The 72,089-nt window shown below is 39.5% G+C and overlaps 5 protein-coding genes across 5 annotated transcripts in view; all 5 read right to left on the reverse strand.

Annotated features, from left to right (window-relative positions):
• Positions 1-2,394: 2,394 nt before the first annotated feature.
• LOC146633693 (uncharacterized) lies at positions 2,395-7,039 on the reverse strand. Its single transcript, XM_085352427.1, has 8 exons — positions 6,967-7,039; positions 6,622-6,740; positions 6,470-6,542; positions 6,242-6,357; positions 5,844-5,918; positions 4,843-4,911; positions 4,526-4,594; positions 2,395-4,434 (listed from the first exon to the last, which is right to left on the reverse strand). Exons 1-8 carry the CDS (start codon positions 7,037-7,039, stop codon positions 2,395-2,397), a joined length of 2,634 nt encoding a protein of 877 aa, XP_085208553.1.
• An 11,292-nt stretch (positions 7,040-18,331) lies between these two features.
• LOC146633694 (uncharacterized) lies at positions 18,332-22,980 on the reverse strand. The gene is made up of 8 exons (XM_085352428.1): positions 22,908-22,980; positions 22,563-22,681; positions 22,411-22,483; positions 22,183-22,298; positions 21,785-21,859; positions 20,780-20,848; positions 20,463-20,531; positions 18,332-20,371 (listed from the first exon to the last, which is right to left on the reverse strand). Exons 1-8 carry the CDS (start codon positions 22,978-22,980, stop codon positions 18,332-18,334), a joined length of 2,634 nt encoding a protein of 877 aa, XP_085208554.1.
• Positions 22,981-33,142: 10,162 nt separating this feature from the next.
• LOC146633695 (uncharacterized) lies at positions 33,143-37,757 on the reverse strand. The gene is made up of 8 exons (XM_085352429.1): positions 37,685-37,757; positions 37,340-37,458; positions 37,188-37,260; positions 36,960-37,075; positions 36,562-36,636; positions 35,558-35,626; positions 35,241-35,309; positions 33,143-35,149 (listed from the first exon to the last, which is right to left on the reverse strand). Exons 1-8 carry the CDS (start codon positions 37,755-37,757, stop codon positions 33,143-33,145), a joined length of 2,601 nt encoding a protein of 866 aa, XP_085208555.1.
• A 23,622-nt stretch (positions 37,758-61,379) lies between these two features.
• On the reverse strand, positions 61,380-63,396 carry LOC146633696 (uncharacterized). The gene is made up of 2 exons (XM_085352430.1): positions 62,940-63,396; positions 61,380-62,051 (listed from the first exon to the last, which is right to left on the reverse strand). Exons 1-2 carry the CDS (start codon positions 63,290-63,292, stop codon positions 61,781-61,783), a joined length of 624 nt encoding a protein of 207 aa, XP_085208556.1. The 5' UTR covers positions 63,293-63,396; the 3' UTR covers positions 61,380-61,780.
• A 6,646-nt stretch (positions 63,397-70,042) lies between these two features.
• LOC146633697 (uncharacterized) overlaps positions 70,043-72,089 on the reverse strand; it is a 5,471-nt gene continuing 3,424 nt past the window's right edge. The window contains exon 8 of the mRNA XM_085352431.1: positions 70,043-72,052. Within this exon, the coding sequence (XP_085208557.1) occupies positions 70,043-72,052 (2,010 nt within the window). The remainder of the gene's footprint in view (positions 72,053-72,089) is intronic.

A 72,089-nucleotide genomic window follows, 5' to 3' on the forward strand; every position in this document is an offset into this window, starting at 1 on the left:
CTTCACACAACCACAGATGCACAGCAGGCATTCAGTGTGGACTTTGTTTCAGAAATGACTGAAGAATAAGAAATTGATGGGACCAAGAAACAATATAAGACATTTATATAAAAAGTATTTCTGTAATATTGTGTGAATTGATGCGTTCACTGCAGCACCACGCTGATTTCATATTTGTGCACTTGTAGCATTCAGTGTTGAGTTTTTTCTCCCACACTGCCATGTGTGTCTTTTAAACGATGTTTGATTTAATTTAAAATGTCAGATTGTTTTTTCTTTTTAGTTTTAGGTCAACTTACGGCATAAGTCTATATACGAGCTTCTTTTCTGTTGTTTGCTTCACCGATGGTTCATGACCCGGTAAACATGTTTAACATGGTATTAAACAAGTGTTCCACCCCAGCCTAGGCAACCGGCGTGCAACACAGAAAAAAAAAAAAAAATAAGGAAAAAAAAACTACTACGGTTCTCCACCAAAATCCCAAAACGAAAGTATCGACAGCTATTTACATCAAAGCAAAATAGGACATTTATTTACATCAAAACACCAAACTGTTTACAACCGGGGGGGAAGATCGCGACCATGACAAACTGAAACACAGGGCTTAAATACATAGAAGGAGCAATCAGGGAATGGACAACAGGAGGGAAACACAGCTGGGGCAAATCAGAACTGACAAGACAAGGAAGCGTAAACTGAACACACTGAGATAAGACAGACTTTCAAAGTAAAGCAGGAAACACATAACAGTCACGCCTAAAACAAAACACTGACAACACCGAATCGTAACAGTTCCCCCCACCCAAAAATCAAACATTTAAAACATGTAACCCCAAAGAAAATGTTTGATTCATGCCCAGCGCATACGGCACCGGCTGCTGTTCTGCAGGTGACGCTGATGGCTGGATGGGCCCCTTGGATCCTCCAGTGGAAACGGAAGGCTGGAGCGGTCCCTCGGACCCTCCAGCGAAGGCGGACGAAGGCTGGAGCGGTCCCTCGGACACCCCCAGCGAAGACGACGAAGGCTGGAGCGGTCCCTCGGACCCTCCAGCGAAGACAGACGAAGGCCGGACGGGCCCCTCGGACCCTCCAGCGTATCCCGGACGAGCCGCCATTTTGTTACACCCCGGCCTAGGCAACCGGCGTGCAACACAGAAAAAATAAAAATAGGGGGAAAAAAAACAAAACAGAAAAACTACTACGGTTCTCCACCAAAATCCCAAAACGAAAGCATCGACAGCTATTTACTTCAAAGCAAAATAGGACATTTATTTACATCAAAACACCAAACTATTTACAACCGGGGGAGGGAAGATCACGACCATGACAAACTGAAACACAGGGCTTAAATACATAGAAGGAGCAATCAGGGAATGGACAACAGGAGGGAAACACAGCTGGGGCAAATCAGAACTGACGAGACAAGGAAGCGTAAACTGAACACACTGAGATAAGACAGACTTTCAAAGTAAAGCAGGAAACACATAACAGTCACGCCTAAAACAAAACACTGACAACACCGAATCGTAACACAAGGGTCCTACTTAGATATTTAATTCTGGCCTATGATAAGGTAATAAAGCCACATATGAACAGTGGTCATGTTTATTTTTCAAAAATCTCTAAACATCATTTACTGTATTTACACATCCTTTTTTCTTTTTTTTTTAAGGAACGACACTAAAATTTGAATTGACTCTGAATAGCAGCACAAATCCAGAGTGAAGAAGGAGGCCAAACAGATTTTTCAGGCATATTTAAAGTAATAAGACTAATTATAATCATTTTTATGTAGCAGGATACAAACATTCTTGAGCAAATCAATCTGTATTATATTCAATAGACTTGCACACATTGCAACATTAAACAGAATAAGTCTCATCAGCCATTACACAATAATATGAGGTAATATGAAGCTTTATGATCTGTTATCTCAGTAATAGCAATCTGTATCAGGATGCAGTAAACCACATTGATCCACTCACCCCGGATTTTTAGCGTTAATTCACAAAATGTTTATGTGTCACAATAATTTGCATTTCATATTGAATAGAGGTAAACTGACATGTATGATAAATACGTAGTGAATACAAAGTTGGGAAAGGCAAGCTTTTGGCTGTTTACCAATCACTCCATAATTTCCTCCATATACAGATAATACACATACAGTACTGAGTGATATAATCCTACATTACACTGACTACATTATGTCCACACTGTCACACCAAAAGAAAACGTAAGCCACAGATCTCGCACACATATGAACAAAATGACTCCAAACTCCTTTGAAAAAACTTCATCATCGTTCATTTTTCCAAGATTTTCACTGTAGTAAAAACAGCCATGTGCCATGATATACAAGACAGAGAAAGCACCTTAGCTGTGCTGGAACTTTAATATCTTTCATATGAGTTTGGTAAAGGCACCAGCCAACCATCCACATACATGCATTTACACCTAACATCCCTCAAAAAGAAGGCTTTGGGCTGAGTTGTCCTTTCCACTTCCACAAAGATAGTCCTTGATGCACTGTCAGGAATCATCCTGCTGTCCTCTGCATCACGTTTGATATAAAATAGCTGGACCACAATGACTGAAATAGCCGAGCACACACAGTTGGATGTGCAAACACAGTTCTCTTTAAACCTGACGATGAACTGTATTTCTCCATAGCAGCCATTCTTGAGTTTTATGACACAGTCTGTTCTGTCTGCCTCTTCATGGTTTATAGAGTAAACAGTATTTCTGTTGATGAAGCTGTCAAAGGCTTCCACTGATCTGAATGAAACAGGTCGATTTAAGAGCTCTTCTATTGCTAGTTTTATGGATCCTGTGATAGCCAGATGCCGTGAATTTCCAAGCAGATTGTAACAATCAGTGGTTTCATTTACTGGTGAAATGCTGGCTAACGGAGAATTTCCGTTAGAAACAAGGGAGCGAAGGTGACTCGGCAGGCGCTGCCAACGGAGAAATTTGTCTTGAATTTTTTGAGGATTGTAGTTTATGTTGCTAAGCAGTGCCCTTAAATTTGCACTGTTCCTCTCAAAACTGAATGCTGATGTTGCCCAGAGAGGCCCCCAGTTACGCACACAGTCAGCTAAGTGGATCAACTGATGGCAGTTGAATGAAACGTTTTCTTCACCATAGAGTTCTTCCATGTTTCTAACAAAGAGTACCAAGTTCTCATGGGCCAGCTGAAGGTCATTTTGGGAGACTGATTCTTGTAGCAGAATGTGAATGCTGATCGACAAACAAAAAAAATGTTGGAGAAATGAAGGCTGAAGGATGCCTGGTAGGACACTAACAGCATAAAATAAAAGGAAAGCTCGCCACTCAGATGCTTTCCAAGTGTCCCGACCCTTCAGTGACTGTAGAGATCTGCTCATTTCTGATGGAGGCTTTAACATTCGGAGATAAGAGTCCATCTGTGAAATCTGTTGACCTACATACCAGTCTTTCATGGAGTTCTCTGAGTTCAGCCACAATCCAATAAGTTGCTTAGTCACACCAACTAAAACTGAGTGCATATATTCTGGTACAAATCCAAACACAATGTCAAACAAAGGAAGTCTGGAAAGTAAGGACATTCCTTTTACTCCACACTCTGAGGTGTTTTCATGGGAGCTTTCAGCCTCTCTTGCATTTTCAACAAACATATTCTTTGATCTTGATTCTTGTTTAGTTTCATCATATCGGTATGACCTCACAGATCCAGAGCCCTTTGGTACCACTGTGCCAGGGTGTAAACACCAGTCACAACCATATTCTCCATTGAATTGTTTGCAATTCCGGAGAAGTGGCCTCGCCACAGCGTCAGAGGAGCAAACCAAGCAGAAGACTTTTGATGAATGAAGAGTGCCTCTGCTGTCTCTCCACTGAAATGGATTTTGGGCTAAATCACAACATTCATCCACAAATGGTTTCAGAAATGTGTTCATATGAGGTTTTCCTTGGCCAAACCAAAATCCAGCAACTATCATATTTACCTGTCTTTGTGTGTAAGGAAGTTCATTAATAACAAACTGAAGGGGCCAAATTGAGTATCTGGTTGTGCTAAAATTTGGTACTTCATCAAAATTCCATGTCAGTGTGAGATCATCTGCAGCTAGTTTACCCTCTCTGAGGAGATTCTGGTACATCATCCCATCCATCACATCTTTGATGTTATCATGCTCATCTTTAACTGTTTTAGGTAACAACTCAGTGCTGTGGTTCTCAAGGATACCTTTCAGAAGGTCTTTCAGGGATGAGTACAGAAAGAAGTTTCCATTTTGAATGCTGCTTGCTTTGTTGAACACAGAGGCACAGTGAGAACAACAAGAATCAGGATTGTTTCCCATGAAGTTTTTACACTCTTGACAGTAAAACATTGTAAATGTGGTTGGACTTTGTCCTTGTGTCACTGTTGCCCAGGAGCGAATTGGTTCGTTACTCTGAAAAGACAAACAAACATGTGTTTTATATACACAAATAATATCGGCATAACAAAATGACTTGAGGAGAAACATCAATATTCCTTCTTACTGTGTCACTGCCTCTGTCAACTGCTGAAGCAGACTCCAACTGAAATGGAAAAATGTTGTGGTCCTGCATCTAAAACAAGGCCAAAACATCAGCCAGGCCTACCTATACTCTTAATATTTCATATTCACTTGATGAAGGTGCATTTCAGATATGTATATTAAACAAATTTAAAGCAGTTTGCATTTGTTAGCTTCATTATTTATTGCTCCTCTTAATGCAGCATTATGGAGACAAAATGTTTGTCTGCAGATAAAATCATTGTAAATCACTGGATCTTCAACCAGTTTAAAAATATTTTTTCTGACTTCATTTCTTACCGTGTCTCTGCCATCTGTTGTGTCAGACGCTGAAGCAGATTCCAAATGTTGAGGAAAAATGTTTGGCTCCTACGTGAAAACAAATACCAAATAATTATCCAGACAAGGCACAGGCCTTCATGTTGTTTACTCACAGTTTGTGAAAAACAGTTGAGCTGTGTTGGAGAATTCTGCAGAGGACTTAGGTAAACAGCTAACCTGGTTCACTTTGCTCATATTGACACCTGTTTTACTCTAAAGATATGAGTCCTTGAATCCATCAAAATGTATTTTTATTAGTGCTGTCAGCATTAATCTCTTTAAAATGACGTTAACGCCATAATGTCATTTTAACTTAATGGCGTAAGCGGTTAGCTTGTTATTGTTTAGCGGCGTCCAGCTCCACGCATGGGGAGATCCACGGTAACCAGCTAACGTAGATTTGCTGCGTTAATGCGGCTATGGCGTCAATGTCATTTTAAGTCTGACATCATGTCAAGTTCAGGGTTCATTTTAAGATTATAATCATGACCTATAGGGCCCTGCACGGTGTAGCTCCAACTTACATCAGTGATCTTCTTCTGCCTTATCGCCCCAGCAGGTCCCTAAGGTCTTGTGACCAGGGACCAGGGCTTGCTGGTTTTCCAGCATACAAGGTTAAAAACAAACAGTGACAGAGCGCTTGTATCAATGGCTCCCAGACTCTGGAACTCGCTCCCTTTGAGTTCGAGATCTGTGGACTCAGTCATTTCATTTAAAAAGCAGTTAAAAATGTATCTGTTTAAACTTGCTTTTGGTTGCTTTTGTTTGTTTGAGGTTGTATGTCCATTTCTGCTTGTGTGAAGCACTTTGTGATTTTATCTTGAAAGGTACTATTTAAATAAAATTTTACTTACTTACTTTACTTAAGGAGATTAACGCTGACAACATTAATTTTTATATAATAACATGATGACATAACAAAAATGATCAAAGATTAATAACTCAGTAATGAACCATGTTCAGACACAATGAGATCATACCATTTCTGGATTGTTCTCTTGCTCTGCGCTTGTTTCCATCATGTCAGCAGAATCATCATTTGTTCTATTCAAGTCCTGCAGTGGTGAGGGATAAATTTAAGATGTATTTCGTATAATAAAAGAAGTGTGATCAGTTTTGTTATATTGATACCTGCCAGTGTGAAATGCATTACATGCACAGTAAATGCTACATTAAATACATTATCTTGTACTCGAGTATTGTGAGGTTATTTTTCTGAATGTCACAGCGCTCACACACAACCTCCACTCTGATGCATTGCATACACTATTAATCTACTGATCTTAACCGCCATTTGTTTTATTAAAAAAAACAGTATATTTAAACTTTTATGGCTTTATGTTCCAGGATTTTTTTGTAACATTTAATAAAACATTACCTGTAAGTATTCTCTGAGCCTCCTTTTAAACTTTACTCTTGGTCCAATTTTTGGAATCAAAGTATTGATTCTGCCTGACTCGAGACTTAGGAAAGCTTCTTTGTCAATACCTTCCTCTGCAACAAAACGAAGTATTCAAATTGAAATTAGACAAAAAAAAAATATCAATATGAAATTACAGTACAGCAGTAATTTATGAAGGACCAAAACCAAACTATAATAAAATACCTTCAAATCTGTGAATCAGCTCACTGAGATGCCATTCAGTTAATTTTTCCTGGACAAAATGACATATCTCCATCTACAGAATCAAAACAAACACATCACACATTAATGAAACAATAGACCTGCTGATATAGAATAAAAAATAGATGCCTTACCTGTAAGTAATCTTTCAGTCTCTTTCTAAACTTTACTCTTGGTCCAATTTTAGGAAACAGTAAATTAATTCGGATTGAATCTCCAAGGTTTAGAAACGTCTCCTTGTCAATGCCTTCATCTGAAATAATGCCAACAACAAAATAAAATATTCAAAAGTCAGATGAAGCTAACACTGCAAAACATTAATATTCATCAACTTTGAATATGAAAGACTTTTGTTTTCTATTACAAGTCATAAATCACAGGAATATCCAGACTGACTTCTAAATCAGTAAATTACGATGCTGTTCTAGTGCCATTACAGATACAACAATTCCCATTAAGTAATAATAATAAACTCATACCTTTAAATCTCTGCATGAACTCACTGAATCCCCATTCAGTTAGTTTGTCCTGGACAAATCCAGATGTCTCCATGGAATTTGCTGTGGGGACAATCAGCAATAACTGATTTATTCATATTTAAAGTATTATTCACTAAATAAGATCATTTACTTTCCTGTGGGGTTCTGAAGTGTCAGAGGTTTAAGTTTCTATGTATCTCAATAACCTTTTTCATGTGACAAGAGGAGGTAAATGTTTTTGTCTCTTAGCTGGATTGAACTGTTGCAACTTTTGCGACTTCATGTCACTCTGTAGAGTTCATCTAAATATCTAAAGTTTCCAGTTTAGTGAAATGTGTTTACACTGATACAAAGGTTTAAGTTTTATTTTTCATTTGATTTCATTTGATTTGGAATAATATGATTTTTACAGAGCCAAAGTTTTTTAAGGGGCAAAAAATGTGAAATTAGCAGGAAACTGTTGTAGCAAACATATTGACATTTTCACAAAAACATATTCTAAAAGATCTCATTAGATCTTATTAATTTCAGCGTTGATAGTTTACATACACATAATGTGCTACAGGCACTGTTTAAAAAATGTTTTAGTCTCCAGATGTCATTTATATAAAATGTATTTGTGATATCTTGTTTAATCTCTCCACTCACCTTTGCTGTCATCAACACGTTGACAAAAGCATGCATTTTTGTCATTGGCACTAAAACTATAGAGACTAAAGACCTGATACTTTACCATCAGCATACTTTTTTCTTCATACAAGGAAGCAAAAGCAACTGAACTACTCTAACCTTCATTTCTTACTTAATAGTCAACAGGAATAAAAACAAACAATAGGAAGGACACTGTCAAGACTGACAGGCAGGCAGGAGTAGTGTTGGCCGTATGACACTGATGCTCCCACACAAGCTTCAAACTCAAAGTTACATTTTCCTTGAACCACTATTTCAAAGGTTGCTTCATTGTGGAAAATCACATGTCCCATGTACATGATCACACCCCACCCTAGTTACTGAAACATGCCCTACCATCCCAACACATCCTGCTCCACCAAGGACACCTTCATCTACCTGCTACATTACATAAGTTTACAGAATCAACTGACCAATCAATCCATCGTTACAAAATTGTATTTATATCATTCACACAATGAATGATATAAATACTTTGATACAATCAGCAAATGGAAATTGAGATTTCATGTGCTGTCTCCTATTTCATTACTAGATGTCACTGAACAAAGCTTTGAATGAATGAACCAATTTTCAACAGGACTGATCAAGTGGTTCAATAGAGGTTCATGGTTTTATTTGCACATCAGGAGTTGGACCCAAACGCAGCATTTGGAAGATGGAGTGGTAAACTAAAAAGTGACCTTATTAACTTGAACTACGTGCAAAATAATTCAGATAAAAACAAAACAAACAAAAAACAAACAAACAAGGAGATCTGAATCTTCGAGGAAAACAGACTACACAAGACTAAGGAGCTTGGAAAGAAAAGCGTCTGGACTTCGCTTGAAGACGTTTCACCTCTCATCCGAGAAGCTTCTTCAGGTCTAAGGTTAAATAGTGGAGAGTCCCAGAGACTCCCAGATTTAAGCCCTATGGGAGAGTTCAAATAGTGAACAGAGGCAGTGGCTTACAACACCAACTGTCTGCCATCTATAATCCAGTTTTGAGATCCCTTCCCAGACACCTCAACACCCACACACATCATAGGGCCTTCTGACCTCACATGATAGGGTGGGGCTAGGTTTCACAATGGCTGTGTCCCAATTCAGGGTCTGCATGCTTGAAGTACGCGCACTACGTACGGTGCGTACTATAAGTACGAGAAGTGCGGAAGTGAGAGGTTTGTGAAATGGGACGGTATACGCTTCGTCGCGCTGTTCAGGTTGCCTAGCAACCATGATACTAACAGCGAGATACAGCATTGTTTGACAGAAATGAAGGAGAAAAATGTTTTGTTGGTCATTCATTTTTGTCATGACATCACTTTGATTAGTTGAGTATCTGAGGCTGAGACCACGGGACTGTAAAACATGATTGTTGGGCTTCATTTCTGTACTGAACAGTCATTTAAGATTAGTTAGTAAATAACAATTAGTTAATGTTGTTCATGAGACTAAAGTCATCTCACTGTGGTAATGTAAATATAATATATAGATATATATATATCTATATAATGTATATTGTATATAATGTATATTGTAATAACATGATATTATGTTGTTCAAATGTGAAAAGTATATTGTGAGAACAATAAAGTTTTCACATTACATGTGATATAGCTCTATTTTTCTTTTGCCTGGGTGGGAGCTCTACGCTTTCGAAATGTTTCGCTTTGAAACCAGACTGAAATGTTTCTGAGATATCGTTAATTTCCAGTAGAGCCTGGAACTGAAGGAAGACAGGATTTTGGACAGGAAGGAGAGTTTAGAGATTGGTTTAAAATTTGAGAACACTGTTGCATTGAGATGTTTGTTTTGTTTTTTTTTGTTTTTTTTTGAGAAATGGGTTCACTATGGTATGGTTAAGATCGGCTGGGATGGTTTTAATAATGGTTAAAACTGTAGGTCCAATAGTGTCAAAGACACTATTATCTTTGACATTATTAAAAGAGAGAGGGGATAATAGTGTCACAGGACATTCACAGACACATTTACACCTAACACCCTTCTAGAAAAAGGCTTTGAGTTAATTTGCCCTTTCCACTTCCACAAAAACAGTCTATAAAGCACTGTCATCTTGTTGTTATTAATACATTGTTTGTAATATATAGCACCTTTTCACCAAAGCAATCGTCAGATAAGATATTCATTTTTGACAATCTAAGACTTTTTTCAGTATTATGAATATGTTCTCATAAATTATAAAGTCTAAGGAGCTTAGAAAGAAAAGCATCTGGACTTCTTTAAGTTGCTTGAAGACATTTCACCTCTCATCCGAGAAGCTTCTTCAGAGTCCCAGATTTAAGAGCAATGGGAGTGTCCCCCATGGGTGTAAAGGGAATCAAAACTGGATTATAGATGGCAGACAGTTGTAGACCGTGTCGTAAGCCACCGCCTCTGTTTACCCTCTGCTTTACCCTCTGTTTACCCTCTTTGAACAGAGGCGGTGGCTTACGACACCAATTGTCTGCCATCTATGATCCAGTTTCTAGATCCCGTGCCTATGCACATCCTGGCTCTTCTGACCTCAGGAGATCACATGATAGGGTGGGGCTTGGTTTCACAATGAGTTCACCCGAAACTTTGGCTGATTGTGACCAACACCTGTTTTCACACCTTGGCTCATGTGATTAGGTAGAGGATCAATAAGGGGTCCATGTCCATTTTAGGGGATACTCCAATAGGGCTTGAATCTGGGACTCTCCACCATTTGACCCAGGAATGAGAGGTGAAACATCTTCAAGTCCAGACGTTTTTCTTTCCAAGGTCCTTAGACTACGATGACCTGGATGGCTGAGAACCCCCACAGACATAAACTATATTCGCTCCTCCAGGAGAAAGCTAAGTACCCCAAAGAGAGAGTGGCTCTTTCTGCTGCCACACAGAGGTCTCTGGACAGGAAAAAGAAGTAAGAAATTAAAGGGAAACACATGTTTTTATGGCAATGCTTTTTAGATCGAGTGATTAGTGGTGTATGTGGTACTGGAGTTGGTGAGTCTCCAGCATAGACTAGGAAGATGCAGCAGAAGCCAAAATGCCCCACTACCAACAAATACGATATTACTTCATTATTACTTTTAATTGATTCTAAATTTCACTTGATGTTATTTCTAAATGATTGTCCTCAAAAGTTATTTACATACATTCATTACTCCTTTCCTAGAGTCTTGAAGCCAAGCCAAAGACAACATGTTTGTGCCTCAGGACAGCTTAACCGTCAGGAGCAAGTCTGTACCGGTACAGATTGTAAAACATCTATTATAACACACCCATTGCCTGGTTTTGAACCTCCAATCCTCCCTCCTCAACCACCGGACGAAGCCCCCAAATGTTAAGGTTCAAAATTGAGGAAGGAGAGTACAAACCACCCATGGTCCAGAAGGTCTTGGTCAAACAATGATTTTAATGAATACACACGTGTGGGAAGAACACTCTGTACGCCGACAGCAAGTGATCTCCAACTTAATCAAAGCATGAACAGATATTTTATAGCATCAGGGTTTGATTTATTGACGCCCCTTCATGCGTCACAGATACATTTTATACATAGATCAGATCAACACCACAATGGCTTTTCACCCAGAAGATCATCTTCTATTTTCATGGCTGGTACTTTCCGTTCTTGTCTTAAAGTAAATTGTTCCTCTTTCTTGCCGAGACAACAAGGACGGTTCCTCTTTTACCGAGACACTTTTGCAGTTACAACCAGACATAACTAATCTCTCCTCTAAATAAATTTAACTCATGTGTGTGTGTGTCACGACCTCACATGCTCTTTCTCAATTCACCTGTTGCACTTCTGACCTTTTACCAGACCAGAGGCTCACTGAGACTATATGTATGTCTTCTACTAAATAAATGTTTTAACCAAGAACCTCTACTTAAAAGCTTAATATAAAATGATCTGATATATAAGTGTTTTGTAAGCATGTATTGCAATTCCTTCTATGGCTCCAAGTCACTTGCACAATAGATTGTCCGAACATCGCGCCGAACAAAGCTTCCGACCCCCAATTAATTGACCGAGCTCCAACTCTTTAATAAGCACAGATATGCATTGTGTATGAAATAGTCATAACTGCACCTGAAATACAAGGTCAACATAATAACTGTATGCATAACATCTTAAGGCCTTCTTAAAGCTATCTGTTACATTGTTAAAGCCTCGTCTTAGCCTGCTGCTCAAAATAACTTCCACTTCTGCAAAACTCTCCAAGCCTGTTTCCTGTCCTATTACTTTTAGCCTTTCTGAAAGACACACACTGTTCAACCCCTGAATGCAATATAAACTCCAGATTATATTATTAATGCAATGGTAATGATGACAATTATTTAACAATAGCAGTAAAATAATTTCCCTGCTCCACATCACATATTAATAAAGGTAGCAGTCTTCAGACACAACCTGCTTTCGACGTATAAATAAAGATCTTTGTTTACACACTGGCATGCTGTTACATTAATTGTAAGGGGCAAGTTTGTACTTGTCCAGTAATTATTGTACCAGTATAGTACCAGTAAACATTGTAGTCATTCTTTCTTAGCTCAGTGTCCGCAAAACTTTAAACATTTTTTGTTTTTTATAGATAATTAATTACAGTTCTAACATTATTTTAGTCACATATTCATAAATGCAGCAGTCTTCAGACGCACCCTGCCTTTAATGTATTTAAAGTCATGCCCTAACTGGAGTTTTTACTCTTTTAATGCAAACCTTTCACCACTAAGACTTTAGTCAATGCTGCTAACCACACGATGGTCCTTGAATTAGCTTTGAAAATTCACATGAATGAACTGTTGCTCACCGAGTAGAGCCGTATTGTGAGAGGGTCACCATGGCTATTAGCCAGGCCAGCTTCTGGGAGAATGGTTCTGGCCCCTGTTTTTTTGTTTACAGTGTGATGATGTGAGGGGAGCCGCGGTGGAGCAATGGACTCCAGGATGAGATGGGGATAGGAGGGTTCTCCTCTTCTGCCTGGGACGAGGCTGGTCTGGACCCTTCTCTGAAGGAGGAATTTCGGTCCTGCTTGTGAACACCTAACAAACATTTATCCTTTGTTGTGGGACAGTTACATTGTGGGACAGGGTGGGAGTTTAGCGAGCATAGAACATTGTGTTTTATATGTTTTTTTGAAATTGGGATTATTTATTTCTGGGGATTTTAGTACCTTGACAACATTTTATTGCTTGTTTTTAGAATTGTTTTTCATTCTTCCTCCCTGGTTTGGAAATAAGCTGTTTCTGATGAGACTTACATCATCTATGTGCCCTGGGTTTCTGACTCGCGCACTCTCCCCTTGTATCTAAAGAACCAGCCTGTATAGTAAGACATTCGCACCAGCGTGTCTACATATTCACGAACAAAAACATCACAGTGCTGTTGGTTTGACTGTTGCCACTCGCCAAAATAATTTGTGTCAACAGCTGATTGTCAATGAAGGAAAAAATAAGTAGCTATAGTTAAATGTAAGTCAAAAGAAGCTAAATTGAAAACACTTAAAAACAGTTGTGTGCCTAATTACTCTGGCTTTGTTATCTGTCATGTTTTAGTGATGCATATATTTAATATCAACTGCTTATAGCTGTAAGTTCAGTTTTATACAGACAGTCAGACAATTTAGTTGTGGTCAAAATACAATATTTAAGTGTGTATGATTTATTCATTGCATTTTTTTTTCTTCAAGGGCTTTAACTACCAGATGCATGCTTAATCATCAAGGTAAGTAAATCCCAAATGTACTGTTTGGGAAAACCTGCAGTCTGTTGAGACTGAAGAAGTCACTTGGATGAGTGACAAAACATTTGTCTCACTGAAAACACTACGCGCAGATGAACACAATCAGCCTTTTGGGCTATAGTTACCAATTTGTACATTGTTTCCTTCTTTATCTATGCTGAGTTTTCAGTTCTCTGAGTCATATCAAAGTGTTTTAATACTTGGTTTTAATGACTTATGAAAAGGAAAAAAGATACAATCTCTGACATCTTCAGTATTCTGATTATTTTTTCATAAACTATAAACTACATTCACTCCTACAGGAGAAAGCTAAGTGCCCCAAAGAGAGAGTGGCCCTTTCTGCTGCCACACATCGGTCTCTGGACAGGAAAAAGAAGTAAGACAAGAAATAGAAACACATGTTTTGCATTAATGCTGTTGAGATCCAGTGATCAGTGGTGTATTTGGACTTCTTTAGGGTTGGTGAATCTCCAGCACAGACTAAAAAGATGCAGCAGAAGCCAAAATGCCCCACTACCAACAGGTGTGAAACACGGCTGTGGGATGTTATTACTTTTTGGTTCATTTTGTGTTTCCCTTTATGCAATTTCCAGATTATATTCTCCAGAGGTTATTTACATACAGTGGGGCAAAAAGGTATTTAGTCAGCCACCGATTGTGCAAGTTCCCCCACCTAAAATGATGACAGAGGTCAGTAATTTGCACCAGAGGTACACTTCAACTGTGAGAGACAGAATGTGAAAAAAAAATCCATGAATTCACATGGTAGGATTTGTAAAGAATTTATTCGTAAATCAGGGTGGAAAATAAGTATTTGGTCAATAACAAAAATACAACTCAATACTTTGTAACATAACCTTTGTTGGCAATAACAGAGGTCAAACGTTTACTATAGGTCTTTACCAGGTTTGCACACACAGTAGCTGGTATTTTGGCCCATTCCTCCATGCAGATCTTCTCGAGAGCAGTGATGTTTTGGGGCTGTCGCCGAGCAACACGGACTTTCAACTCCCGCCACAGATTTTCTATGGGGTTGAGGTCTGGAGACTGGCTAGGCCACTCCAGGACTTTCAAATGCTTCTTACGGAGCCACTCCTTTGTTGCCCGGGCGGTGTGTTTTGGATCATTGTCATGTTGGAAGACCCAGCCTCGTCTCATCTTCAAAGTTCTCACTGATGGAAGGAGGTTTTGGCTCAAAATCTCACGATACATGGCCCCATTCATTCTGTCCTTAACGCGGATCAGTCGTCCTGTCCCCTTGGCAGAAAAACAGCCCCATAGCATGATGTTTCCACCCCCATGCTTCACAGTAGGTATGGTGTTCTTGGGATGCTACTCAGTATTCTTCTTCCTCCAAACACGACGAGTTGAGTTTATACCAAAAAGTTCTACTTTGGTTTCATCTGACCACATGACATTCTCCCAATCCTCTGCTGTATCATCCATGTGCTCTCTGGCAAACTTCAGACGGGCCTGGACATGCACTGGCTTCAGCAGCGGAACACGTCTGGCACTGCGGGATTTGATTCCCTGCCGTTGTAGTGTGTTACTGATGTTGACCTTTGTTACTTTGGTCCCAGCTCTCTGCAGGTCATTCACCAGGTCCCCCCGTGTGGTTCTGGGATCTTTGCTCACCATTCTCATGATCATTTTGACCCCGCGGGATGAGATCTTGCGTGGAGCCCCAGATCGAGGGAGATTATCAGTGGTCTTGTATGTCTTCCATTTTCTGATGATTGCTCCCACTGTTGATTTTTTCACACCAAGCTGCTTGCCTATTGTAGATTCACTCTTCCCAGTCTGGTGCAGGTCTACAATACTTTTCCTGGTGTCCTTCGAAAGCTCTTTGGTCTTGGCCATGGCGGAGTTTGGAGTCTGACTGTTTGAGGCTGTGGACAGGTGTCTTTTATACAGATGATGAGTTCAAACAGGTGCCATTCATACAGGTAACGAGTGGGGGACAGAAAAGCTTCTTACAGAAGACGTTACAGGTCTGTGAGAGCCAGAGATTTTCCTTGTTTGAGGTGACCAAATACTTATTTTCCACCCTGATTTACGAATAAATCCTTTACAAATCCTACCATGTGAATTCATGGATTTTTTCTTCACATTCTGTCTCTCACAGTTGAAGTGTACCTCTGGTGCAAATTACTGACCTCTGTCATCATTTTAAGTGGGGGAACTTGCACAATCGGTGGCTGACTAAATACTTTTTTGCCCCACTGTACATTCAGCATTCCTTTCCTAGAGTCTTGAAACCAAGCCAAGGACAAACGGTTTGTGCCCCCAGGACAGTTTAACTGTCAGGAGCAAGTCTGTACTGGTCCAGATTGTAAAACAACTTTATAACACGACCATTTCCTGAAGTCATTTTCTAGATAATCCTTCTAAGCTCATTGCCCACCAAGGTTTAAACTGTTTTTTCTATAATTAATTATAATTCTAACATCATTTGTCACATATTCACATAAAATGTCACATAAAAGTAGCAATTTTCAGGCACAACCTTGTTTCAACGTATAGACAAAGATCTGTGTTTACACTCTGGCATGCTGTTACATTAATGTAGCTTCACACAACCACAGATGCACAGCAGGCATTCAGTGTGGACTTTGTTTCAGAAATGACTGAAGAATAAGAAATTGATGGGACCAAGAAACAATATAAGACATTTATATAAAAAGTATTTCTGTAATATTGTGTGAATTGATGCGTTCACTGCAGCACCACGCTGATTTCATATTTGTGCACTTGTAGCATTCAGTGTTGAGTTTTTTCTCCCACACTGCCATGTGTGTCTTTTAAACGATGTTTGATTTAATTTAAAATGTCAGATTGTTTTTTCTTTTTAGTTTTAGGTCAACTTACGGCATAAGTCTATATACGAGCTTCTTTTCTGTTGTTTGCTTCACCGATGGTTCATGACCCGGTAAACATGTTTAACATGGTATTAAACAAGTGTTCCACCCCAGCCTAGGCAACCGGCGTGCAACACAGAAAAAAAAATAAGGAAAAAAAAACTACTACGGTTCTCCACCAAAATCCCAAAACGAAAGTATCGACAGCTATTTACATCAAAGCAAAATAGGACATTTATTTACATCAAAACACCAAACTGTTTACAACCGGGGGGGAAGATCGCGACCATGACAAACTGAAACACAGGGCTTAAATACATAGAAGGAGCAATCAGGGAATGGACAACAGGAGGGAAACACAGCTGGGGCAAATCAGAACTGACAAGACAAGGAAGCGTAAACTGAACACACTGAGATAAGACAGACTTTCAAAGTAAAGCAGGAAACACATAACAGTCACGCCTAAAACAAAACACTGACAACACCGAATCGTAACAGTTCCCCCCACCCAAAAATCAAACATTTAAAACATGTAACCCCAAAGAAAATGTTTGATTCATGCCCAGCGCATACGGCACCGGCTGCTGTTCTGCAGGTGACGCTGATGGCTGGATGGGCCCCTTGGATCCTCCAGTGGAAACGGAAGGCTGGAGCGGTCCCTCGGACCCTCCAGCGAAGGCGGACGAAGGCTGGAGCGGTCCCTCGGACACCCCCAGCGAAGACGACGAAGGCTGGAGCGGTCCCTCGGACCCTCCAGCGAAGACAGACGAAGGCCGGACGGGCCCCTCGGACCCTCCAGCGTATCCCGGACGAGCCGCCATTTTGTTACACCCCGGCCTAGGCAACCGGCGTGCAACACAGAAAAAATAAAAATAGGGGGAAAAAAAACAAAACAGAAAAACTACTACGGTTCTCCACCAAAATCCCAAAACGAAAGCATCGACAGCTATTTACTTCAAAGCAAAATAGGACATTTATTTACATCAAAACACCAAACTATTTACAACCGGGGGAGGGAAGATCACGACCATGACAAACTGAAACACAGGGCTTAAATACATAGAAGGAGCAATCAGGGAATGGACAACAGGAGGGAAACACAGCTGGGGCAAATCAGAACTGACGAGACAAGGAAGCGTAAACTGAACACACTGAGATAAGACAGACTTTCAAAGTAAAGCAGGAAACACATAACAGTCACGCCTAAAACAAAACACTGACAACACCGAATCGTAACACAAGGGTCCTACTTAGATATTTAATTCTGGCCTATGATAAGGTAATAAAGCCACATATGAACAGTGGTCATGTTTATTTTTCAAAAATCTCTAAACATCATTTACTGTATTTACACATCCTTTTTTCTTTTTTTTTTAAGGAACGACACTAAAATTTGAATTGACTCTGAATAGCAGCACAAATCCAGAGTGAAGAAGGAGGCCAAACAGATTTTTCAGGCATATTTAAAGTAATAAGACTAATTATAATCATTTTTATGTAGCAGGATACAAACATTCTTGAGCAAATCAATCTGTATTATATTCAATAGACTTGCACACATTGCAACATTAAACAGAATAAGTCTCATCAGCCATTACACAATAATATGAGGTAATATGAAGCTTTATGATCTGTTATCTCAGTAATAGCAATCTGTATCAGGATGCAGTAAACCACATTGATCCACTCACCCCGGATTTTTAGCGTTAATTCACAAAATGTTTATGTGTCACAATAATTTGCATTTCATATTGAATAGAGGTAAACTGACATGTATGATAAATACGTAGTGAATACAAAGTTGGGAAAGGCAAGCTTTTGGCTGTTTACCAATCACTCCATAATTTCCTCCATATACAGATAATACACATACAGTACTGAGTGATATAATCCTACATTACACTGACTACATTATGTCCACACTGTCACACCAAAAGAAAACGTAAGCCACAGATCTCGCACACATATGAACAAAATGACTCCAAACTCCTTTGAAAAAACTTCATCATCGTTCATTTTTCCAAGATTTTCACTGTAGTAAAAACAGCCATGTGCCATGATATACAAGACAGAGAAAGCACCTTAGCTGTGCTGGAACTTTAATATCTTTCATATGAGTTTGGTAAAGGCACCAGCCAACCATCCACATACATGCATTTACACCTAACATCCCTCAAAAAGAAGGCTTTGGGCTGAGTTGTCCTTTCCACTTCCACAAAGATAGTCCTTGATGCACTGTCAGGAATCATCCTGCTGTCCTCTGCATCACGTTTGATATAAAACAGCTGGACCACAATGACTGAAATAGCCGAGCACACACAGTTGGATGTGCAAACACAGTTCTCTTTAAACCTGACGATGAACTGTATTTCTCCATAGCAGCCATTCTTGAGTTTTATGACACAGTCTGTTCTGTCTGCCTCTTCATGGTTTATAGAGTAAACAGTATTTCTGTTGATGAAGCTGTCAAAGGCTTCCACTGATCTGAATGAAACAGGTCGATTTAAGAGCTCTTCTATTGCTAGTTTTATGGATCCTGTGATAGCCAGATGCCGTGAATTTCCAAGCAGATCGTAACAATCAGTGGTTTCATTTACTGGTGAAATGCTGGCTAACGGAGAATTTCCGTTAGAAACAAGGGAGCGAAGGTGACTCGGCAGAAGCTGCCAATAGAGAAACTTGTCTTGAATTTTTTGAGGATTGTAGTTTATGTTGCTAAGCAGTGCCCTTAAATTTGCACTGTTCCTCTCAAAACTGAATGCTGATGTTGCCCAGAGAGGCCCCCAGTTACGCACACAGTCAGCTAAGTGGATCAACTGATGGCAGTTGAATGAAACGTTTTCTTCACCATAGAGTTCTTCCATGTTTCTAACAAAGAGTACCAAGTTCTCATGGGCCAGCTGAAGGTCATTTTGGGAGACTGATTCTTGTAGCAGAATGTGAATGCTGATCGACAAACAAAAAAAATGTTGGAGAAATGAAGGCTGAAGGATGCCTGGTAGGACACTAACAGCATAAAATAAAAGGAAAGCTCGCCACTCAGATGCTTTCCAAGTGTCCCGACCCTTCAGTGACTGTAGAGATCTGCTCATTTCTGATGGAGGCTTTAACATTCGGAGATAAGAGTCCATCTGTGAAATCTGTTGACCTACATACCAGTCTTTCATGGAGTTCTCTGAGTTCAGCCACAATCCAATAAGTTGCTTAGTCACACCAACTAAAACTGAGTGCATATATTCTGGTACAAATCCAAACACAATGTCAAACAAAGGAAGTCTGGAAAGTAAGGACATTCCTTTTACTCCACACTCTGAGGTGTTTTCATGGGAGCTTTCAGCCTCTCTTGCATTTTCAACAAACATATTCTTTGATCTTGATTCTTGTTTAGTTTCATCATATCGGTATGACCTCACAGATCCAGAGCCCTTTGGTACCACTGTGCCAGGGTGTAAACACCAGTCACAACCATATTCTCCATTGAATTGTTTGCAATTCCGGAGAAGTGGCCTCGCCACAGCGTCAGAGGAGCAAACCAAGCAGAAGACTTTTGATGAATGAAGAGTGCCTCTGCTGTCTCTCCACTGAAATGGATTTTGGGCTAAATCACAACATTCATCCACAAATGGTTTCAGAAATGTGTTCATATGAGGTTTTCCTTGGCCAAACCAAAATCCAGCAACTATCATATTTTCCTGTCTTTGTGTGTAAGGAAGTTCATTAATAACAAACTGAAGGGGCCAAATTGAGTATCTGGTTGTGCTAAAATTTGGTACTTCATCAAAATTCCATGTCAGTGTGAGATCATCTGCAGCTAGTTTACCCTCTCTGAGGAGATTCTGGTACATCATCCCATCCATCACATCTTTGATGTTATCATGCTCATCTTTAACTGTTTTAGGTAACAACTCAGTGCTGTGGTTCTCAAGGATACCTTTCAGAAGGTCTTTCAGGGATGAGTACAGAAAGAAGTTTCCATTTTGAATGCTGCTTGCTTTATTGAACACAGAGGCACAGTGAGAACAACAAGAATCAGGATTGTTTCCCATGAAGTTTTTACACTCTTGACAGTAAAACATTGTAAATGTGGTTGGACTTTGTCCTTGTGTCACTGTTGCCCAGGAGCGAATTGGTTCGTTACTCTGAAAAGACAAACAAACATGTGTTTTATATACACAAATAATATCGGCATAACAAAATGACTTGAGGAGAAACATCAATATTCCTTCTTACTGTGTCACTGCCTCTGTCAACTGCTGAAGCAGACTCCAACTGAAATGGAAAAATGTTGTGGTCCTGCATCTAAAACAAGGCCAAAACATCAGCCAGGCCTACCTATACTCTTAATATTTCATATTCACTTGATGAAGGTGCATTTCAGATATGTATATTAAACAAATTTAAAGCAGTTTGCATTTGTTAGCTTCATTATTTATTGCTCCTCTTAATGCAGCATTATGGAGACAAAATGTTTGTCTGCAGATAAAATCATTGTAAATCACTGGATCTTCAACCAGTTTAAAAATATTTTTTCTGACTTCATTTCTTACCGTGTCTCTGCCATCTGTTGTGTCAGACGCTGAAGCAGATTCCAAATGTTGAGGAAAAATGTTTGGCTCCTACGTGAAAACAAATACCAAATAATTATCCAGACAAGGCACAGGCCTTCATGTTGTTTACTCACAGTTTGTGAAAAACAGTTGAGCTGTGTTGGAGAATTCTGCAGAGGACTTAGGTAAACAGCTAACCTGGTTCACTTTGCTCATATTGACACCTGTTTTACTCTAAAGATATGAGTCCTTGAATCAATCAAAATGTATTTTTATTAGTGCTGTCAGCATTAATCTCTTTAAAATGACGTTAACGCCATAATGTCATTTTAACTTAATGGCGTAAGCGGTTAGCTTGTTATTGTTTAGCGGCGTCCAGCTCCACGCATGGGGAGATCCACGGTAACCAGCTAACGTAGATTTGCTGCGTTAATGCGGCTATGGCGTCAATGTCATTTTAAGTCTGACATCATGTCAAGTTCAGGGTTCATTTTAAGATTATAATCATGACCTATAGGGCCCTGCACGGTGTAGCTCCAACTTACATCAGTGATCTTCTTCTGCCTTATCGCCCCAGCAGGTCCCTGAGGTCTTGTGACCAGGGACCAGGGCTTGCTGGTTTTCCAGCATACAAGGTTAAAAACAAACAGTGACAGAGCGCTTGTATCAATGGCTCCCAGACTCTGGAACTCGCTCCCTTTGAGTTCGAGATCTGTGGACTCAGTCATTTCATTTAAAAAGCAGTTAAAAATGTATCTGTTTAAACTTGCTTTTGGTTGCTTTTGTTTGTTTGAGGTTGTATGTCCATTTCTGCTTGTGTGAAGCACTTTGTGATTTTATCTTGAAAGGTACTATTTAAATAAAATTTTACTTACTTACTTTACTTAAGGAGATTAACGCTGACAACATTAATTTTTCTATAATAACATGATGACATTAATAACAAAAATGATCAAAGATTAATCACTCAATAATGAACCATGTTCAGACACAATGAGATCATACCATTTCTGGACTGTCCTCTTGCTCTGCGCTTGTTTCCATCATGTCAGCAGAATCATCATTTGTTCTATTCAAGTCCTGCAGTGGTGAGGGATAAATTTAAGATGTATTTCGTATAATAAAAGAAGTGTGATCAGTTTTGTTATATTGATACCTGCCAGTGTGAAATGCATTACATGCACAGTAAATGCTACATTAAATACATTATCTTGTACTCGAGTATTGTGAGGTTATTTTTCTGAATGTCACAGCGCTCACACACAACCTCCAATCTGATGCATTGCATACACTATTAATCTACTGATCTTAACCGCCATTTGTTTTATTAAAAAAAACAGTATATTTAAACTTTTATGGCTTTATGTTCCAGGATTTTTTTGTAACATTTAATAAAACATTACCTGTAAGTATTCTCTGAGCCTCCTTTTAAACTTTACTCTTGGTCCAATTTTTGGAATCAAAGTATTGATTCTGCCTGACTCGAGACTTAGGAAAGCTTCTTTGTCAATACCTTCCTCTGCAACAAAACGAAGTATTCAAATTGAAATTAGACAAAAAAAAAATATCAATATGAAATTACAGTACAGCAGTAATTTATGAAGGACCAAAACCAAACTATAATAAAATACCTTCAAATCTGTGAATCAGCTCACTGAGATGCCATTCAGTTAATTTTTCCTGGACAAAATGACATGTCTCCATCTACAGAATCAAAACAAACACATCACACATTAATGAAACAATAGACCTGCTGATATAGAATAAAAAATAGATGCCTTACCTGTAAGTAATCTTTCAGTCTCTTTCTAAACTTTACTCTTGGTCCAATTTTAGGAAACAGTAAATTAATTCGGATTGAATCTCCAAGGTTTAGAAACGTCTCCTTGTCAATGCCTTCATCTGAAATAATGCCAACAACAAAATAAAATATTCAAAAGTCAGATGAAGCTAACACTGCAAAACATTAATATTCATCAACTTTGAATATGAAAGACTTTTGTTTTCTATTACAAGTCATAAATCACAGGAATATCCAGACTGACTTCTAAATCAGTAAATTACGATGCTGTTCTAGTGCCATTACAGATACAACAATTCCCATTAAATAATAATAATAAACTCATACCTTTAAATCTCTGCATGAACTCACTGAATCCCCATTCAGTTAGTTTGTCCTGGACAAATCCAGATGTCTCCATGGAATTTGCTGTGGGGACAATCAGCAATAACTGATTTATTCATATTTAAAGTATTATTCACTAAATAAGATCATTTACTTTCCTGTGGGGTTCTGAAGTGTCAGAGGTTTAAGTTTCTATGTATCTCAATAACCTTTTTCATGTGACAAGAGGAGGTAAATGTTTTTGTCTCTTAGCTGGATTGAACTGTTGCAACTTTTGCGACTTCATGTCACTCTGTAGAGTTCATCTAAATATCTAAAGTTTCCAGTTTAGTGAAATGTGTTTACACTGATACAAAGGTTTAAGTTTTATTTTTCATTTGATTTCATTTGATTTGGAATAATATGATTTTTACAGAGCCAAAGTTTTTTAAGGGGCAAAAAATGTGAAATTAGCAGGAAACTGTTGTAGCAAACATATTGACATTTTCACAAAAACATATTCTAAAAGATCTCATTAGATCTTATTAATTTCAGCGTTGATAGTTTACATACACATAATGTGCTACAGGCACTGTTTAAAAAATGTTTTAGTCTCCAGATGTCATTTATATAAAATGTATTTGTGATATCTTGTTTAATCTCTCCACTCACCTTTGCTGTCATCAACACGTTGACAAAAGCATGCATTTTTGTCATTGGCACTAAAACTATAGAGACTAAAGACCTGATACTTTACCATCAGCATACTTTTTTCTTCATACAAGGAAGCAAAAGCAACTGAACTACTCTAACCTTCATTTCTTACTTAATAGTCAACAGGAATAAAAACAAACAATAGGAAGGACACTGTCAAGACTGACAGGCAGGCAGGAGTAGTGTTGGCCGTATGACACTGATGCTCCCACACAAGCTTCAAACTCAAAGTTACATTTTCCTTGAACCACTATTTCAAAGGTTGCTTCATTGTGGAAAATCACATGTCCCATGTACATGATCACACCCCACCCTAGTTACTGAAACATGCCCTACCATCCCAACACATCCTGCTCCACCAAGGACACCTTCATCTACCTGCTACATTACATAAGTTTACAGAATCAACTGACCAATCAATCCATCGTTACAAAATTGTATTTATATCATTCACACAATGAATGATATAAATACTTTGATACAATCAGCAAATGGAAATTGAGATTTCATGTGCTGTCTCCTATTTCATTACTAGATGTCACTGAACAAAGCTTTGAATGAATGAACCAATTTTCAACAGGACTGATCAAGTGGTTCAATAGAGGTTCATGGTTTTATTTGCACATCAGGAGTTGGACCCAAACGCAGCATTTGGAAGATGGAGTGGTAAACTAAAAAGTGACCTTATTAACTTGAACTACGTGCAAAATAATTCAGATAAAAACAAAACAAACAAAAAACAAACAAACAAGGAGATCTGAATCTTCGAGGAAAACAGACTACACAAGACTAAGGAGCTTGGAAAGAAAAGCGTCTGGACTTCGCTTGAAGACGTTTCACCTCTCATCCGAGAAGCTTCTTCAGGTCTAAGGTTAAATAGTGGAGAGTCCCAGAGACTCCCAGATTTAAGCCCTATGGGAGAGTTCAAATAGTGAACAGAGGCAGTGGCTTACAACACCAACTGTCTGCCATCTATAATCCAGTTTTGAGATCCCTTCCCAGACACCTCAACACCCACACACATCATAGGGCCTTCTGACCTCACATGATAGGGTGGGGCTAGGTTTCACAATGGCTGTGTCCCAATTCAGGGTCTGCATGCTTGAAGTACGCGCACTACGTACGGTGCGTACTATAAGTACGAGAAGTGCGGAAGTGAGAGGTTTGTGAAATGGGACGGTATACGCTTCGTCGCGCTGTTCAGGTTGCCTAGCAACCATGATACTAACAGCGAGATACAGCATTGTTTGACAGAAATGAAGGAGAAAAATGTTTTGTTGGTCATTCATTTTTGTCATGACATCACTTTGATTAGTTGAGTATCTGAGGCTGAGACCACGGGACTGTAAAACATGATTGTTGGGCTTCATTTCTGTACTGAACAGTCATTTAAGATTAGTTAGTAAATAACAATTAGTTAATGTTGTTCATGAGACTAAAGTCATCTCACTGTGGTAATGTAAATATAATATATAGATATATATATATCTATATAATGTATATTGTATATAATGTATATTGTAATAACATGATATTATGTTGTTCAAATGTGAAAAGTATATTGTGAGAACAATAAAGTTTTCACATTACATGTGATATAGCTCTATTTTTCTTTTGCCTGGGTGGGAGCTCTACGCTTTCGAAATGTTTCGCTTTGAAACCAGACTGAAATGTTTCTGAGATATCGTTAATTTCCAGTAGAGCCTGGAACTGAAGGAAGACAGGATTTTGGACAGGAAGGAGAGTTTAGAGATTGGTTTAAAATTTGAGAACACTGTTGCATTGAGATGTTTGTTTTGTTTTTTTTTTGTTTTTTTTTGAGAAATGGGTTCACTATGGTATGGTTAAGATCGGCTGGGATGGTTTTAATAATGGTTAAAACTGTAGGTCCAATAGTGTCAAAGACACTATTATCTTTGACATTATTAAAAGAGAGAGGGGATAATAGTGTCACAGGACATTCACAGACACATTTACACCTAACACCCTTCTAGAAAAAGGCTTTGAGTTAATTTGCCCTTTCCACTTCCACAAAAACAGTCTATAAAGCACTGTCATCTTGTTGTTATTAATACATTGTTTGTAATATATAGCACCTTTTCACCAAAGCAATCGTCAGATAAGATATTCATTTTTGACAATCTAAGACTTTTTTCAGTATTATGAATATGTTCTCATAAATTATAAAGTCTAAGGAGCTTAGAAAGAAAAGCATCTGGACTTCTTTAAGTTGCTTGAAGACATTTCACCTCTCATCCGAGAAGCTTCTTCAGAGTCCCAGATTTAAGAGCAATGGGAGTGTCCCCCATGGGTGTAAAGGGAATCAAAACTGGATTATAGATGGCAGACAGTTGTAGACCGTGTCGTAAGCCACCGCCTCTGTTTACCCTCTGCTTTACCCTCTGTTTACCCTCTTTGAACAGAGGCGGTGGCTTACGACACCAATTGTCTGCCATCTATGATCCAGTTTCTAGATCCCGTGCCTATGCACATCCTGGCTCTTCTGACCTCAGGAGATCACATGATAGGGTGGGGCTTGGTTTCACAATGAGTTCACCCGAAACTTTGGCTGATTGTGACCAACACCTGTTTTCACACCTTGGCTCATGTGATTAGGTAGAGGATCAATAAGGGGTCCATGTCCATTTTAGGGGATACTCCAATAGGGCTTGAATCTGGGACTCTCCACCATTTGACCCAGGAATGAGAGGTGAAACATCTTCAAGTCCAGACGTTTTTCTTTCCAAGGTCCTTAGACTACGATGACCTGGATGGCTGAGAACCCCCACAGACATAAACTATATTCGCTCCTCCAGGAGAAAGCTAAGTACCCCAAAGAGAGAGTGGCTCTTTCTGCTGCCACACAGAGGTCTCTGGACAGGAAAAAGAAGTAAGAAATTAAAGGGAAACACATGTTTTTATGGCAATGCTTTTTAGATCGAGTGATTAGTGGTGTATGTGGTACTGGAGTTGGTGAGTCTCCAGCATAGACTAGGAAGATGCAGCAGAAGCCAAAATGCCCCACTACCAACAAATACGATATTACTTCATTATTACTTTTAATTGATTCTAAATTTCACTTGATGTTATTTCTAAATGATTGTCCTCAAAAGTTATTTACATACATTCATTACTCCTTTCCTAGAGTCTTGAAGCCAAGCCAAAGACAACATGTTTGTGCCTCAGGACAGCTTAACCGTCAGGAGCAAGTCTGTACCGGTACAGATTGTAAAACATCTATTATAACACACCCATTGCCTGGTTTTGAACCTCCAATCCTCCCTCCTCAACCACCGGACGAAGCCCCCAAATGTTAAGGTTCAAAATTGAGGAAGGAGAGTACAAACCACCCATGGTCCAGAAGGTCTTGGTCAAACAATGATTTTAATGAATACACACGTGTGGGAAGAACACTCTGTACGCCGACAGCAAGTGATCTCCAACTTAATCAAAGCATGAACAGATATTTTATAGCATCAGGGTTTGATTTATTGACGCCCCTTCATGCGTCACAGATACATTTTATACATAGATCAGATCAACACCACAATGGCTTTTCACCCAGAAGATCATCTTCTATTTTCATGGCTGGTACTTTCCGTTCTTGTCTTAAAGTAAATTGTTCCTCTTTCTTGCCGAGACAACAAGGACGGTTCCTCTTTTACCGAGACACTTTTGCAGTTACAACCAGACATAACTAATCTCTCCTCTAAATAAATTTAACTCGTGTGTGTGTGTCACGACCTCACATGCTCTTTCTCAATTCACCTGTTGCACTTCTGACCTTTTACCAGACCAGAGGCTCACTGAGACTATATGTATGTCTTCTACTAAATAAATGTTTTAACCAAGAACCTCTACTTAAAAGCTTAATATAAAATGATCTGATATATAAGTGTTTTGTAAGCATGTATTGCAATTCCTTCTATGGCTCCAAGTCACTTGCACAATAGATTGTCCGAACATCGCGCCGAACAAAGCTTCCGACCCCCAATTAATTGACCGAGCTCCAACTCTTTAATAAGCACAGATATGCATTGTGTATGAAATAGTCATAACTGCACCTGAAATACAAGGTCAACATAATAACTGTATGCATAACATCTTAAGGCCTTCTTAAAGCTATCTGTTACATTGTTAAAGCCTCGTCTTAGCCTGCTGCTCAAAATAACTTCCACTTCTGCAAAACTCTCCAAGCCTGTTTCCTGTCCTATTACTTTTAGCCTTTCTGAAAGACACACACTGTTCAACCCCTGAATGCAATATAAACTCCAGATTATATTATTAATGCAATGGTAATGATGACAATTATTTAACAATAGCAGTAAAATAATTTCCCTGCTCCACATCACATATTAATAAAGGTAGCAGTCTTCAGACACAACCTGCTTTCGACGTATAAATAAAGATCTTTGTTTACACACTGGCATGCTGTTACATTAATTGTAAGGGGCAAGTTTGTACTTGTCCAGTAATTATTGTACCAGTATAGTACCAGTAAACATTGTAGTCATTCTTTCTTAGCTCAGTGTCCGCAAAACTTTAAACATTTTTTGTTTTTTATAGATAATTAATTACAGTTCTAACATTATTTCAGTCACATATTCATAAATGCAGCAGTCTTCAGACGCACCCTGCCTTTAATGTATTTAAAGTCATGCCCTAACTGGAGTTTTTACTCTTTTAATGCAAACCTTTCACCACTAAGACTTTAGTCAATGCTGCTAACCACACGATGGTCCTTGAATTAGCTTTGAAAATTCACATGAATGAACTGTTGCTCACCGAGTAGAGCCGTATTGTGAGAGGGTCACCATGGCTATTAGCCAGGCCAGCTTCTGGGAGAATGGTTCTGGCCCCTGTTTTTTTGTTTACAGTGTGATGATGTGAGGGGAGCCGCGGTGGAGCAATGGACTCCAGGATGAGATGGGGATAGGAGGGTTCTCCTCTTCTGCCTGGGACGAGGCTGGTCTGGACCCTTCTCTGAAGGAGGAATTTCGGTCCTGCTTGTGAACACCTAACAAACATTTATCCTTTGTTGTGGGACAGTTACATTGTGGGACAGGGTGGGAGTTTAGCGAGCATAGAACATTGTGTTTTATATGTTTTTTTGAAATTGGGATTATTTATTTCTGGGGATTTTAGTACCTTGACAACATTTTATTGCTTGTTTTTAGAATTGTTTTTCATTCTTCCTCCCTGGTTTGGAAATAAGCTGTTTCTGATGAGACTTACATCATCTATGTGCCCTGGGTTTCTGACTCGCGCACTCCCCCCCTTGTATCTAAAGAACCAGCCTGTATAGTAAGACATTCGCACCAGCGTGTCTACATATTCACGAACAAAAACATCACAGTGCTGTTGGTTTGACTGTTGCCACTCGCCAAAATAATTTGTGTCAACAGCTGATTGTCAATGAAGGAAAAAATAAGTAGCTATAGTTAAATGTAAGTCAAAAGAAGCTAAATTGAAAACACTTAAAAACAGTTGTGTGCCTAATTACTCTGGCTTTGTTATCTGTCATGTTTTAGTGATGCATATATTTAATATCAACTGCTTATAGCTGTAAGTTCAGTTTTATACAGACAGTCAGACAATTTAGTTGTGGTCAAAATACAATATTTAAGTGTGTATGATTTATTCATTGCATTTTTTTTTCTTCAAGGGCTTTAACTACCAGATGCATGCTTAATCATCAAGGTAAGTAAATCCCAAATGTACTGTTTGGGAAAACCTGCAGTCTGTTGAGACTGAAGAAGTCACTTGGATGAGTGACAAAACATTTGTCTCACTGAAAACACTACGCGCAGATGAACACAATCAGCCTTTTGGGCTATAGTTACCAATTTGTACATTGTTTCCTTCTTTATCTATGCTGAGTTTTCAGTTCTCTGAGTCATATCAAAGTGTTTTAGTACTTGGTTTTAATGACTTATGAAAAGGAAAAAAGATACAATCTCTGACATCTTCAGTATTCTGATTATTTTTTCATAAACTATAAACTACATTCACTCCTACAGGAGAAAGCTAAGTGCCCCAAAGAGAGAGTGGCCCTTTCTGCTGCCACACATCGGTCTCTGGACAGGAAAAAGAAGTAAGACAAGAAATAGAAACACATGTTTTGCATTAATGCTGTTGAGATCCAGTGATCAGTGGTGTATTTGGACTTCTTTAGGGTTGGTGAATCTCCAGCACAGACTAAAAAGATGCAGCAGAAGCCAAAATGCCCCACTACCAACAGGTGTGAAACACGGCTGTGGGATGTTATTACTTTTTGGTTCATTTTGTGTTTCCCTTTATGCAATTTCCAGATTATATTCTCCAGAGGTTATTTACATACAGTGGGGCAAAAAGGTATTTAGTCAGCCACCGATTGTGCAAGTTCCCCCACCTAAAATGATGACAGAGGTCAGTAATTTGCACCAGAGGTACACTTCAACTGTGAGAGACAGAATGTGAAAAAAAAATCCATGAATTCACATGGTAGGATTTGTAAAGAATTTATTCGTAAATCAGGGTGGAAAATAAGTATTTGGTCAATAACAAAAATACAACTCAATACTTTGTAACATAACCTTTGTTGGCAATAACAGAGGTCAAACGTTTACTATAGGTCTTTACCAGGTTTGCACACACAGTAGCTGGTATTTTGGCCCATTCCTCCATGCAGATCTTCTCGAGAGCAGTGATGTTTTGGGGCTGTCGCCGAGCAACACGGACTTTCAACTCCCGCCACAGATTTTCTATGGGGTTGAGGTCTGGAGACTGGCTAGGCCACTCCAGGACTTTCAAATGCTTCTTACGGAGCCACTCCTTTGTTGCCCGGGCGGTGTGTTTTGGATCATTGTCATGTTGGAAGACCCAGCCTCGTCTCATCTTCAAAGTTCTCACTGATGGAAGGAGGTTTTGGCTCAAAATCTCACGATACATGGCCCCATTCATTCTGTCCTTAACGCGGATCAGTCGTCCTGTCCCCTTGGCAGAAAAACAGCCCCATAGCATGATGTTTCCACCCCCATGCTTCACAGTAGGTATGGTGTTCTTGGGATGCTACTCAGTATTCTTCTTCCTCCAAACACGACGAGTTGAGTTTATACCAAAAAGTTCTACTTTGGTTTCATCTGACCACATGACATTCTCCCAATCCTCTGCTGTATCATCCATGTGCTCTCTGGCAAACTTCAGACGGGCCTGGACATGCACTGGCTTCAGCAGCGGAACACGTCTGGCACTGCGGGATTTGATTCCCTGCCGTTGTAGTGTGTTACTGATGTTGACCTTTGTTACTTTGGTCCCAGCTCTCTGCAGGTCATTCACCAGGTCCCCCCGTGTGGTTCTGGGATCTTTGCTCACCATTCTCATGATCATTTTGACCCCGCGGGATGAGATCTTGCGTGGAGCCCCAGATCGAGGGAGATTATCAGTGGTCTTGTATGTCTTCCATTTTCTGATGATTGCTCCCACTGTTGATTTTTTCACACCAAGCTGCTTGCCTATTGTAGATTCACTCTTCCCAGTCTGGTGCAGGTCTACAATACTTTTCCTGGTGTCCTTCGAAAGCTCTTTGGTCTTGGCCATGGCGGAGTTTGGAGTCTGACTGTTTGAGGCTGTGGACAGGTGTCTTTTATACAGATGATGAGTTCAAACAGGTGCCATTCATACAGGTAACGAGTGGGGGACAGAAAAGCTTCTTACAGAAGACGTTACAGGTCTGTGAGAGCCAGAGATTTTCCTTGTTTGAGGTGACCAAATACTTATTTTCCACCCTGATTTACGAATAAATCCTTTACAAATCCTACCATGTGAATTCATGGATTTTTTCTTCACATTCTGTCTCTCACAGTTGAAGTGTACCTCTGGTGCAAATTACTGACCTCTGTCATCATTTTAAGTGGGGGAACTTGCACAATCGGTGGCTGACCAAATACTTTTTTGTCCCACTGTACATTCAGCATTCCTTTCCTAGAGTCTTGAAACCAAGCCAAGGACAAACGGTTTGTGCCCCCAGGACAGTTTAACTGTCAGGAGCAAGTCTGTACTGGTCCAGATTGTAAAACAACTTTATAACACGACCATTTCCTGAAGTCATTTTCTAGATAATCCTTCTAAGCTCATTGCCCACCAAGGTTTAAACTGTTTTTTCTATAATTAATTATAATTCTAACATCATTTGTCACATATTCACATAAAATGTCACATAAAAGTAGCAATTTTCAGGCACAACCTTGTTTCAACGTATAGACAAAGATCTGTGTTTACACTCTGGCATGCTGTTACATTAATGTAGCTTCACATGACCACAGATGCACAGCAGGCATTCAGTGTGGACTTTGTTTCAGAAATGACTGAAGAATAAGAAATTGATGGGACCAAGAAACAATATAAGACATTTATATAAAAAGTATTTCTGTAATATTGTGTGAATTGATGCGTGCACTGCAGCACCACGCTGATTTCATATTTGTGCACTTGTAGCATTCAGTGTTGAGTTTTTTCTCCCACACTGCCATGTGTGTCTTTTAAACGATGTTTGATTTCATTTAAAATGTCAGATTGTTTTTTCCTTTTAGTTTTAGGTCAACTTACGGCATAAGTCTATATACGAGATTCTTTTCTGTTGTTTGCTTCACCGATGGTTCATGACCCGGTAAACATGTTTAACATGGTATTAAACAAGGGTCCTACTTAGATATTTAATTCTGGCCTATGATAAGGTAATAAAGCCACATATGAACAGTGGTCATGTTTATTTTTCAAAAATCTCTAAACATCATTTACTGCATTTACACATCCTTTTTTTTTTTTTTTTTTTTTTAGGAACGAACGAATTTGAGTAATTTGAATTGACTCTGAATAGCAGCACAAATCCAGAGTGAAGAAGGAGGCCAAACAGATTTTTCAGGCATATTTAAGTAATAAGACTTTAATTATAATCATTTTTATGTAGCAGGATACAAACATTCTTGAGCAAATAAATCTGTATTATATTCAATAGACTTGCACACATTGCAACATTAAACAGAATAAGTCTCATCAGCCATTACACAATAATATGAGGTAATATGAAGCTTTATGATCTGTTATCTCAGTAATAGCAATCTGTATCAGGATGCAGTAAACCACATTGATCCACTCACCCCGGATTTTTAGCGTTAATTCACGAAATGTTTATGTGTCACAATAATTTGCATTTCAGTTTGAATAGAGGTAAACTGACATGTATGATAAATACGTAGTGAATACAAAATTGGGAAAGGCAAGCTTTTGGCTGTTTACAAATCACTCCATAATTTCCTCCATATACAGATAATACACATACAGTACTGAGTGATATAATCCTACATTACACTGACTACATTATGTCCACACTGTCACACCAAAAGAAAACGTAAGCCACAGATCTCGCACACATATGAACAAAATTACTCCAAACTCCTTTGAAAAAACTTCATCATCGTTCATTTTTCCAAGATTTTCACTGTAGTAAAAACAGCCATGTGCCATGATATACAAGACAGAGAAAGCACCTTAGCTGTGCTGGAACTTTAATATCTTTCATATGAGTTTGGTAAAGGCACCAGCCAACCATTCACATACATGCATTTACACCTAACATCCCTCAAGAAGAAGGCTTTGAGCGGAGTTATCCTTTCCACTTTCACAAAGATAGTCCTTGATGCACTGTCAGGAATCATCCTGCTGTCCTCTGCATCACGTTTGATATAAAACAGCTGGACCACAATGACTGAAATAGCCGAGCACACACAGTTGGATGTGCAAACACAGTTCTCTTTAAACCTGACGATGAACTGTATTTCTCCATAGCAGCCATTCTTGAGTTTTATGACACAGTCTGTTCTGTCTGCCTCTTCATGGTTTATAGAGTAAACAGTATTTCTGTTGATGAAGCTGTCAAAGGCTTCCACTGATCTGAATGAAACAGGTCGATTTAAGAGCTCTTCTATTGCTAGTTTTATGGATCCTGTGATAGCCAGATGCCGTGAATTTCCAGGTGAAATTCTGGCTAACGGAGAATTTCCGTTAGAAACGGGGGAGCGAAGGTGACTCGGCAGGCGCTGCCAATAGAGAAACTTGTCTTGAATTTTTTGAGGATTGTAGTTTATGTTGCTAAGCAGTGCCCTTAAATTTGCACTGTTCCTCTCAAAACTGAATGCTGATGTTGCCCAGAGAGGCCCCCAGTTACGCACACAGTCAGCTAAGTGGATCAACTGATGGCAGTTGAATGAAACGTTTTCTTCACCATAGAGTTCTTCCATGTTTCTAACAAAGAGTACCAAGTTCTCATGGGCCAGCTGAAGGTCATTTTGGGAGACGGATTCTTGTAGCAGAATGTGAATGCTGATCGACAAACAAAAAAAATGTTGGAGAAATGAAGGCTGAAGGATGCCTGGTAGGACACTAACAGCATAAAATAAAAGGAAAGCGCGCCACTCAGATGCTTTCCAAGTGTCCCGACCCTTCAGTGACTGTAGAGATCTGCTCATTTCTGATGGAGGCTTTAACATTCGGAGATAAGAGTCCATCTGTGAAATCTGTTGACCTACATACCAGTCTTTCATGGAGTTCTCTGAGTTCAGCCACAATCCAATAAGTTGCTTAGTCACACCAACTAAAACTGAGTGCATATATTCTGGTACAAATCCAAACACAATGTCAAACAAAGGAAGTCTGGAAAGTAAGGACATTCCTTTTACTCCACACTCTGAGGTGTTTTCATGGGAGCTTTCAGCCTCTCTTGCATTTTCAACAAACATATTCTTTGATCTTGATTCTTGTTTAGTTTCATCATATCGGTATGACCTCACAGAGCCAGAGCGCTTTGGTACCACAGTGCCAGGGTGTAAACACCAGTCACAACCATATTCTCCATTGAATTGTTTGCAATTCCGGAGAAGTGGCCTCGCCACAGCGTCAGAGGAGCAAACCAAGCAGAAGACTTTTGATGAATGAAGAGTGCCTCTGCTGTCTCTCCACTGAAATGGATTTTGGGCTAAATCACAACATTCATCCACAAATGGTTTCAGAAATGTGTTCATATGAGGTTTTCCTTGGCCAAACCAAAATCCAGCAACTATCATATTTTCCTGTCTTTGTGTGTAAGGAAGTTCATTAATAACAAACTGAAGGGGCCAAATTGAGTATCTGGTGGTGCTAAAAATTGGTACTTCATCAAAATTCCATGTCAGTGTGAGATCATCTGCAGCTAGTTTACCCTCTCTGAGGAGATTCTGGTACATCATCCCATCCATCACATCTTTGATGTTATCATGCTCATCTTTAACTGTTTTAGGTAACAACTCAGTGCTGTGGTTCTCAAGGATACCTTTCAGAAGGTCTTTCAGGGATGAGTACAGAAAGAAGTTTCCATTTTGAATGCTGCTTGCTTTGTTGAACACTGAGGCACAGTGAGAACAACAAGAATCAGGATTGTTTCCCATGAAGTTTTTACACTCTTGACAGTAAAACATTGTAAATGTGGTTGGACTTTGTCCTTGTGTCACTGTTGCCCAGGAGCGAATTGGTTCGTTACTCTGAAAAGACAAACAAACATGTGTTTTATATACACAAATAATATCGGCATAACAAAATGACTTGAGGAGAAACATCAATATTCCTTCTTACTGTGTCACTGCCTCTGTCAACTGCTGAAGCAGACTCCAACTGAAATGGAAAAATGTTGTGGTCCTGCATCTAAAACAAGGACAAAACATCAGCCAGGCCTACCTATACTCTTAATATTTCATATTCACGTGATGAAGGTGCATTTCAGATATGTATATTAAACAAATTTGAAGCAGTTTGCATTTGTTAGCTTCATTATTTATTGCTCCTCTTAATGCAGCATTATGGAGACAAAATGTTTGTCTGCAGATAAAATCATTGTTAATCACTGGATCTTCAACCAGTTTAAAAGTATCTTTTCTGACTTCCTTTCTTACCGTGTCTTTGCCATCTGTTGTGTCAGACGCTGAAGAAGATTCCAAATGTTGAGGAAAAATGTTTGGCTCCTGCGTGAAAACAAATACCAAATAATTATCCAGACAAGGCACAGGCCTTCATGTTGTTTACTCACAGTTTGTGAAAAACAGTTGAGCTGTGTTGGAGAATTCTGCAGAGGACTTAGGTAAACAGCTAACCTGGTTCACTTTGCTCATATTGACACCTGTTTTACTCTAAGATATGAGTCCTTGAATCAATCAAAATGTATTTTTATTAGTGCTGTCAGCATTAATCTCTTTAAAATGACGTTAACGCCATAATGTCATTTTAACTTAATGGCGTAAGCGGTTAGCTTGTTATTGTTTAGCGGCGTCCAGCTCCACGCATGGGGAGATCCACGGTAACCAGCTAACGTAGATTTGCTGCGTTAATGCGGCTATGGCGTCAATGTCATTTTAAGTCTGACATCATGTCAAGTTCAGGGTTCATTTTAAGATTATAATCATGACCTATAGGGCCCTGCACGGTGTAGCTCCAACTTACATCAGTGATCTCCTTCTGCCTTATCGCCCCAGCAGGTCCCTGAGGTCTTGTGACCAGGGACCAGGGCTTGCTGGTTTTCCAGCATACAAGGTTAAAAACAAACAGTGACAGAGCGTTTGTATCAATGGCTCCCAGACTCTGGAACTCGCTCCCTTTGAGTTCGAGATCTGTGGACTCAGTCATTTCATTTAAAAAGCAGTTAAAAATGTATCTGTTTAAACTTGCTTTTGGTTGCTTTTGTTTGTTTGAGGTTGTATGTCCATTTCTGCTTGTGTGAAGCACTTTGTGATTTTATCTTGAAAGGTACTATTTAAATAAAATTTTACTTACTTACTTTACTTAAGGAGATTAACGCTGACAACATTAATTTTTCTATAATAACATGATGACATTAATAACAAAAATGATCAAAGATTAATCACTCAATAATGAACCATGTTCAGACACAATGAGATCATACCATTTCTGAACTGTCCTCTTGCTCTGCGCTTGTTTCCATCATGTCAGCAGAATCATCATGTGTTCTATTCAAGTCCTGCAGTGGTGAGGGATAAATTTAAGATGTATTTCGTATAATAAAAGAAGTGTGATCAGTTTTGTTATATTGATACCTGCCAGTGTGAAATGCATTACATGCACAGTAAATGTTACATTAAATACATTATCTTGTACTCGAGTATTGTGAGGTTATTTTTCTGAATGTCACAGCGCTCACACACAACCTCCAATCTGATGCATTGCATACACTATTAATCTACTGATCTTAACCGCCATTTGTTTTATTAAAAAAAACAGTATATTTAAACTTTTATGGCTTTATGTTCCAGGATTTTTTTGTAACATTTAATAAAACATTACCTGTAAGTATTCTCTGAGTCTCCTTTTAAACTTTACTCTTGGTCCAATTTTTGGAATCAAAGTATTGATTCTGCCTGACTCGAGACTTAGGAAAGCTTCTTTGTCAATACCTTCCTCTGCAACAAAACGAAGTATTCAAATTGAAATTAGACAAAAAAAAAATATCAATATGAAATTACAGTACAGCAGTAATTTATGAAGGACCAAAACCAAACTATAATAAAATACCTTCAAATCTGTGAATCAGCTCACTGAGATGCCATTCAGTTAATTTTTCCTGGACAAAATGACATGTCTCCATCTACAGAATCAAAACAAACACATCACACATTAATGAAACAATAGACCTGCTGATATAGAATAAAAAATAGCTGCCTTACCTGTAAGTAATCTTTCAGTCTCTTTCTAAACTTTACTCTTGGTCCAATTTTAGGAAACAGTAAATTAATTCGGATTGAATCTCCAAGGTTTAGAAACGTCTCCTTGTCAATGCCTTCATCTGAAATAATGCCAACAACAAAATAAAATATTCAAAAGTCAGATGAAGCTAACACTGCAAAACATTAATATTCATCAACTTTGAATATGAAAGACTTTTGTTTTCTATTACAAGTCATAAATCACAGGAATATCCAGACTGACTTCTAAATCAGTAAATTACGATGCTGTTCTAGTGCCATTACAGATAAAACAATTCCCATTAAATAATAATAATAAACTCATACCTTTAAATCTCTGCATGAACTCACTGAATCCCCATTCAGTTAGTTTGTCCTGGACAAATCCAGATGTCTCCATGGAATTTGCTGTGGGGACAATCAGCAATAACTGATTTATTCATATTTAAAGTATTATTCACTAAATAAGATCACTTACTTTCCTGTGTGGTTCTGAAGTGTCAGAGGTTTAAGTTTCTATTTATCTCAATAACCTTTTTCATGTGACAAGAGGAGGTAAATGTTTTTGTCTCTTAGCTGGATTGAACTGTTGCAACTTTTGCGACTTCATGTCACTCTGTAGAGTTCATCTAAATATCTAAAGTTTCCAGTTTAGTGAAATGTGTTTACACTGATACAAAGGTTTAAGTTTTATTTTTCATTTGATTTCATTTGATTTGGAATAATATGATTTTTACAGAGCCAAAGTTTTTTAAGGGGCAAAAAATGTGAAATTAGCAGGAAACTGTTGTAGCAAACATATTGACATTTTCACAAAAACATATTCTAAAAGATCTCATTAGATCTTATTAATTTCAGCGTTGATAGTTTACATACACATAATGTGCTACAGGCACTGTTTAAAAAATGTTTTAGTCTCCAGATGTCATTTATATAAAACGTATTTGTGATATCTTGTTTAATCTCTCCACTCACCTTTGCTGTCATCAACACGTTGACAAAAGCATGCATTTTTGTCATTGGCACTAAAACTATAGAGACTAAAGACCTGATACTTTACCATCAGCATACTTTTTTCTTCATACAAGGAAGCAAAAGCAACTGAACTACTCTAACCTTCATTTCTTACTTAATAGTCAACAGGAATAAAAACAAACAATAGGAAGGACACTGTCAAGACTGACAGGCAGGCAGGAGTAGTGTTGGCCGTATGACACTGATGCTCCCACACAAGCTTCAAACTCAAAGTTACATTTTCCTTGAACCACTATTTCAAAGGTTGCTTCATTGTGGAAAATCACATGTCCCATGTACATGATCACACCCCACCCTAGTTACTGAAACATGCCCTACCATCCCAACACATCCTGTTCCACCAAGGACACCTTCATCTACCTGCTACATTACATAAGTTTACAGAATCAACTGACCAATCAATCCATCGTTACAAAATTGTATTTATATCATTCACACAATGAATGATATAAATACTTTGATACAATCAGCAAATGGAAATTGAGATTTCATGTGCTGTCTCCTATTTCATTACTAGATGTCACTGAACAAAGCTTTGAATGAATGAACCAATTTTCAACAGGACTGATCAAGTGGTTCAATAGAGGTTCATGGTTTTATTTGCACATCAGGAGTTGGACCCAAACGCAGCATTTGGAAGATGGAGTGGTAAACTAAAAAGTGACCTTATTAACTTGAACTACGTGCAAAATAATTCAGATAAAAACAAAACAAACAAAAAACAAACAAACAAGGAGATCTGAATCTTCGAGGAAAACAGACTACACAAGACTAAGGAGCTTGGAAAGAAAAGCGTCTGGACTTCGCTTGAAGACGTTTCACCTCTCATCCGAGAAGCTTCTTCAGGTCTAAGGTTAAATAGTGGAGAGTCCCAGAGACTCCCAGATTTAAGCCCTATGGGAGAGTTCAAATAGTGAACAGAGGCAGTGGCTTACAACACCAACTATCTGCCATCTATAATCCAGTTTTGAGATCCCTTCCCAGACACCTCAACACCCACACACATCATAGGGCCTTCTGACCTCAGGAAATCACATGGTAGGGTGGGGCTAGGTTTCACAATGAGCTCACCCCAAACCTTGGCTGATTGTGACCAACACCTGTTTTCACACCTTGGCTCATGTGATTAGGTAGAGGATCAATAGGGGGTCCATGTCCATCTTAGGGGACACTCCAATAGGGTTTAAATCTGGGACTCTCCACCATTTAACCCAGGAACTGAAGAAGCTTTTCGGATGAGAGGTGAAACGTCTTCAAGCAATTTAAAGAAGTCCAGATGCTTTTCTTTCCAAACTTCTTAGACAAGCCTGACCTGGATGACTGAGAACATTCACAGACATACTACAAGAGACAAAACGTCACCAAAATAAGACAGGAAATGTCTGAGATTTACCTGGACTAAAATACATGCGCTTCACACACACAGAAGGCAAACTACAGAGACACGATAGGCTTAACAAAAGAGACACTAAGGACAAAACACATAAACAAGACTAGGAAACAAAAGAGAACCAACAAAATTAAACAAGAAACCGGAGACTATAAATATAGATAACAAACCTCAGAACCCCTGTGAAATACTGAACTCTGGGCAAAATAATGCAAAGTATCAAGTGAAATTATTCCTGAGATTGAAGAAAAAGAACCATGAGTCCATAACAACAACAAAAAATGCTGGGACTAAGACCCAGGACAATGACAAATATAATACAGACTGATTCAGTATCTACTTACATGTGGTCTCTTCTACTGAACTGAAGTCTGTTTCTTCTGTGTATTTTGCACTATGTATGAATAGTCCCCTCCCACCACTGACACAGATCACATGGTGACATATTTTGTGTTACGCAACAGAACAGCAGATCTTAAACACTGCGTCATTACTCAGATAAATCTGTTGATTCATGTTGATTAGAAGAAATAGAAAAAAAAAAATCATTCTAGCAACTTGAGTTTAGATGTGTGGAGATATGTTACAGAAGGTGTTGAAAGTAATGTAGATACCAGAGAGTGAAGCCAAGTTGCACACCCTGAAGGTTTTTTTTTTTTTTTTTTAATAAACTGGTTTCTTATTTGCATAGGCAGAAAGTTGCTGTTGATATCCGGGAGCAGGTAGAAGTGATTTGCACACTAGCTTGAATACCCACTCCTAATTTTCCTCAAAACCAACGACCTCTTGCACAACCACCACCAACACCATTTATTATGCGTGCAAACAAGTTATTATCTGTGCAAATGATATGGTATCCCTATCCTGGGATATCAACAGCAGCTATGAAGACTATATAGATGTGCTCATTGCTGATGCAGGCCTTAACATGTGAAGACTGCTGTTGTACCTACATGCATTTAAACCAAAGACACACACACCAACTAAAACTGAGTGCAAATATTAGGGTACAAATCCACACAAGGAAACACAATGTCAAACAAAGGAAGTCTGGAAAGCAAGGATACTTATTTTACTCCGTACTTTGATGTGTTCTTTTCAGCCTCTCTTACATTTTCAACAAACATATTTGTTAATCTTGATGTTTGTTTCATTTCATCATATCGCTGTGACCTCACAGATACAGAGCTTTGTGCTACCACTGTGCCAGGGTGTAAACACCAGTCACCAGCAAATTCTCCATTGAGTGGTTTGCAATTCTGGAGAAGTGGCCTTGTCACAGCATCAGACGAGCAAACCAAGCAAAATAATTTTTAGGAGTGATCTATGAATGGCTTCATGTGTGTGAAACGTGTTTATATTAGGAAAATTTTAATGGCTTTATATTCCAGGATTTGGCTGTTTTTTGTTTGTTTTTTAAAATTACCTGTAATATTCTTTTTATAAACTTTACTCTTGGTCTGATTTTAGGAATCACAGCAATCTAAGCTAAACTGGCACTGGAAACTAAACACAAGGCAACACAGGCTTAAAACGTGACAAGAGAACCACAGCACAAAGAGAGGGTACAACACCACACAGAGCAAACACAGGGCTTAAATACACACTGGTAAATAATCAGGGAACTGGAGACAGGATGGAAACACACCTGGGAGAAATTAGAACTAATGAGAGAAGGGGAAGCAAAACTAGACCCACTGCACGTAGGGCTGGGACTATCAAAATAAAACTGGAAACAAAAGACAATTCACAAAGACACGGACTTGACACTGAGAGACAGACTGAAGGAATATGACACATGGAACACAAGGAAGACACTGACTTAAACTAGAAGGCAGAACAACAAATAACATCAAGAGAACAAAACCATGAGTAACTAATAATCAGGAAGTAGAACTTAAACAGAAAACACTGGGTAACAATCAGGACCTGAAACCTGAAACCTGACTGAAACTCTTCAAATAAGCCATTCCTCTGCAGATGATCTGTTAGCTGTTTGACAACTACTCTTTCAAGGATTTTTGATATGAAAGGAAGGTTGGAGATTGGCCTGTAATTAGCTAAGACTGCTGGGTCTAGAGATTGGCTTTTTGAGTAAAGGTTTAACTACAGCCAGCTTGAAGGCCTGTGGTACATAGCCGATTATTAGAGATAGGTTGATCATATTTAAGATTGAAGCATTAATTAATGGCAGGACTTCTTTGAGCAGTTTTGTAGGAATGGGGTCTAAAAGACACGGAGGATTGGAGGAAGTAATTATAGAAGTTAACTCAGAAAGATCAATTGGAGAAAAAGAGTCTAACTTAACATCAACGGTACTAAAAGTAGCTGTAGATAATGTTACATCTGTGGGATGATTATTGGTAATTTTTTTCTCTAATGATAAGAATTTTATTTGTGAAGAAGTTCATGAAGTCATTACTAGTTAACGATGGTTGGCTCAAAAGAGCTCTGACTGTTTGTCAGCCTGGCTACAGAGCTGAAGAGAAACCTGGGGTTGTTCTTATTGTCTTCAATCAGTGACAAATAGTAAGATGTTCTGGCTTTGCGGGGGGCTTTCTTATAAATCAGCAAAATATTTCTCCAATTATGATGATCCTCTAAATTTGTGACACGCCATTTCCTCTCCAGCTTACGAGTCATCTGCTTTAGGGTACGTGTTTGAGAATTATACCACAGAGTCAGGTACTTCTGATCTGAGACCTTAGTTTTCACAGGAGCTACAGTATCCAGAGTCATATGTAGTGAGGAGGTAAAATTATTATTAACAAGATAATTGACCTCTGTTGGGGTAGCGTTCAGATAGCTGCTCTGCTCTGTGTTGGTACAGGTCATTGAAGATGATAACAGTGGGTGGATTACATTCTTAAACCTAGTTACAGCGCTTTCAGAAAGACATCTGTGATAAAGTCTACTCTCCACTGCTGTGTAATCAATTATTGTAAATGTAAATGTTATCAGGAAATGATCAGACAGGAGAGGGTTTTCAGGAAACACTGTTAAATGTTCAGTTTCTATGCCATATGTTAAAAACAAGATCTAGAGTGTGATTAAAGTGGTGGGTGGGTTCTTTTACATTTTGAGAGAAGCCAATTGAGTCTAATAACAGATTAAATGCCATGTTGAGGCTGTCATTTTTAGCATCTACATGGATGTTAAAATCACCCACAATAATTATTTTATCTGAGCTGAGCACTAAATCAGATAAAAAGTCTGAGAAATCAGAGAGAAACTCTGTGAAAGGCCCAGGTGGACAATAGATGATAACAAATAAGACTGGTTTCTAAAATTTTTCAGCTGGGGTGGACAATGCTAAGCATCAGGCTTTCAAATGAATTAAAAGTCTGTCTTGGTCTTTCATTAATTAATAGGCTGGTGTGAAAAATTGCTGCCACACCGCCCCCTCGGCCTGTGCTTCGAGGTTTCTGGTAGTTAGAATGACTCGGGGGTGTTGATTCATTTAAACTAACATAATCATCCTGCTAAAACCAGGTTTCTGTAAGGCAGAGTAAATCGATTTGTTGATCAATTATTAAGTCATGTACTAACAGAGACTTGGAGGAGAGAGACCTAATATTTAATAATCCACATTTCACTGTTTTACTCTTTAGTTAGGATGTGGATACTGTATTGTTCTTTCTTTGTAATTGTTTATGTTTAAGTTGTTTGTTGCTGGTTTTTAGTTTGTTTTTTGTCTTTTTGGAAGCTGACACAGTCTCTATGGAGATGGGTTTTTGGGGGGGTAGCAGGAAGAGAGAAGCTGCAGAGAGGCGTGTAAGACTGCAACTCTGCTTCCTGGTCCGAACTCTGGATAGTCATATTATGGGGGGTTTAATTAATTTGTCCATATTTCTAGAAATGAGAGCTGCCGTCTCTCCTTATAAGACCAGGTTTCCTCCAGAAGGTTTGCCAATTATCTATGAAGCCCACATCGTTTCTGGGACACCACTCAGACAGCCAGCAATTTAAGGAGAACATGCGGCTAAACATGTCACTCCTGGTCTGATTGGGGAGGGGACCAGAGAAAACTACAGAGTCCCACATTGTTTTGGCAAAGTTACACACCGATTCAATATTGATTTTAGTGACCTCCGATTGGCGTAACCGGGTGTCATTACTGCCGACGTGAATTATGATTTTACTGAATTTACGTTTACCCTTAGCCAGCAGTTTTAAATTTCCTTCAATGTCGCCTGCTCTGGCCCCTGGAAGACAATTGACTATGGTTTCCGGTGTCTCTAGCTTCACATGTCTGAGAACAGAATTGCCAATTACCAGAGTTTGACCCCCGACGGGTGTGTCGCCGAGTGGGGAAAAACGGTTAGACATATGTATGAATTTGAGGAGTGGACCCAAAATGCTGACACAAAGGAACGTGAAAGAAAATTTGAATATTAACAGAAAGCAAGCCATTTATTAATCTCTACTTTTAAGATTAGGCTTCAAACTTTCCTTTTTGCTAAAGCATATAGTTAGGGCTGGATCAGGTGACCCTGGATCCTCCCTTAGTTGTGCTGCAATAGACGTAGGCAGCCGGGGGATTCCCATGAAGCACTGAGTTTTTTCCTTTCCAGTCACCTTTCTCACTCACTGTGTGTTAATAGACCTCTCTGCACTGAATCATACTTGTTATTAATCCACAGCATGTCTTTGTCCTGTCTTCCTTTTCTCACCCCAACTGGTCACAGCAGATGCCCGCCGCTCCCTGAGCCTGGTTCTGCTGGAGGTTTCTTCCTGTTAAAAGGGAGTTTTCCCTTCCCACTGTCGCCAAAGCGCTTGCTCATAGGTGGTCCTATGATTGTTGGGTTTTTCTCTGTATCTATTATTGTGCAATCTACTGTACAATATAAAGCGCCTTCAGGCGATTGTTGTTGTGATTTGGCGCTATATAAATAAAATTTAATTAAATTAAAAGATTACAAAACAAAAGGCAGAGGTGAAGCTAAACAATAACCTAACCTGGGGAAAATATTTTTTATTAAAAAAAACAAACAAACCATGAAACCTGACATGGATACAAAGATACCTGGAACATGGAAACGTGGCACCAAAGACAACAGATGACCTGACACTGAATAAATGAGGACAGGACTTACAGTGGCTTGCAAAAGTATTCGGCCCCCTTTAACTTTCCCACATTTTGGCACATTACAGCCACAAACATGAATCAATTTTATTGGAATTCCACGTGAAAGACCAATACAAAGTGGTGTACACGTGAGAAGTGGAACAAAAATCATACATGATTCCAAACATTTTTTACAAATAAATAACTGAAAAGTGGGGTGTGCGCAATTATTCAGCCCCCTGAGTCAATACTTTGTAGAACCACCTTTTGCTGCAATTGGATTCCATTAAAATTGATTTGTGTCACGGCTGGGAAGGCGAGCTGTGTGGTGTGGAGGAAGGAGGACCCAAGATGCAAGCAGTGGATGAAAATGCTAGTGAAGTTTATTTACAAGGTGTAGTGGCAAACAAGCAGTGGGGCATGACAAATAACTGAAGACACCTAAACTGGGAAGAACTAAAATAACAGACCTGGGTGCATACGACAAAGGGATGCGCGGCAGCCGCCAAGCAGGACACCGAGTAACAGGCAGGAGAACACACAGGGCTTAAATACACACACCAGTAATCAGGGGATGAGAGACAGGAGGGCAACACGGCTGGGAGGAATCAGAGCTGACGGGACAGGGGAAACGTAAACTGAACACACTCACATCAGACAGAGACCTTCACAATAAAACAGGAAACTCAGACACGGGGAACCAAACAAGACACAGAACTAAACAGACAGATTCACAAACAGACGGGGTGACAGCATAGACAGTGACACAGACGCAGACTCAGAGGCAGACCAAATATAACACATAGAACTCAAACAATAATAATCATCATCATCATCATAATAATAATAAACTAAAAGCGCTGGGTCACCGACCCAGGACCATGACAATTTGTGTTTGTGGCAGTAATGTGACAAAATGTGGAAAAGAGGGACGAATACTTTTGCAAGCCACTGCAAGTACACAGAGAGATAATGAGGGGATGAGGAACAGCTGGGACAAGGGGAAACAAAACTAGACTCACTGCATATAGGACAAAGACTTTCCCAATAAAACAGACATCACAAGGGTAATCTAATAAACAAATGAACTTAGCAAACCTAAAGAACTTATAAATAAACATCGACATCTAAACAAACTAAAACTTAAAACGCTGGGTCAACAGACCCAGGAAAGTGACAGTAAAATCATTTATTATACACATTATACTTATTTTCTTAAATTGCTTATCTATTATCTGTATTTTAACTTGGGGGTCTAGGGGTGCTGCATGTTTATGATAACACACTGACAATATCAGGACAATTTTAGCCTTACTCTATCAGTGAACAGCATGCCCATGCTAACTTAAACTAGACCTGGGGCCCGTTCTTCGTACGTCGCTTACTACATCCAAGATCAAATGACACATCCAAGATCAAATCATCGCGCTAACCGTGAGCTCGCTAATCCGGTTCCCCGAACACACCTGCTGTTGACGATTACTACAGCTGGACGCAGGAATGTGACATCACTGGGTGTCGTAAAAGGGGCTACGCATCGATAGTAGAAACATTGATCGGCAACCCGCTGATTGGTCGGCGAAAATGTCGAAGGGGCGTGCTCGGTATTTTCCGGCAGCAGAGCAAGAACTCATGAGTGAGGGATTACAGGAGTTTCAGAGTTTAATTAAAACGCAAGAGAACACTGCAAAGGCTGCAAAAGCAAGGAGAGAGGGCTGGCAGAAAGTTGCTGACAAATCAAACTCGTAGGTAATTTAATAATAATAATAATAATGGATTGGATTTATATAGCGCTTTCCAAGGCACCCAAAGCGCTTTACGATACCACTATTCATTCACTCCCACATTCACACACTGGTGGAGGCAGCTACGGTTGTAGCCAGGCTGCCATATCGCGCCATCGGCCCCTCTGGCCAACACCAGTAGGCGGTAGGGTAGATCTATCATATGACACTATATTGTCCAATATCATATGGCATTATATTATATTATAATATGTTATATTATATCCCCTTTCACATTAGAGCCACAACAGGACCCACAAGAACATGGGAACAAGTAAAAGTGGAATACAGGAGTATTCTACAGAATGGTAATATTTATCTCTTAGATTGCTTTGCGTCTCTTGGCAAGGTAATACTGGCCTGTAATACTCTGTTAGTTTGTTCATAACAGCAACCAAGAAAAGGGCAGAGCAAAAAAAAAGACAGGTGGTGGTCCTGCACCCCCTCGTCAACAAGTTGGTTAAGTGAATAATACCCTCACGGGAAAATCGATATCTCTCTATGAGCACACTGTCGCGCTGAGCTAAAGGATCCTGTCTGTCCCGCAATATACGCTGAATTCTGAGGACTCTCCTTATCAATCTTGCACCTTCCGCAATGGGTTGGTCGCGTATACGGACAGGACATGGCTGCAACAGGCTTCCCAAATCCACCTTCGCTTTTATAGCCGTGGTCTCTCATCTTGATTACACGAAGTAATTTACAATTGCTACTCTGAAATATGAATTACATCTGTAATAATCACATACATGTAATAGAATGTTAATAGTACATTTCCCTTTTTTAGGAAATGACCTGTATGTATCTGTGTGACATTAATAAAAGGATCAAGTGCTGCATTATCTTTAGTTACATTGATAATATTTATTTATGGTGAAACAGTGGAAAAATATCGCTGTTGCTTTCGTATAAATGAAGCGGACATACCTGCGTGGCCGCGATCTAATCCTGTTTACATAAAGTAAACCTGCTCCCGAGCAGGTTTACGCTTACGGCTCTGTTGCTATGACAGCAAGTCCCGGATGAGCTTCGGGGAACCGACTGATCCAGGATCACGCGAAATCGTCAACAATCTAATCCGGCTAACCTACTTAGCGAGGTACGAAGAACGGGCCCCTGGGCCCTGTTTCAGGAAGCCGGTTTAGTGGAAAAACTGAGTAAGTATACCCTGAGTTAACGAAAACTCTGGGTTTTCGGTTTCACAAAGCGAGTTCAGCTGAAGCCTGAGTGAGTCACTATGACGACACACTCCGTGAAGCTAACCTGCCCCCTAGCAGGTTTACTACAACTAACCCTGACTGTCTCCGCCCCTTTGTCGGAAACCTGACAGTAGGAAGTGTCGGACATGGCGTGCCACTTCCTTGAAGAGCCAGTAGATCGTGAAGCCCAAATTCTCCGCAGAGCTCTCCGCCGGGAGAGAGTGATCAGAGCGCGTTTGGACATTTTATCATTTCCTGATGATTTTCTGTGCGAACGTTACCGTTTCTCAGCACAATCTATAATTTATTTGGATAACATCCTCAGGCCATATATTACGCATGTGACACATCGCGGACATGCTCTCAGTTCTGTACATATTATTTGTATTGCACTTCGGTTTCTTGCAAACGGGAGCTTTCTGTATAATATTGGTGACGCTGAGCACGTTTCCAAGGCTACCGTCTGTCGGGCAGTCAGGTATGTTACAGTTGCACTGAAACGTCTCCTGTACTCGTCTGTGGTGTTCCCCGGTCACAGACCCACAAGATTTATCAAAGAGGGATGCCACAAAATTGCAGGTATCAGGATGACCAAAACTTAATGTATGATGTGGTGATACTTGGACTACTACTTAAATTTTACATTTATTTTCAGGGTTCCCAGGCGTGATTGGCTGTACAGATGGCACTCACATTCCAATCATTGCTCCTTCAGTAAATGAAGGAGACTATGTGAACAGGAAGTCTTTCCACAGCATTAATGTACAGGTACATAGTTCCCTGTAGCATGTCAAACTAACAAATTATTTCATTATAGTAATGGATGCTAATTTGTGTTCTCTGCACTGTGAAGATCATATGTGATGCTGCCAACATTATCACAAATGTGGAAGCCAAGCGGCCAGGCTCTGTCCATGACTCACAAATATTCCGTGAATGTACACTGAGCACAAAATTTGGACATGGTCAGTTGAGAATACTTTAAAATATATAAAGACCAATTGCTTCAGGGACATTTGAACTGAAGTGTATCCTTCTGTCTTAGGAGAGTTCACTGGCTACTTGCTTGGTGATAGGGGGTATCCATGTTTACCCTATTTGCTTACCCCTTACCCTGACCCTGAACCGGGCCCACAGCAGCGATATAATCTGGCTAATTGCAGGACAAGAGCCAGAATTGAAATGACTATCGGAATGCTTAAGGCCCGGTTCCAGTGCCTGCAAAGACTCAGGGTCACCCCAGAAAGGGCATGTGACATTATTGTGGCATGTGTGATTCTTCACAACATTGCCACAATTAGAGGAGAACACTGTCCTTCTGAACCAAACATCAGCAGTGATCCAAACCATGAACATCCTGACCCTCCCACGGACATACAAGATGGAAGAGCAGTCAGAGACACCATATGTCACAATCATTTCTTTTGACCCATCACCTCAACATGTTGAAAGAAGAATAAACAGATTTTTTGTTCAACTGGCTTTATTGGTCGCCTGTATTTCCTGTACACAAAGTATTAAAAGATGTAAACCTCATAAAGTGTCTCTGTTGCTTCCTCCTCTGTAACAGCTGTCAATGTTTCTTCATTATTTTCCTGTAGTAAAGAAATAGACAACATTGCTGTTCTACTGTAAACTCATATAATCTGTGGAGTATTACTCACAACTGCATGTTGGTCTGGCTCAACAGGAGGCTGCACCAGATGCAGTACACCATCACCATCAACTGATAGAATATGAGGTTTATACAGGTCACTTATAACTTACAAGGGACCAAATGGCAATTAACAAACATACCAAGCACCTTACACTTCATTGTCATTATGCTCTCAAAGACAACCAAGGCTGAGGGAAGGCAAAATCAGTCGGAAAATAACTTCACTACGAAATAATTCATTATGGTAAAGAGTTTATCAAATGAATGTGTCGCACTGCAAAGGTGACTGTGAAGAAAGGATGTATGCACATCATGTATTATTTTGAATTTACCCCTTATGTAGGCACTTGTGTCTTGCGGGGTTATTGCCTCAGAGGATGTCCCCGCAGAGATGCCTTCGGCCACAGGGCGCCCACTGTTTTGGCTGAGGGCCAACTGCTCAGCCTCTGTGAGTGGTGGTGGTGGAGGACCCCCACCTGTTTTTCGGGCCTCCGCTTTTTTTCTGTTGGCTATAACAGGCCACATTTGAGCATACAGAGTAAGCAAATATGTACTTGTAATGTGCTCAGATAATTTCAATAAGTGCTTACAGAAAGAAAATTAATGTAGCCTCTAACTGCAATTGATTTACATGGGACAAACAGACCAAGCACTATGGCTCATAATACAATTACACCTTACCTGTTTGGACTATATTTTTATATTTCATTTTTACTTGCTGCCAGGCACGTTTGGGGCCTGTTGGGTTGCACCTGCGCTCACATCACATCACAAAATAAAATGTATAAAATAACAAATAAAATAACATATGATAAAATAACGTGTTAAATGGGTGGAAATCCCTCGATCAATGTTTAAATTAACACTCACGCATTGACTCTGTCGGCTATGTTTTGCCATGCATGCTTTTGCAGCTGTGGCTGTGTTACTTTTTTCCGCGGAATTTGCATGTTATCGGCATATGCTGCCATCAGAATTTCGGCCTCAAGCGCTGTGAAATACATTGACCGCGCCTTCTTTCCCTCCGTCTCCATGGTGACTCGCTTAATCTGTGCTCCGCTTATCAGGGCTTTATGTATCCTCGTCCGCGCGCTTCACTTGGGGTTAAAGCAACTCCGCGTTGACTGAACTAATTGTTATCAGCCTTTCTGAAACGGAATATTCCGAGTTGGACAGTTCGGGGTTACTCAACCGTGAGTGTCGTTTTTCACTCTGAGTTTTCCAAACCGGCTTCCTGAAACAGGGCCCAGCAAGCTAACCCCATGTGTATTAAGTGTTACTTCAGAATAGGAACCAAACAAATTAACGGAACGAAATTAACTGTAACAGCAGTTTGCAAAACATTGTGACAGTTCTCAAGTGTTCCTACCTCAAATCCAGCACGTGTTGCTGTGTTTTTGTTGTTAAATGGACGAGGAGAGACCGGTGGCTGGTGAGAGGATGCAGCATTTCGTCAGTGGAGCATAGAACGACGTCTCTGATTGGTCAAAAAGTGAGTAAAGATGCATCTGATTGTTCGAAAGCGTCAACCAAAGAGCTGCTGGTCACGGCAACATACAAACTCGCCGGAGCTCTGCGTGAACGGCACATCCGGGACCTTCAGCACTCAGGAGAGATTTATCTTGAGGTATGTATTTACCTTTGATATCCATGCGTCGACGCAAGCTCCGGGAGGTAAAGTTGTATGTTTAACAAGCTAATTAAGGTTAGTTAAACGGAATTAAAACAATACACAACCGATTTGAACAAATTGAAAGTGGTGAATGATGATAAATGCTAAAAAATTACTTAAGATTTATCTTTAACAATAGATATTAGAAGTTAAATTTAACTGTTTTTAAATTCCCACCGGAGTTAAAGGGACCTGCGGCCTTGCATGTGCTCTGCATCTTCAACTGCAGAGACAGTCAGTCTAAGCTCAGTGTAGCTAACTGCAACACACTTTTTTTTTTCAACACAAGATATGCTTGGGGGGATTTAAATGATAATATTAATGTTTTCTTATTCAGCACAAATCAATAATATTATAGTTATTTGCTCACGGTCTGGGTCTCTGGCCCAGCGTTTCTGATGTTATTCTAAGGTTTTTGAGTTTCGTATGTTTAATGGCGGGTTAGTTGAGTTTGGCTTAACGTTATTAATATCGTTTTAAGGAGTTTATGTTAGGGCTGTATATTACCACGTTTGTATTTTCATGCCATGTTTCCTGTTTTATTTTGAAAGAGTCTGTTGCGTTCAGTTCATTAATCTCACTTCCCTGTTGTGTCAATAGAATCATTTGTGCAAGCTACTACCCTGCTGTCCCTCTGTCGTGTCTCAACCTCCAACAGGAAAGTAGAAGTCCTCATATGGTAGGACCAGTGATTGTAGTGTGTGTGTTACACTGTCCTCATATTGTTTTAAGCTGTGAAGGACAGGAGTGTGTTTCAGTTGCCTTCCTCATGTGGTAGGACCAACAACTCTAGTGTGTGTTACACTGTCCTCATATCGTTGGGTAGCAGAACCGTACAGTGTTAAGTTTCTATAGAATCTGGTATAAGGAAGTCAGATCCTTCTGTAATAATATTCACTGATACAAATATGATCTGTAGTTAATTAAACAGTCGGGATTTATACTAGAGAATGTTTCTGACGTTATATTGTTGTCTTTTGTTGCAGACACCAAGTGCCGAGGTCCTGTCTCAACCTCCTTCAGACCAATTGGTGAGTGACACACCCACTTCATTCTTCCAACAGGTTACACATTTTTTTTTTAATTTGGCATCAAGTATATGTGTCAGTTGGGCCTAGTGCATAAATTAAGTGCCCTTTTATTATATTAAAATAATCAGTTTGATTGAAAGTTTCCCATATTCAACATTAGCATTACTTGTTTGTGAACATCTTAGGAGAAAGAAATTGGCATATCATTTGTTAGTCCTAACTTTCCCTTTAAAGCATCAGCTTGATCTTTATTCCTACTAAATTTGATATTTCTGTGTTACATTGTCCTCAGATTGTTTTAAGCTGTGAAGGACATGAATTTGTTGTTTTTTTTTGCCTTTCTCAATTGGTAGAACCAACAACTCTAGTTTGTGTTACATTGAAACTGAACAGCAGGGATGTTTGTCATGAAGATAATAACACTCTATCCGATTTCAAACAATCACACTGTGATGAGTATTATTAGTAGATTATGTTCACATGTAAAATATTCATATCAAATGGTAAATATCCTATATTTATATAGCGCTTTACTAGTCCCTAAGGACCCCAAAGCGCTTTACACATCCAGTCATCCACCCATTCACACAGACATTCACACACTGGTGATGGCAGCTACATTGTAGCCACAGCCACCCTGGGGCGCACTGACAGAGGCGAGGCTGCCGGACACTGGCGCCACCGGGCCCTCTGACCACCACCAGTAGGCAACAGGTGAAGTGTCTTTCCCAAGGACACAACGACCGAGACTGTCGGAGCTGGGGCTCGAACCGGCAACCTTCTGATTACAACTCTTGAGCCACGATCGCCCCTTAGCCCCTTAATGTAGAATTACACACTGCCCAACGCTGACTTTGCCTACAATGCAGAGAAAAAAGCAAACAGACCTATTGCATGCATTGATTCTCATATTTCACTGTTACTTTTCAAAGGCTCAAGGACCAAGTATTCCGGGGGTTCCAAGCCACACGCTTTACTCAGCTGCCCTGGACAACATGAAGGGCACCTCTGCCTCAATCACCCTGGACAACAAAAACATTAGCAACACTTCACCAAGAAGGGGTAAAGGCACCCAAATACAAAATGTTTTAGGTTAATATACTTGTGATCAAAGAACAAGTTTGTTTTCAGACATGACACTATTCAGAGCTTTTATCATAAATCATTTCATCTTATTTGATTCCCAGCAGAACACAGCACTTCAAATGGTTCATTCCAAGCATCCTTAAAGGAGCAATAAGCAATATCTTTTCACTGCTAGGTGTGCTGTTTTGCACTGCCTGTGAACCAAACCAAAGTCTATGGCTGGAGATCAACACAGAGAGAGGGATTGTGACTTCATGCTGTACTCCAGATGTAATTACACCTCTAGTTCTTCACATAGTCATTTTTAATTCCTTCAACCTAAGTATGATGAATTGTGCTTATTGCTCCTTTAAAGTGCTCCAGTAGAAAGCAAGGTTTAAGAACATTTTGTATTCACATTATAAACTAGAATATTTTCTATCTTTTCTTGCATTCACATTAAGATATTTTCTTTTGTTTCCATTTATGACAGCTGGGACGGTGAGAAGCAAGTGGACAAATGATGAAGTGAAGGTTGCTGAGCGGCACGTTTCACTTCATAAAAAGCTGCAAAGTACCAGGTAAAAAGGAATGTGACTGCTGCCTCCAAGCAGAGCCGGCAGCTCTGAAAGGCAGAGACTGGGTTGTCATAAGGTACTACAGCCACAACAGGATCATAGCATTAAAAGAAAGATGCAAGAAAAAAAGAAACAAGCAAGAGAGATACTTTGTTACTTCCACAGTTATGTCAGTATTGCAGTTTTCTGTATTGCATTGTTCTTACTCATAAATCTGTGGTTTATGCCGGGTGCTTTTTGCAATTAAATGATAAAAAAGGCAGAAAATGTTCCACGTTTTTATTCACATGAACATTCACTACAAAATGAATTAATGCATTACAATATCAAGACTTAAAAAGTAGACTGACCACATTTGACCCATGTCTTTTTTTTTTTTTAAAGTCTTTACACAGCTCAGATTTACTGTTTTATTAACACATAAATGTCTGATATTTCTGTCAGAAGTTACCCAACTGGTGAGCATTACTATTGTGCATCCATGTCTATTATATTGTAATCTCAAAAGGAGCCAAGCTACAAATGCAGAACCTACCGTTACCTGGTCCTTATAAGTCATGTATACTTGAAAATTATGTGTTTCCATGGGCTTCACAATTCACCTAAACATGAAATATCTGTGTGTGACCTTATGGTACTCATAAGTCACATAAACCTGACAGTGTCCTCACAAGTAGCATTAAATTCAGGTTTGACCAAAATTTAGCCCTAGCCAAAATCTCAACAGATGGGTGTGTTCCTGGAAGCATGGGTCAAATTTTTTGAGATTCCCATGCCTCTAGGACCTTCGGAAAGGCACGTTCCCATTTGTCACATTTTTGTCATACGTACTGATATATCACGAAAACACGTATGTGTGTGTGTGTGTGTGTGGGTGTGGGTGTGGGTGTGTGTGTGTGTGTGTGTGTGTGTGTGTGTGTGTGTGTTACTGCTGATCAAAGGGTCCTATACGCACAAAGGCACACAACAAACATCCTTGGTCAGGAAGAGAGTAGACCCCCCCTCATCCTAGATAACACCGTGAGGAAGTCCAGCAGTTCATTTATAAACAAAAGCACTTAGACTAGAACAGACGCAACTACGTTAATCCTACCGTAAAACAATAAGACAAGGCACGAACTCTCGTGCCCTCAGTGTGCTCTCTAATACACACAAAGTTTGCAGACTATTAAGTATGATCAAACCTCTACCAATCTAAAACTAATTATAAACTCTAAGCATATATAAGTAAATATTTCTAAGCATAAATGACAATCAAAAATACAAACTATAACACTTGTACTCTGGGGCCTCTGGATATCTGGGGCCTGGATCTCCTCCATGCCTGCTTCATACCCTGGTGGACGGGGCTATGGCTCCCCACACTCCCTAGCAGATCGTTACATGGAGAAACCTTTGGAATAGAAGCATGCTGATCCACACAGGTATGCACACAGGTGTACACACGGGTGTTCACAGACGCGGACTACACCTTTCTTGGCTGCTGCCTCAAAGCACATTGTGCGCTGTCTATCTTGCGTGCTGCACAATATCGTTTATTATTTAGTATCTACTGTTATCTACTTCTAGCTAGTTTATTGTGATGGTGCTGTTTTTATTTATTATGTTGCTCTTTGTTGTTTGTTTTCTCTTCTGTTTTTTTTTCTCCATACAGGTGACCCAGGTGTTTTGTTTGTTTTTCTTTTTTCTTTTTTTCTTTTTTTTTCTTTCTTCCTCCCTTCTCACCGTCTCTTCTCCCCTTTGGTTTTTATTTCTCTCCCTCTCTTTCTTTCATTCTTTCTCCCTGTCCTATCCCCCAGTCATGTCTGTCCCGTTTGTAGCAACTGAAAATAAAATAAATTCATAATTATAATAAAGGTCAATCAAATGGACCAATATGGCAAGGCCATGATGATCCACTTGGTAAAATAAATCCGCTTGGCATCTTTCTTGGCCTTAAGACAACAATTCTGATGGCTAAAGATCCAAACGGGACACAAAAAAAAGAAAAAAAAAAAGAAAAAAAAGAATTTGTTCTCTGTGCATGTTCACGGGTGATGGGCAACGTAGGTATAAGTATGCAGTAAAGGTGATGCTGATATAAGAATGAGCAGAATGTCAAAGATATGCCCATAAAAGTTTGTATTTTAAATGTCCTTTCTTCTTCTTTCAGTCTTCTGACACATCAAATTTGATGGAAAATCACCATTAACCATAAGTGACATTTTTCAGATGAAAAGTAACAAATGTGAAAGGATTTAATTAATTAATTTCACTCTAGGTCCAGCTCTTGGGATCAATTTCTCGATTTCTTGGGATCAATTTCTCGATTTGATCATCAAGATGATACATACTTTCCTCATCAGTTCAGTAGGAATAAAGATTATTCATAAAATTAGTTCAGAAATACTTTTTTAAAGGAGTTCTGCATTGGTGTATGAATTAAATGCATGTTAATTCTCTTTGTTTTAAGCAAGGTGTTAACAGTTTACTCTTGCTTACACATTTTGTGTATTAAGTATAAAATCCACAAGTGATATTTTACTCTCTAAACATGGACAACATTTAGGCTGACCATGTTATAGTACGGAACAACATTTTAAGCTCTATTAGTAGCTCTTATGTTTCATAGTTAGCGATACATAAGTATATATATATGTACCCACAATAAATGAAACATGTTAAACAAAACAAATGTAACAATTCACCTTCAAATGTCTCTGTTTTTTCACTTAGTTTCCATTCAGTCAGTTTTCTTTGCACAAAATCACCCATGACCAAAAATCGAAACTGAAAGATAAATTGTAATTTCCATTAAACCATTCCTCCTTTATATACTAGACCTTTCAACTCCCTAAACTGATCAGTAGAGCAGTTACATATATGGAAAGATTCATCAGAACAAAAAAATTTTGTGTGTGCTCATCTGCTTTTAAAGTTAATGCGAAAATGGTCAGTTATGGAGGATGAAGTTAGCAGGCAAAAGGAGAAGTCCAACAATAAGCAGGATTACAAAGAATAATAAGATTCAGATTAAACAGAAAATAAAAAGACAGACGTGAATGAGTCTGATGATGAGTGTATGAGAGGGACTGGATGTTTGTTAAATGTAGAAACTGTCTCGGTTCATTGTTGTCTGTATGTCAATTAGTTAAAGGGGTTAAGTAGAAAAAGAAAGGAAAACAAAAAACGTTTTAAAATAAATAATAATATATTAAATAATAATAATAAATAAGAAAAAGTAAAATCACTTACAACAACTTCTGCTAGTATATGTATTTTGCACTATGTAAGAGTGGTCCCCTCACATCACTGACACAGGTCACATGATGACGTATTCTGGGTTTTTTTTCTACAGTCTCATTTAGTGTCTTAGTATAATATTTACATTTTGAACACAACAATCAAACTCCAAACACTCCAGTTCATTTCTGAAGTACTGTGTTTTTACTCAGGTAATTCTATTAATAATTTTTATTTATTTTTTTAGCAACTTGAGTTTAGATGTGTGGAGTTAGATATGTTACAGAAAGTGTTGAAAGTAATGCACATACCAGAGAGTGATGCAAAGTGCACCCCGAGAAGTTTTTTTTTTTTTTAAGTATAATAAACAGGTTTCTCATTTGCATAGGGAAAAAGCTGTAGATATCCTGGAGTAGGTACAAGTAATTTGCACGCTAGTTTGACTAGCCACACCTAATTCTTCTCAAAACAAATGACCTCTTGTACAACCATCACAGCCACCATTTATCTTGCATGCAAATGAATTATTATGTGTGCAAATGATTTGTACTTGTCCTATTCTGGGATATCAACAGCGGCTCTTTGTTCATGCAAATAAGAAACGTGTTTATCCCAAAAATACTAATAATTTCTTTCACTTTGCTGATATGTGTATTTCTTTTAACAACATGTTAAAACGACCAAGGTTGTAAAAAAAAAAAAAAGTGTTTTCATCTTAAACCTAAAATAAATACAAATACTTTTATTGAGGTTTCAAGGTTTTCATGGACCATGTGAAGGTCATTTTTGGAAAGTTATTCTTGTTGCAGAATGTGAATGCTACCTGACAAAAATAAATGTTGGAGAAATGGAGGCTGAATAATGGACAGCAGAATACTAACATCATAAAATCAAAGGAAAGCTCACCACTCGGATGATTTCCAAGTTTCCATCATTTCTGATGGAGGCTTTAACATGTGAAGATGGGTGCCTATTTGTGAAATCTACATATTAGTCTTTCATGGAGTTCTCTGCATTACACCAAAGACACATACATCAACTAAAAGTGAGTGCAAATATTCTGGTACAAATCCAAACACAATGTCAAACAAAGGAAGTCTGGAAAGCAAGGACACTCCTTTTATTCCATCCTTCACGACCTAAAACTTCTCCACCTGCATAAGATTTTTTTTATTTTATTTTTATTTAACTGTTATTTAACCAAGATCCCATTGAGATTAAAAACCTCTTTTTCAAGGGAGACCTTGCCAAGTAGGCATGGGTATCGTTTAGGTTTTATCCGATACCGGTGCCAAATCGGTACTTTTGAAACTGTGCCGGTGCTCAAACGGTGCTCAAACCGGTGCTTAAAGAATGGAGAACACAAAATTGGTCCAAAAACATATTTGCATGGGCAAACAGCTTCTTTGATTCCCTGAAATATAAAGTACAAATGATTTGGGAACATGTCCTCCATCTCCTTTTCCCAACCACATTAAAGCCAATGTCCTGTTCCACCCACTGCACACAAAGCAAACAACCCCATGCAAACAAAACACACCATATTTACTCAGAAGAAAAATTAAGCTTGAACCATTTGCTGAACACAGGCCATCTGAAAAGCAAGAAAACTAAAAGCAAAATAAACAATCTGACCACTAATGAGCTTTAATAATTGATAAATCGCCAAGAGACCTTATATAAATCCTCGCTGTGAAGGAGATATTATTACAAATAATTAGCAAATAATACCAGGTGTTCAAGTTACCACACCTGACAGCATATGATAGGTTTCGTTTTGCCTGAATCGCAGAGGCGTGTATTACAGTCTGGCTGGGATGCATACACTGTGGTTTTGCTTGAATTTGTTCTCTGTGCATGTTCACGGGTGATGGGCAACGTAGGTATAAGTATGCAGTAAAGGTGATGCTGATATAAGAATGAGCAGAATGTCAAAGATATGCCCATAAAAGTTTGTATTTTAAATGTCCTTTCTTCTTCTTTCAGTCTTCTGACACATCAAATTTGATGTAAAATAAACATGTTAATATATATTCTGTGTGTGCATGTGTGTCTCCACATGTATGTTTTCATACATGCCTGAGTGTTTTTGTATTTGTGCATGTGACCGAGCTTTTTGTATCTCCGTGGGTGATATAAGTTTAGGGCTGTTTGATTGTTTCACCACCTGTGCCCGACATGTCTGCAGATTGGTACCTCCCACCCTGACACTCAAATCAAACACGGCTCAAGTTTCCTGAGCTGTCTTTTGTGTGGAGCGTGTTAAGCGATTTTTAAAGTGGCCCTTTCTGGTTTCTCCTCCAGGGCTGAGGGGACACACTCCCTCTGGCTCGCTCTATCTCTAACTTTCTCTCAGTTTTGTTTTCCCTTTGTCAATTGCAGCTTCTCTCAATGTATCTACCCATCTTTTCTGTGTGTGTGAGGAATGAACACAGTGAAGAGAAAAAGAAGAATTTATTTTAGAAAGTTTTCTAATAAAAAAAAAGTTTCCTTGAATCTTCAGTGGCTACAATAAGATGCATTTGCATTTTAGCAGTTAGTTCTCTGCATTCCACAGATGGTTCAAATGCTCATAACTCACTTCTCATTAAGTATTTAGCTGGCATCCTATTTGCATAGCTGAGAACAGAGGGGAGAAACGTGTAGATGTGTACGAGGTGGCTAACGAAGTGGCCTGGAGATTGCATGGATGGATTCTTGCCAAGCAACGCCCCACCTGCTTGCACCCGCCACTTACTCCCAGTCGTGACTGCCCCCAACCCCCTAGCTCATTGAGTGTGCCCACTCTAACGGTGTGTTCACACCGAACGCGATGGACGCGAATAGAGCGTCAGGTTTACATGTAAAGTCAATGGAAAGGCGCGATGACGCGCGATTGCGGGTCCCGCGAAAATTCGGAAGCAGATTTGCGTCGCGAAAACGCCAAAACGCGTGAAACGCGCGTCAGTGTAGCGCGTCTGGCGCGTTTGACTCGCGAATAAAACCACGCGCGTGAGTTTTTGTGTTGCATTTTGTGCATACGCGCGTTTCGCGTCTACCGCTCGAGTTGGAAAAATCTGAACTCCAGCGTCAAATCGCGCTGCGACAACCAATCAGGAGCCTGGTGACGTGGCTGTTACCTAGGTCAAAGGGGCAGATCCAGCCAAAGCCTTTCATACTTCAATGGAGGGGAAGGCTAATCAATGCGGTAGCAAACAACTCGGAGCTGTACAACACCAGCTGCTTTCAGTACCGAGACAGGAATAAAAAGGACCGAGCTTGGAGGAAGATATGTGAAGAGATCGGGCAACCTGGTAAGTTCATTCATTTCTCTTTTGAAAGTTTTCACTGACCCGGGAAGCCGCACAAAAGCTAGCAAGCCACCGCTATTTTCCCACTGACGTACAAATACCGTTCTGCTTTTATGCATGTTGTCATTTAGGAATATATTTTATTGTTTATTAATAAACAGCACACAGTGGTCCCGCTGTTCATCCGTCACTGCTTTGCTTTTTCGCTGATTTTTTATTGCACAGTACAGCATTGCATTCTGCAGCCTGATTGACAAATCTCCTGCGCTTGCCAAATTTATCACGTTTGGTTTTGATAACCATCACGTCCAATAGAAAAAACAGCACAAAAACACCCATAACTATGAGCCTCATTCGGAAATAGACACCTGCACCGTGAGGGAAAAAGGCGCACGAAAGTGGCGGGCAGATGAAGACAAACCGCGGCATAATAATACTTTTACGTTTTGCAATCTACAAAGGTTTGCACTTTGAGAATCAATTGTGAGAACTGTGACCAGGGGCTAGTTATTCTGAGAACCCCTGCAATAAATGAGGGACCACTGTCTACTCTACGATTATTATATCCAACCTGTTAACATTTAATACTGTATTGATAGAACCAACTGATTCTGCAGCAGAGCATCCCCAGTCCCTGAGCTCCTGCTGCTGCACCCACAGATATGTACAGCAAGCACTGATACCTTTTTAGTCGGTGGGATTCCCTTTTACTAAATATCTACAACCAATCTGATTATATCCTGTTATTGTTTTTTTTTTTTTTTCAATGTTGAAATTAAAATCTAGTAGCAGCCTTCTCATTTCTTTGTGTTTTGTGCTGTTTTACAGGCCCACAGAGGAGGACGGCTCCGAGGCAGATGAGGGACGGGTCCCAGGACGGTCCATCGGCGGTGGAGCTGGCCATCCTGGAGTCCCTGAAGAGGCCACACCAGTCTCCAATGGAGCATTTCCTCCTCAGCCTTGTTCCTGCTCTGGAGAGCAGCTGGTCCTTTTTATTCCTGTCTCTCTGTAAATTCTTATATTTTATATATTTATGTTTAATGTTTTTCTGTTTGAGACTTTTAATATTATTTCAAATAAATGTTTATAATGACTAATGTCTCAGTTCTACTACACAGCAAATGTTGGCACACAACTTGACACATGTAGAATTTATTTCATATTATACTAATGACAAAATATACTGATACAGTGGGATGCAGAAGTTTGGGCAACCTTGTTAATAGACATTATTTTCCTGTATAAATCGTTGGTTGTTACAATAAAAAATGTCAGTTAAATATCATACAGGAGACACACACAGTGATATTTGAGAAGTGAAAAGAAGTTTACTGGATTTACAGAAAGTGTGCAATAATTGTTTAAACAAAATCAAGCAGGTGCATCAATTTGGGCACCACAAAAAAGAAATGAAACGAATATTTAGTGTATATCAATGTGTGTGTCTCCTATATGATATATGGGGTGCCTTTGTCTGGATGTGCTTCCCATCCAGAGCTGCACAGCACAGAGGAAAGTTCCAGCGCTCCTGGAATCCCTCTGTGATGGACCGCCAGTCTCCAGGTGAAGGCACAGCCATGAAGTCGTCCACTAGACAGTCCCAGATGGACGTCGCTGCCTGGGGGGTGATCTGGCTCACCGTGGACACACCGACTCTGAAACTGAACGCGATGGTCCTGAAGGAGTCCCCGGTGACAAGGAACCTGGACAAAATTGTTCAAAATCAGTATTATGTGTACTGCAGTTACAAAATACATTATTCAAATTCCAAAATACTTTTGTGATGTCAGATATAAATCACAAAACTTAAATCTTACATAAAACATTTTGTAATTATAAGGATAATTACAAAATGTATATTAGATAATATCTAAAACAGTTGTGTTTTGTTTTAACTTTAACATATCATAATTTGATTGGTAGCAACTTTCACAACTACAGTGAGCCAATCACTCATAATTCCTAAACATGTCAATCAGGTAGGAATGAAGTAAGACATTAATAGAAATAAAGAGTTGTGTGTTGACATGTAGCCCTTTCCTTGCTTAAATCATTAATATTTTTGAAAAATTAATCTGTGATAAGACAGCTTATCAAGATAGAACCATGTAACTAGAGATGAACCAAACTGTTCACAGTTTTATCTAACTCTGTTTTAATAAAGGCTGTGACCCCTGCTATAGAGTCTGACAGCTGCAGGGATTATATACAAATATTCAACTATCCCAGAATTAAACCAGGTCTAAATAAAAAGGAGTGAGTATCACTACAAAGGTTAACTCAGTGGTCCTAATGCTACAGTTTGATATCAGCAAACACCGAGCGCATACATTGATGTGACACCACAGCCATGCTATCATTCAAACACTGATAACAGCATAAATCGAATTAAATCGGGACTTGATGAGACCTTCTGAGTATCACTAGAAATATTATAAAGAGTCGTCTCTGTACCACAGTTTGCTTTCAGTAAACACCGACAGCATTCACTGTTAGCATAGCACATCCATGTTAGCAGTGTATAACTGGATGGATTAGCATATTAGCACAGGTATCAATAAAGGACTACCGTATTAAATAGTTTTACTAACCTCAGGCAGACGGACAGGCGCTCTGCAGGTGGGATTGAGCGTCTGTAGTTGGTGTCTAGGCGGGCGATGCTGGGACCGACGAGGGAAAGCAGGTCCTCAAACTGGCCGAGTGAATGACGGTGATAGCGCTGGAATCGGCCGTCATCCAGGCGCAGCTCCTGGAGCAAGTGGTGAAACTCACCAAACTGCTCATGCCTCTGGAGGACCTGATGGACCCAGGTACGGCGAGGACGTCTTTTACGCTGCTGCTCTGCTCTCCACAGTACATAGAGAAGGGAGACTCTCTCTTCAAGCGCTAGCTCGATAGCTGCCATCTTGCAAAGATACCGGTCTGGCACAACTCCCTCCCACATTCCTCCCACATTTCCGGTTCACGCGCGTCAAAATATCATATTTTGACGCGCGATGGATTTTTCTTGGACACGCGTTGAGACGCGAATGTACACGCGTCAAATTAGGGGCGTTTGGGGCGTTTTATTCGCGTCCATCGCGTTCGGTGTGAACACACCGTAAAAGCTCACAAATTCTGCTCCCTTTGACAATGGTTAGGTCAGCCTAGATAAAGCACGTCTATTAGAGGCAATCGAGCTGGCGGGACAGAGTGACAGAGACACACAGGAGGGCAAAACAGGAGGGGAAGGAGTAGGAAGGCTTTGACAAATACCAAAGGTGGCCATAACTCTGCTTGTCTTCCTGGGAAATTTTTGCATGCTTTTTTTTCCTTAGAGCTTGATAAGTGTTTCTGAATTAAATGGGTTTTAATTAGCAGTCATTAAGAAGTTCATTAGCAAATTGCCTGGCTGTTTGGCTGTTTCGATGGGGATGATGGCGCTGCTCTCTGGGGCTCGCTCTGTCTTTTTACCGTGGCAGTAGTGCGTTTGGGTTTAAAGGAGAGGAAGCAGACATTTAAAGAGAGAGTGTGGATTTAAAAAGGAGAGGAAACACAAGAGAGGGAAAAATCTGATCTGGACACTTTGCACTTGTTTCTAATTTTTTCTGACCTTTCTCACCTCCTCTCATTCTGCACCTTTTTCTCTCTCACTTCTGCATCCTCCCCATTTTGCCCACATCTCTCTCTCACTGTCAGTGGTTACTTTGTGGTTATGTGGTGATGGAAGCTGATAGCTGGCAGTTGAAGGCTGTTCTGTAGGGCTTAAGAAGAATCCATCTGTGACTGCGCGGTTGCAGTTTAGTCAGATGGTGCAGACTGGCCTGCTGAGGTGGCGTTACAGAACGATACTCGAGATGAAAGCACAGGACATGGACAACAAAAGCCATGATAGTAGCACAGTTATAGAAGCAGATAGTATTTGGTGGCTAGGCTGTTGTACTTACACTGCTTGAGAAATTGTGTGGAAATGTAGCATGGTTAAGCAAGACAAGTGACTGTGTGTGTGTGTGTGTGTGTGTGTGTGTGTGTGTGTGTGTGTGTGTGTGTGTGTGTGTGTGAGGGTGTTTTATGGAGAGGCACATGGAGACAAAAAAAGCTTCATATTTGTTTATTTACTTTATGGTTGTGGTTCACTCATGTCATAACTGCTGCTATGTTTCTTTAATTCATTACTGTAAAATTGTATACAAAAGTACACACAATATTTAGTCTTACTTACTTATTATTAGTCCTATTTTTAGAGTTTTTTCAGTTTAAAATAATGATATAAAGAATATATAAATAAATACACCAATTGTGCTCACCTTGATAAAAGCTTTGGTCACATTCTCACACAGATAACCAGACCTATCAGCATGCACCAATATCTTTTAGGAGAATGATTAGAGTTTGGAAATGAGGAAATGCGCTGGCTTCACTCACATGAAGACATGTACAAATTAACCTTCCTTTAATCTCTCTTTCTCACTGCTGAACATACAGTGGGGCAAAAAAGTATTTAGTCAGCCACCGATTGTGCAAGTTCCCCCACTTAAAATGATGACAGAGGTCAGTAATTTGCACCAGAGGTACACTTCAACTGTGAGAGACAGAATGTGAAAAAAAATCCATGAATTCACATGGTAGGATTTGTAAAGAATTTATTCGTAAATCAGGGTGGAAAATAAGTATTTGGTCACCTCAAACAAGGAAAATCTCTGGCTCTCACAGACCTGTAACGTCTTCTGTAAGAAGCTTTTCTGTCCCCCACTCGTTACCTGTATGAATGGCACCTGTTTGAACTCATCATCTGTATAAAAGACACCTGTCCACAGCCTCAAACAGTCAGACTCCAAACTCCGCCATGGCCAAGACCAAAGAGCTTTCGAAGGACACCAGGAAAAGTATTGTAGACCTGCACCAGACTGGGAAGAGTGAATCTACAATAGGCAAGCAGCTTGGTGTGAAAAACCAACTGTGGGAGCAATCATCAGAAAATGGAAGACATACAAGACCACTGATAATCTCCCTCGATCTGGGGCTCCACGCAAGATCTCATCCCGTGGGGTCAAAATGATCATGAGAACGGTGAGCAAAGATCCCAGAACCACACGGGGGGACCTGGTGAATGACCTGCAGAGAGCTGGGACCAAAGTAACAAAGGTCACCATCAGTAACACACTACAACGGCAGGGAATCAAATCCCGCAGTGCCAGACGTGTTCCGCTGCTGAAGCCAGTGCATGTCCAGGCCTGTCTGAAGTTTGCCAGAGAGCACATGGATGATACAGCAGAGGATTGGGAGAATGTCATGTGGTCAGATGAAACCAAAGTAGAACTTTTTGGTATAAACTCAACTCGTCGTGTTTGGAGGAAGAAGAATACTGAGTTGCATCCCAAGAACACCATACCTACTGTGAAGCATGGGGGTGGAAACATCATGCTATGGGGCTGTTTTTCTGCCAAGGGGACAGGACGACTGATCCGTGTTAAGGACAGAATGAATGGGGCCATGTATCGTGAGATTTTGAGCCAAAACCTCCTTCCATCAGTGAGAACTTTGAAGATGAAACGAGGCTGGGTCTTCCAACATGACAATGATCCAAAACACACCGCCCGGGCAACAAAGGAGTGGCTCCGTAAGAAGCATTTGAAAGTCCTGGAGTGGCCTAGCCAGTCTCCAGACCTCAACCCCATAGAAAATCTGTGGCGGGAGTTGAAAGTCCGTGTTGCTCGGCGACAGCCCCAAAACATCACTGCTCTCGAGAAGATCTGCATGGAGGAATGGGCCAAAATACCAGCTACTGTGTGTGCAAACCTGGTAAAGACCTATAGTAAACGTTTGACCTCTGTTATTGCCAACAAAGGTTATGTTACAAAGTATTGAGTTGTATTTTTGTTATTGACCAAATACTTATTTTCCACCCTGATTTACGAATAAATTCTTTACAAATCCTACCATGTGGATTCATGGATTTTTTTTTTTTTCACATTCTGTCTCTCACAGTTGAAGTGTACCTCTGGTGCAAATTACTGACCTCTGTCATCATTTTAAGTGGGGGAACTTGCACAATCGGTGGCTGACTAAATACTTTTTTGCCCCACTGTACATTCATTACTCCTTTCCTAGAGTCTTGAAGCCAAGCCAAAGACAACATGTTTGTGCCTCAGGACAGCTTAACCGTCAGGAGCAAGTCTGTACCGGTACAGATTGTAAAACATCTATTATAACACACCCATTGCCTGAAGTCATTCTTTCTCAGTACATTGTCCACCGAGGTTTCAATATTTTTTATTATAATTAATTATAATTATAACATAATTTGTCACATATTAATAAAAGTAGCAGTCTTCAGACACAACCTGCTTTCGACGTATAAATAAAGATCTTTGTTTACACACTGGCATGCTGTTACATTAATTGTAAGGGGCAAGTTTGTACTTGTCCAGTAATTATTGTACCAGTATAGTACCAATAAACATTGTAGTCATCCTTTCTTAGCTCAGTGTCCGCAAAACTTTAAACATTTTTTGTTTTTTATAGATAATTAATTACAGTTCTAACATTATTTTAGTCACATATTCATAAATGCAGCAGTCTTCAGACGCACCCTGCCTTTAATGTATTTAAAGTCATGCCCTAACTGGAGTTTTTACTCTTTTAATGCAAACCTTTCACCACTAAGACTTTAGTCAATGCTGCTAACCACACGATGGTCCTTGAATTAGCTTTGAAAATTCACATGAATGAACTGTTGCTCACCGAGTAGAGCCGTATTGTGAGAGGGTCACCATGGCTATTAGCCAGGCCAGCTTCTGGGAGAAGGGTTCTTGCCCCTGTTTTTTTGTTTACAGTGTGATGATGTGAGGGGAGCCGCGGTGGAGCAATGGACTCCAGGATGAGATGGGGATAGGAGGGTTCTCCTCTTCTGCCTGGGACGAGGCTGGTCTGGACCCTGCTCTGAAGGAGGAATTTCGGTCCTGCTTGTGAACACCTAACAAACATTTATCCTTTGTTGTGGGACAGTTACATTGTGGGACAGGGTGGGAGTTTAGCGAGCATAGAACATTGTGTTTTATATGTTTTTTTGAAATTGGGATTATTTATTTCTGGGGATTTTAGTACCTTGACAACATTTTATTGCTTGTTTTTAGAATTGTTTTTCATTCTTCCTCCCTGGTTTGGAAATAAGCTGTTTCTGATGAGACTTACATCATCTATGTGTCCTGGGTTTCTGACTCGCGCACTCCCCCTTGTATCTAAAGAACCAGCCTCTATAGTAAGACATTCGCACCAGCGTGTCTACATATTCACGAACAAAAACATCACAGTGCTGTTGATTTGACTGTTGCCACTCGCCAAAATAATTTGTGTCAACAGCTGATTGTCAATGAAGGAAAAAATAAGTAGCTGTAGTTAAATGTAAGTCAAAAGAAGCTAAATTAAAAACACTTAAAAACAGTTGTGTGCCTAATTACTCTGGCTTTGTTATCTGTCATGTTTTAGTGATGCATATATTTAATATCAACTGCTTATAGCTGTAAGTTCAGTTTTATACAGACAGTCAGACAATTTAGTTGTGGTCAAAATACAATATTTAAGTGTGTATGATTTATTCATTGCATTTTTTTTTCTTCAAGGGCTTTAATTACCAGATGCATGCTTAATCATCAAGGTAAGTAAATCCCAAATGTACTGTTTGGGAAAACCTGCAGTCTGTTGAGACTGAAGAAGTCACTTGGATGAGTGACAAAACATTTGTCTCACTGAAAACACTACGCGCAGATGAACACAATCAGCCTTTTGGGCTATAGTTACCAATTTGTACATTGTTTCCTTTTTTATCTATGCTGAGTTTTCAGTTCTCTGAGTCATATCAAAGTGTTTTAGTATTTGGTTTTAATGACTTATGAAAAGGAAAAAAGATACAATCTCTGACATCTTCATCATCTTCTGTATTTGAACTTCTTTAGGGTTGGTGAATCTCCAGCACAGACTAAAAAGATGCAGCAGAAGCCAAAAAGCCCCACTACCAACAGGTGTGAAACACGGCTGTGGGATGTTATTACTTTTTGGTTCATTTTGTGTTTCCCTTTATGCAATTTCCAGATTATATTCTCCAGAGGTTATTTACATACATTCAGCATTCCTTTCCTAGAGTCTTGAAGCCAATCCAAGGACAAACGGTTTGTGCCCCCAGGACAGTTTAACCGTCAGGAGCAAGTCTGTACTGGTCCAGATTGTAAAACAACTTTATAATACAACCATTTCCTGAAGTCATTTTCTAGATAATCCTTCTTTCTAAGCTCATTGCCCACCAAGGTTTAAACAGTTTTCTCTATAATGAATTATAATTCTAACATCATTTGTCACATATTCACATAAAATGTCACATAAAAGTAGCAATTTTCAGGCACAACCTTGTTTCAACGTATAGACAAAGATCTCTGTTTACACTCTGGCATGCTGTTACTTTAATGTAGCTTCACACGACCACAGATGCACAGCAGGCATTCAGTGTGGACTTTGTTTCAGAAATGACTGAAGAATAAGAAATTGATGGGACCAAGAAACAATATAAAACATTTATATAAAAAGTATTTCTGTAATATTGTGTGAATTGATGCGTTCACTGCAGCACCACGCTGATTTCATATTTGTGCACTTGTAGCATTCAGTGTTGAGTTTTTTCTCCCACACTGCCATGTGTGTCTTTTAAACGATGTTTGATTTCATTTAAAATGTCAGATTGTTTTTTCTTTTTAGTTTTAGGTCAACTTACGGCATAAGTCTATATACGAGCTTCTTTTCTGTTGTTTGCTTCACTGATGGTTCATGACCCGGTAAACATGTTTAACATGGTATTAAACAAGGGTCCTACTTAGATATTTAATTCTGGCCTATGATAAGGTAATAAAGCCACGTATGAACAGTGGTCATGTTTATTTTTCAAAAATCTCTAAAAATCATTTACTGTATTTACACATCCTTTTTTTTTTTTTTAGGAACGAACGAATTTGAGTAATTTGAATTGACTCTGAATAGCAGCACAAATCCAGAGTGAAGAAGGAGGCCAAACAGATTTTTCAGGCATATTTAAGTAATAAGACTTTAATTATAATCATTTTTATGTAGCAGGATACAAACATTCTTGAGCAAATCAATCTGTATTATATTCAATAGACTTGCACACATTGCAGCATTAAACAGAATAAGTCTCATCAGCCATTACACAATAATATGAGGTAATATGAAGCTTTATGATCTGTTATCTCAGTAATAGCAATCTGTATCAGGATGCAGTAAACCACATTGATCCACTCACCCCGGATTTTTAGCGTTAATTCACGAAATATTTATGTGTCACGATAATTTGCATTTCATTTTGAATAGAGGTAAACTGACATGTATGATAAATACGTAGTGAATACAAAGTTGGGAAAGGCAAGCTTTTGGCTGTTTACCAATCACTCCATAATTTCCTCCATATACAGATAATACACATACAGTACTGAGTGATATAATCCTACATTACACTGACTACATTATGTCCACACTGTCACACCAAAAGAAAACGTAAGCCACAGATCTCGCACACATATGAACAAAATTACTCCAAACTCCTTTGAAAAAACTTCATCATCGTTCATTTTTCCAAGATTTTCACTGTAGTAAAAACAGCCATGTGCCATGATATACAAGACAGAGAAAGCACCTTAGCTGTGCTGGAACTTTAATATCTTTCATATGAGTTTGGTAAAGGCACCAGCCAACCATTCACATCCATGCATTTACACCTAACATCCCTCAAGAAGAAGGCTTTGAGCTGAGTTGTCCTTTCCACTTCCACAAAGATATTCCTTGATGCACTGTCAGGAATCATCCTGCTGTCCTCTGCATCACGTTTGATATAAAACAGCTGGACCACAATGACTGAAATAGTCGAGCACACACAGTTGGATGTGCAAACACAGTTCTCTTTAAACCTGACGATGAACTGTATTTCTCCATAGCAGCCATTCTTGAGTTTTATGACACAGTCTGTTCTGTCTGCCTCTTCATGGTTTACAGAGTAAACAGTATTTCTGTTGATGAAGCTGTCAAAGGCTTCCACTGATCTGAATGAAACAGGTCGATTTAAGAGCTCTTCTATTGCTAGTTTTATGGATCCTGTGATATCCAGATGCCGTGAATTTCCAAGCAGATCGTAACAATCAGTGGTTTCATTTACTGGTGAAATTCTGGCTAACGGAGAATTTCCGTTAGAAACAAGGGAGCGAAGGTGACTCGGCAGGCGCTGCCAACGGAGAAACTTGTCTTGAATTTTTTGAGGATTGTAGTTTATGTTGCTAAGCAGTTCCCTTAAATTTGCGCTGTTCTTCTCAAAACTGAAAGCTGATGTTGCCCAGAGAGGCCCCCAGTTACGCACACAGTCAGCTAAGTGGATCAACTGATGGCAGTTGAATGAAACGTTTTCTTCACCATAGAGTTCTTCCATGTTTCTAACAAAGAGTACTAAGTTCTCATGGGCCAGCTGAAGGTCATTTTGGGAGACTGATTCTTGTAGCAGAATGTGAATGCTGATCGACAAACAAAAAAAATGCTGGAGAAATGAAGGCTGAAGGATGCCTGGTAGGACACTAACAGCATAAAATAAAAGGAAAGCTCGCCAGTCAGATGCTTTCCAAGAGTCCCGACCCTTCAGTGACTGTAGAGATCTGCTCATTTCTGATGGAGGCTTTAACATTCGGAGATAAGAGTCCATCTGTGAAATCTGTTGACCTACATACCAGTCTTTCATGGAGTTCTCTGAGTTCAGCCACAATCCAATAAGTTGCTTAGTCACACCAACTAAAACTGAGTGCATATATTCTGGTACAAATCCAAACACAATGTCAAACAAAGGAAGTCTGGAAAGTAAGGACATTCCTTTTACACCATACTCTGAGGTGTTTTCAACAAACATATTTTTTGATCTTGATGCTTGTTTAGTTTCATCATATCGGTATGACCTCACAGAGCCAGAGCCTTTTGGTACCACTGTGCCAGGGTGTAAACACCAGTCACAACCATATTCTCCATTGAATTGTTTGCAATTCCGGAGAAGTGGCCTCGCCACAGCGTCAGAGGAGCAAACCAAGCAGAAGACTTTTGATGAATGAAGAGTGCCTCTGCTGTCTCTCCACTGAAATGGATTTTGGGCTAAATCACAACATTCATCCACAAATGGTTTCAGAAATGTGTTCATATGAGGTTTTCCTTGGCCAAACCAAAATCCAGCAACTATCATATTTTCCTGTCTTTGTGTGTAAGGAAGTTCATTAATAACAAACTGAAGGGGCCAAATTGAGTATCTGGTGGTGCTAAAAATTGGTACTTCATCAAAATTCCATGTCAGTGTGAGATCATCTGCAGCTAGTTTACCCTCTCTGAGGAGATTCTGGTACATCATCCCATCCATCACATCTTTGATGTTATCATGCTCATCTTTAACTGTTTTAGGTAACAACTCAGTGCTGTGGTTCTCAAGGATACCTTTCAGAAGGTCTTTCAGGGATGAGTACAGAAAGAAGTTTCCATTTTGAATGCTGCTTGCTTTGTTGAACACAGAGGCACAGTGAGAACAACAAGAATCAGGATCGTTTCCCATGAAGTTTTTACACTCTTGACAGTAAAACATTGTAAATGTGGTTGGACTTTGTCCTTGTGTCACTGTTGCCCAGGAGCAAATTGGTTCATTACTCTGAAAAGACAAACAAACATGTGTTTTATATACACAA

This window comes from Diplotaxodon limnothrissa, linkage group LG4 (genome assembly GCF_057381915.1).
Source record: "Diplotaxodon limnothrissa isolate DT_005_m linkage group LG4, D_limnothrissa_male_GT1.1, whole genome shotgun sequence".
NCBI lineage: Eukaryota > Metazoa > Chordata > Actinopteri > Cichliformes > Cichlidae > Diplotaxodon > Diplotaxodon limnothrissa.

Bases quoted from the DNA above. Each gene is read 5' to 3' on its own strand.
- LOC146633693 (XM_085352427.1), bottom strand. From the start codon at position 7,039: ATGGAGACATCTGGATTTGTCCAGGACAAACTAACTGAATGGGGATTC. The intron at 4,912-5,843 runs GTATGATCTCAT...GTTTTCACGTAG, and splicing joins AAGAGAACAATCCAGAAATG to GAGCCAAACATTTTTCCTCA. The intron at 4,595-4,842 runs GTAAGAAATGAA...GCCTTGTTTTAG, and splicing joins CAACAGATGGCAGAGACACG to ATGCAGGACCACAACATTTT.
- LOC146633694 (XM_085352428.1), bottom strand. From the start codon at position 22,980: ATGGAGACATCTGGATTTGTCCAGGACAAACTAACTGAATGGGGATTC. The intron at 22,682-22,907 runs GTATGAGTTTAT...GCATTATTTCAG, and splicing joins GTTCATGCAGAGATTTAAAG to ATGAAGGCATTGACAAGGAG. The intron at 22,484-22,562 runs GTAAGGCATCTA...TTGATTCTGTAG, and splicing joins GACTGAAAGATTACTTACAG to ATGGAGACATGTCATTTTGT.
- LOC146633695 (XM_085352429.1), bottom strand. From the start codon at position 37,757: ATGGAGACATCTGGATTTGTCCAGGACAAACTAACTGAATGGGGATTC. The intron at 37,459-37,684 runs GTATGAGTTTAT...GCATTATTTCAG, and splicing joins GTTCATGCAGAGATTTAAAG to ATGAAGGCATTGACAAGGAG. The intron at 35,150-35,240 runs GTAAGAAGGAAT...TTGTCTTTTCAG, and splicing joins TTGACAGAGGCAGTGACACA to AGTAACGAACCAATTCGCTC.
- LOC146633696 (XM_085352430.1), bottom strand. From the start codon at position 63,292: ATGTGGGAGGGAGTTGTGCCAGACCGGTATCTTTGCAAGATGGCAGCT. The intron at 62,052-62,939 runs GTTAGTAAAACT...AATTTTGTCCAG, and splicing joins CGCCTGTCCGTCTGCCTGAG to GTTCCTTGTCACCGGGGACT.